Source organism: Epargyreus clarus, unplaced genomic scaffold (genome assembly GCF_041222505.1).
Source record: "Epargyreus clarus isolate Ecla_fem2 unplaced genomic scaffold, WU_Ecla_fem_2.2 ptg000015l, whole genome shotgun sequence".
Taxonomy (NCBI): Eukaryota; Metazoa; Arthropoda; class Insecta; order Lepidoptera; family Hesperiidae; genus Epargyreus; species Epargyreus clarus.
Window position 1 is genome coordinate 15,576,872 of NW_027332223.1, and position 72,089 is coordinate 15,648,960.

A 72,089-nucleotide genomic window follows, 5' to 3' on the forward strand; every position below is an offset into this window, starting at 1 on the left:
CGAGCCCATTTTGGGACCATCACATCACTAGCCCAGTCCACACACGAGTGCCTCGCTAATTCGATCACTAAACAACGGCTTCGCAATTCAATCCACGATATACCTTTATGAGCCGAAGTTTTTGCGTCAATCCAGAATTTTATTCATACGACAATTGCCCCCCCAAATTAAACACCTTTTGGTGGTCGATAGAGCGTACGGCGTAATCTCGGTTGATCATTTAACGTGTTTGTGGGGATTCGGGATTCTGTCGCCAAAGTTGACGTGTGGTATAAGTTATAAGCTGTAACTCAAAGGTTACTAGTACCTAATTACTAAAATTGCCAAAAGTGTACCTAACAGGTATTTTATTTTTGTTTTCGAGGTGGAAACCTTCGAAAGGTACCCGGTGCCGTGGGAGCGACGCAGGGTTATGTGGAGGCAGGGTGGGATTCTTACCGCACTAAAACCCCCCGGGTGGCCGTCCTCGGCGTTGGGTAAAGGACTCCGGGATCTTCAGAGGGACGCAACCGGAGTACCTAATAGGTACTTAGGCACCTAATCTCTTTTTACGTTACGTTGTTTCCTTTTATGAATATTAATTAAATAAAAACGTACATTTTTAACGTACCTACGTGCGTATGTACATTTTTTAATCTTTGAGAAGACAGAAATTTAGTTCAGAAACAGAACAGAAGTACCAAGTGAATTTAGACTTTTGTTATGGGTCTATCTATCTAGTTATCGTCCTGTGGATCTATGGCACCTACAATTCATAGAAATATCTTGTTGAGCTATAAATATACAAATCATTATGGAAAATTAAAAGCAACCGTTATCTTATGTTATCTACACGTTTCTATTAATTGTGTGGCGACAAGCGATGTGCGGCTATTAGGCTGGGTTACTTAACTTTCCCGCTATTACTCATTACACGGACCAAACCCTAATCAAATAAATGTAAAGTAGAAAGCAATGACGCTTATTATGCCCTTACAATTAAGTCATTTCAATAAAAACGTAACCAGAACTCTTCACCATACAGTCGAAGTTACCTTAAACATTAGTTGTGAAGTTTACTATTTGTTTAGGTGCAACGACATCATCAAACCAAGTCATTTTGTTGGTTAAATCCACCATAAGTAAGTGTTTTTGTACGGAACCAGAAAATTGCGCAGTTCGGTAGCGGGACGCCAATTAAATGGTTTGGTGGGTCCAATCAAAAGAAATGTCAAGCAAATTTACCTTAATGTATTATGTGGTTCAGTGTTTGTGTAGCTTTGGGTTTTCTAAGGAACAAGTTTTATAAGTATCTGCGTACTGAAAAAAATGGCAAGACTTGTTAAAGTTGTCTGTTGTGTGTCCGAAAGTCAAATCAATCTTTCACTCACTTAAATGATAACTAAGCATGTGCATGGACATGAGGCAGTGTTAGCCTAGAGGTTAAGAAACTCGGCCTCTCGATCGATGGTCCGAGGTTCAAATCCCAGGCACGCAACCCTGATTTTCGGAATTATGTGCGTGTTAGAAAATACATAAATTATCACTTGCTAAAACGGTGAAGGAAAACATCGTGAGGAAACCTGCATACCTGAGAGATTTATAAAAAAAAAAGTCTCAAAAGTATGTGAAGTCTACCAATTCGCACGTGGCCAGCTCGGTGGACTATGGCCTAGTCATGGGATGGTGTAATGGGATGATGATGATATTATTAAAAGGATGCATTTGAGAAACAATTGTCATTAAATATACGTTAAAAGTGCGACATCACTTATACCACAGGAGCAACATCGTATGTGTCTTCGATGTCAGGCAAGTCTCCAGACCAATTTGGGCACTTACAGATGTCGAAAGCGACCATGTAACAATTGTATACTCTATACAAGAAATGTAACAATTCCATTCTAAGTCACGTACCCACTTCCTTTCATGCTGAATAATGAAACTGTAACTTAACACAGTCAGTAAATATATTATAGGTAACAATAATTAACGGACATATGCAACTCAAAACGTTCAATGCAAAATAAATTCCGACGAATCTACGAACACCTTGAGACGAGAGACATCACAGTTGAGATTAAGCCATTATCTAGATCTTGAGATCTTATAATCCTTTAGATGTCTACCGTTACTTTCCCAGGAAACCTATAGAAGTGGACAACCATCTGCCAATAATGAAGAACTCCAAATCCACAAATAATGAAACACGCGAATCATTTGAGCAATAATGGCCGATATCACAATGGTCTTAGTAATCGCTAGTATTCATAGTAAGTTAAGTGCAAGGTTTTTGATCGAGGATTTACTATGAACCGCTTTTAAAATAACGAATAACACTTTCTTCCGTTTAAGTGGTTTTGAGTTGACAATAAACATTGTATCATTTACTTAAATCCCTTTTTCCGTTACCAACTTAAACTAAACTGAATATCGATAACGTAAGGTTTAAAATAACTGCTGTTGAATATGGTCGGTCCAAACCGGATATTGAAAAAAACCGGTTTAAAGTCGCATTAGCGGTGATAACAATCAGATCCGAATGCAGATTCGCCCATAGCGAGATAAGGAGTGATTACCTTTGTCAGTTTGTGGTTGGGTTGAGTCTTTGCCTACTGTGCAATACGTTTGGTCATTTGCCGACTTGTAGCACCGAGACAGATAAACGATATACGATATATTTGAATTCACTTCGACTATTACAGATATAACTTCCTAGGAATTGCAAATGCTAATGCAATTTATATACATACTTAGGAAACATAGATGGATTGGTTTTGAAACATTTATTTTTATACTTTTTATTTCTGAGGTGTCGCTGCGGTGATATTAGTCAATCTTTTTTACAGCGATGTAGGAAAAACAAACTTATATATAGGTACGCGGCGTTTTGACTTAGGTAGGTATTTCTCAGGGAGAGCAACTCAACTGTAAGTAGGCGTCAAGTAGGGTCACGTTGACGACTTTCTATCAGTTGGACTGCATGGTCGTTTGCAACGTTCATTCAATACATCCTTAAATCCTCACGTTCATCGCTTATTCGCCGACGGCCATCGGTGAAACAGCTGATGTAAAGGCGGACATCATTTTAATAAGAACATTATATATTTATCCGTGGGACCATTTATAGAGGATTATCTTTATAATGAAGTTGTACAGTACGTATAGTACCTACCTATACTTGTCAATTGAAATTAACAGGATTTGACCACAATAAGAGTCTTGCGAAGTTCCCACAGAAATGTGCAGCAACGGCATTTTAGTATACTTCTTACTACTACTACTCAGTATATAAAAATAATGCTTTGAGAAAAGTATGTACGGCTGTATCGCTTTTTTTTGGCTCGACTTGGCGGAGGCACTGCCGTGTCTCCAGATTGGTCTGTTTACAACTTTATTTCTGCGTTATAATAGCAGTGTAGTGTTGCTGTCTTTTAGTCAATAGATTTTTTTGTAAGCATTTCATGTATCTAGCTTCTATGTAGTCTTCATAAATTGAACCACATCTGTGATTGACTTTCTTTTGGTATCTGCATTGCCACACCTTTTAAACCAAATGACCATTTAAAAAGCCTATGAGGCTTAAATAAGCAAGGCACACAGAGCCTCCGCATAACCACTTAGTAAAATCTTCGATCAATACATACTTCGAATCAGGCGAAACTACAATAACTACGAACTATTGATAAATGTATGAATGAAAAAGTAAGCGCAAATACCAAATAAATACTTTACTTTTTCATCTCGTTCGGAAACAGTTGACTGACAATCTCCATTATCGCGTCCCAACAGGTGATAAGGTGAGCAATGAATTACTTATTGTTTACAGAAACAGTTTACAAACAATGACGGTCGGCTTACAGTTGGCATTCAAAGAGAGATTACTAACTAAACCATACCACATAAAGAAACTTCTGCTACCAATTATTTTGTGCCAACAAAATGCCAAGTTTAGTGTTAGATAATACAACTTATATTTCGTTGAGTAGGTGATTGTAATACATAGCTAAGATATCAATGGGAAAATCCACAGTTTCTCAAAGTGTGCGTCGGGACATTCAATTCAAACCTGTATTGAGTACACAAACAATGTTCTAAATGAAGTTCAAGACCCAGACACGCATTTCTATTTTTTTTAATATAATTATGTGTATATTCAAATTGAATATCATTTACAGTTACGTTGAAGGTAAGTAGAAAACGACAGGACTGGACTTTAAAGGATGTGTCAAATCTGCCATCTACAGTCTCGCCTGCGGGACACGTTTCCGCTCAAATTGAGAGATGTTTAAGCCATAGTCCGCGCTGGCCAATTGAGAATTGGTGGAATTTACAGACCTTTAAGAACTTTTTGATGTGAAACATCTATAGCCGCACGTAAAACCGATTTCTGGCGTGGCGACGCACGCTATACGATGGTATATATATATATATATATAGAGTCTATATGCAGTAGTGTGTACGGTGTGGCGACGCGTCGCCATGCGCAATCGAATTCAATAAATAGTCATCGTTATCTGGAAAAAAATCGTAATATTTTATTTTATCATTATGACATATTTAGTTCCTATCACAATATGTTCTTTTCTGCATATAACTTTTACAAAATAATGTCGATGTTTCACATCTGCCAGGCGTCCCGTGACGGCTCATTTTTTTCAAGGAAAAGATTGGGAAACTCTGTTTAGCGGCGTTACTCTATAAGCAAGAAGAAATGTCATTGTTCCCACAGATTACGTGGACGGAAACAGCTAAGTAGAGGCATCCGTCCGTCGTTACGTCCGACACAATCTTAAGTCCAGGCGTACGTTTCATTCATGTTTCTGGGAAAACTGAGCTTACGGTAGCCTACAGTGTGATATTCAGTTCAAGTGGAAGTTAACTGAGATCCATTTTTTCGCTTTGTGAAATAAACGCATCTGCGATCGACTTTCGGCGGAAGTAATGTGCTGAAAGGACCAATACGGTTCGACCGGGGATGTACTACTACCACCTATTGCCCACGTAAAGCAGTTCTTGCTTTTCAGTAGAAGGGTGTGGATGCGGCCAAAATTACATATGAGAATGAGGAGTCATCAGGAGTAGCAATGCGTCTGTGATTAGCTTCAGGTGAATCCTTTTCTCTGTGGAATTGGTCACGGTCCATGGGCAGCAGTAACCATTTGCTACCAGTTGGACGTTTTTTGTTTGCTACTACAATTTTATGAAAAATCACGTTCTGTTACAAGAGTCAAATAATTTTTAATAAAGCTAAATTTTAATACAGGTTAGGTCAGGTAAACCGCAAGCTCGTTTTCAATCTATCCATGTAGATTTCGTGCCGAGACAATGTGAAGAACCTACTATTCCATATAATTATGCAACCATTGAAGTCGTTGTCTTTGGCGTGCCGGTGTTCTGTCGATCCAACGAAGAAGACCTATCCAAGTTATGGTGAAGTATCTACTATTAGAGGGATATAGCTAAGTCGTCACTTCGTATTATTTTTTGAAAATTAGTCAATAATATTGATTGAAGGCCTTCATCTGCTTTCGGTGTTAACCTGTTAGCAACGACCGTTATAGGTAATGACATGTTTTTGAGAACCCGGAACATTTGCTGTCAGCTGGCCACTGGATCAGTGATGTTCTCACGGAACTAAGCATTCCGTGCCCCGTGACCTGTCACACTGATTGTGATGCGAACGGTATTGTGCGTACGCGCATATAGCTAGGGGTGTCACAATTTGTAGTTTTCTTAGAAATTGTCTGTCTTAGAAATGCTTACAATTTTAATTACGTAAATGTAAAGATATTTCTAATGGACATGCATTAATTTATTTAATTTTAGTAGGTTATGGCGATTATTTATTTAAATTTTGTAATTTGTAAATAAATTGGATTTTAAAATATATAATTGTTAACAAAGACGTGCACATACATACATACATATATTGTAAAGACTTTTTTAAAATATTATTTGTAATCTAAAAATGTTAAGGTTCTCAATTTATATTTCAAGCATTGCAGGCAACCCTATCGATCTAAGCAGGAAGTACAGGGGTGTGAGTCGATATGACCTCAAGTTACCCATCGCACCCTTAGCGCAATCTTATTTTTTCTTTCATTGTGGCTCTATCTGGAGCATTTCGAAATTACAAACGTATGAATTGAATCGATAGTCAAAAAACCCAATAAATATCATTCAATTGTATTTAAAAAGGGTTCCGATCTAATATAGGTTCGATTGGGGTGGCATTGTGTAGAAACAAGAGATGCGAATTTGAAACGATTTTGAGCCGATTTTCTGCAATTTTTTTGCTATTTGCTATTGTCTTCAGATAGTTGGTGACGGGAGCCTCTGGGGTACAATGGACGAGTTGTCGTTAATTTCACGTTTGTTCACTGCACATCGTATTCTTGAAGTAAAAAGACATTTTTTTAGATTTCGATTTACTTGGAATTTATTCGTTGGGTTTTAAAGGGTTTTTATGGAACGGGTCTAAGTGAAGGCTATATAAAAGAGCTAATAATTTTAATTTAACCGTTTAGTATATTAAATCTTTCCTTTTTTTAGGTAGTTGTTGAGATTTATTAGTAAATATTAATTAATATAAAAAAATTAGTAAAAACATCAAAGCATAAAAATTTCCCCGATACTAAAAATAAAATAAAAATGTACCTGTAGGTACCATAGATTAGTAAAGATACTTCGCCGCCTTGAAATTGAATGAAGCCACAAACGGCTTATTTGTAAGAACTTTTTTTTTAATTCTTGAGAAATAAATACATTTTTAGAGAAAATTTACGAATAAATAACGAATACTGCGTAATTTATATAATAAATAAATAATTATTTCAAATATTTTAGGGACATTTTAGCACGGAGACGCGGCAAAACTTTTTTACGCAACTAAGTATTTCAATTATCAGAACTGGTTACGTTTTTTTGTTAGGAGTGAGTAATCTTTACTAATCTATGATAGGTACACGGTAATTTGGAATTGAATTATTGAAAAAAAGAGTTATAATTTTTAAAAGTTTCATTTTGTAGAAAAAAATAATTTTCGTTAATTTAGAATTATTTCGTTTCTTTTGTGACTTTATCAAAACCCTCATTTCTAACCTAATTCTAAATCCGGCAAGGCAGAAATCTAAAAAGCTGGTAAAGGAAAAACAAAAGAGTAAGAAGTCGGCTTCACATCACACATCACGTAGGCATCTTTAAATAATTTATTTTATTTTATATTGTAACAAATGGAAATACTAAATTATATTAATAATAGCCTTCATTAGCATTTAAACAGTAGTAGCATTCCTAATATTCTTTTAAAATCTTAGTTATTTAAATCGACATCATTCTAAGTGTCGGATTTTAATAAATTAATTAGAAAAACACCTAAAGCAATTTACGAGCGAAAGGTAGAGCGTTTTATGATTGTTTTTGAAACTTGTTTGTGGCTTCATAAAGTTTGAGGCTTGAGGATATTATTAAATTTATTAGCACCGCGTTTAATATATTCCTACATCCGTATTCAAATATTTGTTTGGATTTATCTGTTAATTTAATAATTCGAACTATTAGTAGATAGAGTTACTCCTCATTAACGTTCTTAGAACCTAAGTCTCTTCATTGTGTATTTGTTTATTATTATTGTGACTAAATTTAGTATTTTACCAACACTTGTAATTGTATTTTACAGAACGTTTATTGCGTACAAAGTTATAAAAAATATATAGGTATGCATCAAATTAAGCTTTACAAAAAAGTCCAAATTAATTGAGAAACTCAGCGTGCATTTTTATTAGCACTCATAATAAAGATAATATATTCACACCTCAAAAATAATAAGGTAATTAAAATACCAATAATCCGGCCAATTCCATCGAAATTAAAATCGATTGATTGCATAATCGATAAACTGGTAGATATTTCTTCATCATTTCGAATACTGTCGGATTAAGATACAAGATATTTATGTGAGAATTACATTAGTCAAGATGAAATATACTTATAGCTCAAATATACCCACTTTAGATGTGGCGTCCATACGCATGGCCTTTGTCTCAAATTTCACACCTCTCTACAAACATTTGGCTCGATCAAAACATACTGTAACTGCTTGCCAACCTGCGCCAACCAAGTCAAAGTGTTTATCCATAGATTTGAATTGAATTTGATGAATGAATTTTAGCAAGCGTGCAGATGGTTTAGCAGACACTGTAGCAAATGTTGAGGAATTGAGGGATAGAGGAAATTTAAAAATAGTTGACGAGTGCCTAGAGAGGAATTTATTTAAAAGAAATAGAGATTTTGGTTGGATTACCAATATACTAATCTAGGCCAGGCGATAAACATGTTTGATAGCTGAATCATATATATCAATTTCAATGTCTAATCACGCAAATAGGTACTTGGCACAATAACATATAACTATGAACAAAGTCCATGTGTCCACGTGGAATGTGGATGGAACTTCATTTTTACTGAATTTATAGATTACCACTTACCTATCCTTAGAAGCTGTGGTAGCTATTTGACATTCAAGACTTTTATATTTATCCATTCCGAATGAATGCTATTTACTTTGATTAAAACATACGGATCTCATAATAAATTACTTATTGACGAAAGCTAAAACGGAAGACATTGTATAATTTCGCAATAACAGTCAGACGAATGGATATCTTTATGTCTACCAGCGGGGTGTATTTCATCTCTTTCTGTCCCCCTATAAGAAACAAAGAGAAACGACATATTGTCAAAGGGTGATCCGATTGTATCGTTTGATGGTTGTGGCACTAAATTTGCACTAATGTTAGGGTAAAGTGGGCGTAACTTAATGTCGAATATAACAAATTGTCTGGAAGACATTGCGAATTATGTCGTTGGCTTTTGTGAACCCTTTCTGTTGAAAAAAGTGCATATTAATAAATCTTTCGAGTTGTGTTGTATATTTTTGGATTTCTATTTTAACGATAGATTTAACTATTTTAGTATTTAACTTAATAAATGGGAAGGCTGAGATGTTTCAATATAATTTTAACCAAATGCTGCTCACAAATTATCTACTATCGATCAACATTGTCGAGTAAACGAATTAACTACATCGTCCTTTTTATGTAACGGATTCTTTGAACTCGATTTTTATCCACTTTGAACGGTCCTATTAATTAAAAATTTTGAACAATTATCAAGAACCAATGACAATACACGATTTTATTATTTTTATCCCAATCTCCTCATCAAGATCGCCAGGAATCAGGATTAACGATTTTCTTTGTGCGATTTTAGCGTGGTTTTTTAGTTTTTCAACTATAATTATTTTGTTACGTCTTAAATTTAGTCATAAATACTATCAATTTAATATACCTTACCTACTTAAGTTTATTACTGAACACAATAAAGTATAGGTAATTAAAAATGTGAACTTACACTTGTTTGTTGTGACTTTGAGGGGTATATCTTTTGAACCTTTGAAAAGCTCAATAAACAAGAAAGCTCAATATCATAGCGTTATCAAGCTTTATTATTTGCAACTTATCTGTGTAACTAAAAGTTTGGAGAGTATTTACCAAGCTGGTCCCATGAGGATTGGCAGCACGTTTGTCTAATAAGACTCTACTTCACTTGCGACTCCGCTGTGCTTATAAGTGCGTACCTTACTTATATAGTAAGTCAAATATGACATTTGTACTTGCGAACTTGTACTTATGAAGATAAAAATAATCTTATTGTAAAAATGATGTTATTTCTTGTTATCTGTATTACTAACTGTATTGGTAGGTAGATAGTACTGAGGTAGGTACATAGATACTGTTAAATACTAATTCAAATTATTAGGTTTTGAATTACTATCTGAAATTTATAATATGTTGTGAAAGCTTCTCCCGAGTACGTACTTTAGAAAAGGAAATACTAATAACTCGAAATATATAGTAGCTAATAAAAAGCAGTGATAGCCTAGTGGTTAAGAAACTCGGCCTCTCAATCGAGGAGTTCGAGGTTCAAATCGCAGGCACACGCACCTCTGATTTTTCAAAATTATGTGCGTATTAGAAATTAATTATCACTTGCTTAAACGGTAAAGTAAAACACCGCGAGGAAAGCTGCACACCTGAGGTATGTGAAGTCTACCAATACGCACTTGGCCAGCGCAGTGGACTATGGCCTAAACCTTCTTATTCTGAGAGGAGACCCGTGCCCCGCAGTGGGACACTAAAGGGTTGATGATGATGATGATGATGATGATGATGATATAAAAGAAATACTATTTATAGGATAGAAATTTTGGTCCAATCTCATTAACACGAGTTTATCTGCAATAGCCACTGACAATGTATGGCACAGTTTGCTCAAAGAGCATTATTATAAAATGCACTAAAACAACTATGTAACGACACCTTTACACAAGTTACTAAGGCGGGAACACAGACCGTGTCCAATTAAATCGCTTCATACAATATGACAATAAATAAGCTTAGTTTATTTATGGGCCGTGTTTTAAATATTTTATGGGAACTGTGGTCAGAGTGGATTACCTGTGATTTAGCAGGTGGCGAGTCGTATTGTTAGGGTCCGGTTTAAGGGATAAATCACAGGCCGTTTGGCTTTGCTAGGTCATTGCGACCCTTCTGTTTTTGTTGCGCTTTGTGTTATGGGTTCCTTGCGTCAGTTGCTTCAGTGAGCTTAAACAATCTATTATCAGTTGTGAATACGACTAATAGTTGAAATTATTACGTCACATAGATAATAGTTATAGAGAGATGCAAAAGATACAGAGTTAAGCTAAATGCCAATGATAACTTTTTAATACTTTTATATGAAAGTTGGTTACACGTTGAATGTATGTAATTTTTGGTAGAGTTAGAGGATCGTTAGGAAGGCATGTTCAAATTAAGTGTCAAAACGCGTTACGTCTAAAATACTAAGTTGGAATGTCTCATGTGCTAACTGTATTAAAATTATAAATTAAAACAAATGACAATATTTAGTGCCTCGTTGACCGTTGGTCAAGTGGTAGAGTCGAAGTTTGCCTTTGAACTATCATACATTTTTTCATTTATAGTTACAGTGTTCATGTCTTTGTTCATTTTTAACTACAGATTCACCCATATCAACCGATACGAAATTAACAATAAAATTCTAAAAACGTTCAAGCTTTACAAGATATGCCTACCAATCATACAGTAACTTATATTACTCATAAATACCTAGAAAAACTAGATAAGACCCCTTTACCCAGTAGAGATGGATCAAAGAATGGATCCATTAGGTCACATACCTGCTACTTAGACCAATAAAAGCAAACCACACATCGGTGAATAGAAAAATTGAAAAGTCACTGTATCTCGTTCCCACGTGTGCCTTCGGGAGCGACAAAAACCCTGCCCACCAGTTATAAACCCTCAATAAAGCTGATCGCGTAGCGGTGTATAAGCAAAGTGTACAGATGAAACTTACACAATTATAAAATTTATAATGTTACTAGCTGACCCGGCAAACGTTGTGTTGCCATATAAATAAAATGTTAAGGGTGAACAACCCTTATCACTTAAAGGTATGAAAAATAGATAGTAGCCGATACTCAGATACTGAATATGCATATAAAATTTGGTGAAAATCGGTAAAGCCGTTTCGGAGGAGTACGGTAACTAACATTGTGACACGAGAATTTTATATAATAGATGACCTTATCACTTGGGCCAGTCTGGCATATTAATTGTCATATACATTTTTTGAGGATTGTTCTCAATTTGAAACCAAACAATATTCATGATGTCTTTCTGTTTCTTGTTTAATTATTGTAAAAAAACAATCTTCGCTTAGTTTAGCTTACTTAGCTTAAATTTATCTGTTCAATTCACATATACCCAAGTTTAATACCCAACTTATTCAAAAATATCATTCTATGCATTGAAAAAGCAAAAAGACATTAAAAATATAACCCTCATCGAAGATAACACTCCATAATGACGTGGGTCAGCGAAGGCGGCTAGAACAAACAAAATTGTACTCGCGCCATATTTTTTCATATTTCATTCAAAAGGAAAAGGAACGGCTATATCCGTTTCTTTCTAACACACCTCATAGTTAAAGTGTGAGTGAGATGGGAGAAGGACCATCGGCCAGGTAGGTGCCATAGTGTCTGCCATCCCAGACAGAAAGGCACCAGCCAAGAATTTTGGGTATCAATTCGAGATTTTTTATTGTATCCCCATAATAACAATTAACACATTCCTTTATTGTTCTATGATAGTCAGGCACTTAAAGATTAGATCTGAAAGACAAATCTGATGGTTTTTCAAACCTGTTTATAAAACAAGTGTACATGACGTATAATGTTTTAATACTTCAAAGTATTTTTGTCTTATTTAGAAAAGAGAGCTGTCGTTGAAATCTGTGAACTTTTAAAAATAAATAAAGATTCCACGATGTACCCTGTAGTAGTTAGTAGTGCTAAGTTAAATTGGAATAAATAATAAATAATTATTTAACATTTTAACAAATATTTACAAATTACATTGAATCTCGATAACATATCATTCAGTCATCGTAATACCCTATTTTTAAGACAATTCCATGATTATCAATTTGAATGCTACAAAAACGAGTGCGCTCAAACATCATAAATGCATAATTCTTATACATTGTTGCACTACTTTTATTTTAACTTTCTAAGTAAACACCAGCACTATGCAACCTTTACCACGAACTATCAATTCTAAATTCTAACCACCCCTTTAACAAGGCGTTGGACCATGACGAACGCAGCAAACCGCTCGAGGCGAAGATTTCAAACACGTTTGGTATTAGACACACCATCTCCCTCGCACATACGAGAAACGACAGAGACCAAGTCAAGTGGGGTAGGAACAGGTTTCGAACAATTCACGACTTGACTAGTTTAGAATGTGGGTGAACAGTAATTGTTGTACCCAGGAACTGAATACCAGATATACAGGATTCGGGCCATTCAAAGTCAAAGTCGCTTTGTCAATGTCAAACGGATTCGTGGGTATCTTCCTGAAGTGTTTGCATGAGAATATATTTCGGTCACTTGTTTTAAGCTACTGTCGGCATTTAAATCGAATATGGTAAACGTTATCAATAGTAAGAATCTAGTCCTTTTCATACTAGATATGGTTTTCTTAATTTCATTTCATTTCATTCGTTTCTTACGACTCTAGATTTTTTACAATGCCTATCTGAAAATGATGGTAGGCCACCATTATGTAATTACTTTGTAAAATTTGAATTTTCTTTTTAATATGTGCAGCATCTCTTAATATTGGAAGATAAGATACTGTTTTGTAGTGGCACAGGAGCGCCAGATAAGACTGAAGAGGTCGCTGATGAAAGACAAATATTTATTCCAAAATTGTCACTCTATTAAAATAAAAGGTCCCTCATTTTCCTCTACAAAGCCAACTAAACAAAAATATTAAAAGCAAGTTAATAAACATAAAAAACGCAATTATCTCCGCTCAAAGGTCTACCCAGCTAACGATCACACACTGGACACCAAAGTTAATTCCGCAACTCCGACACCGGGACACTCGAGAGCCCTTCACGCTCCGATAAAGGGGGCCAGTTTGTGCCAAAAGCTATGATTTACCATAGAATAAGATCAAAAGAGTATGGAAAAAGCTCTACACGCCACTTGGCCACCGTTTAGCTTTGATTTCTGCCATTCAATGGGACTCCAATTGAAATGTTATGTTTGATTGCGATGTTAGAATAATTCGCTTGTGTACTTTTATGCTGGCTTTTTGAATTTCTATTGATATTCGATTTTTATTTCACGATTTTTCATTATGAGTTATTTGCTTTATTTACAGATTTATTTACTGGAGTAAGTTTAGCAGTAAAATTATCCTGATCGTTGTTTCTACCTTATTCCAGTAGTGAATTGTATCTGCGATTAAATACATTTAGGGGCGGTAGCGAACACTATATTTAACTTGAAAAAAAATCGAATAAATACCAAAAACACTCAAACAATGTCAAATATGCTTTTTATCCGTCTCCAATCAAATCATATGAACATTATTTACAGTAAAACGTTAAAAGTGGACATTTGTCCAAAGGGCGTTAAGCAAACATAGCCATATGTGATGTCAACAGGGCACGGAATGAATTGATTTCCACACGATTCACCACGACAAGTGTGCCGTACATCCGTGACATGGATATTTGGATTAATTACTCGTAATCGATAGAAATGGGTGTTTGTAATCAAATTGTATGTTGGACCTACATAGGAATTTTGTCTTTTGTTTAATTTTTACCCTTTTTATTCCTATGTGTGGAGTTACTTGATGTTCTTGTTCTTATGGTATGGTACACTCAGCTCTGTTCTGTCTACTCACTATTGTTCTTTTACTATTGATAGCTGTATAACTCTACAAAATTTTCTAAGCTACAAGGTACGTTAAGTTTCTTTTATTTCATCAAACAAGTAAATTAAACAAGTAACAACGAGATATACGTAGTGTATATATAGCGTATATTAGTAGTAACGTCGTAGATATACTTTTAGTTAGTGTTTGAAAGTGTACCTGAACTGAATAATTATGTTTTGTTCACATTCTGAAAAGAAACAACAACTCTATTTGATTTTTATTAAAGTCGGTACAATGAAACTAAAGGCAAAATGGAGATATCGCGAGCAAAACACGATTTTCTACAACCTCATTCCTTTAAGCCAGCAAGTTGAAAGTGACGCTGCGATATGACGGATGCACACAAACGACAGCACGTATGAATGAGACGCATCCTTTATCATTAATATCGGACCAAATACGGCCAGACGCTCTGGAACCGGCCATTCATCGTCTAACAAATGGCTCAAAAACGCCACGCATTATTTATCTATCCGATTCTGTCGTGTTCGGTCCGATATTAAAATACAAACATGAACAATGACACTTCATTGTTGAAAGAAAAAAAGGTATAAGGAAATTTATATCTACCACCTCCACGGACAATGGCGGCGGGCGGGGCCGCTCGAAAAAAGCATCAATGAATGATAAGCATAATGCTCTTCTCGGAAATATTTCGGTCTGATACGGATTTAAAACGTAAGCTGGCGACAAATTTGCGCTTAACTTAAGACTTGTACAACGGTAACGAGAGAGAATAGGAGAAATAATAACAAAATGGCGATAAATGTGTGTGTGTATCTAATGTCATAGCAACGAGTTAACGGCCTTTTCCTACTGAACTATGCCAATTAAGGAACTTGTCGCATATGAACACTTGATCTTTTCATCAACAAGTATGCCGACGTGATATAGATACAAGGGTAGCTCTACTCTGCATATTTTAAAAAATATTTCCTTATGCGACATAGCTTGTAACTCCCACAATTTAAATGAATATAAGTATATTTCATAGGTTACATCCGTTAAATCGTTTGATCTGCAGACCGTGCAAAAGAATGAAACATACATACATGCTCGAAAAAACATTATCCAAAATTATCCACAGTCGGGGAAGTTCTTGCGTTTCAGTGTGAATATTGACTGATTTACTCGTACATACAAGGAGACCAAGAACATCTCCAGGAGTGGCAATGCATCTGTCATCATCTCTGCATAATTCCAACAAAATATGAACAAATAAGATTATTTGCAATTCCTAAATTAAATCACTGGTTTCTTCGAAAATTGGTAAATGGAATTGTAACGGTGTGTTACGTTTTTCTAACTTCCAGATTAGGTTTAACTTTTTGCTAATCTTTTGTAGCGAAAAAATTAATAGCATATTTAATTCAATCAACTCCATGATTATAATACACAGGTGTATTCAAAGTTTGATTGCTTACAGCTGTTTTTTAACTCTTGGGAAGAAATATTATCTTCTTTGAATTTTCTATGAAAGTTTTTGTGCTCAGGTTTTGTGATTGAAATGTTTAGATGCGGCGTTGTAGTTGCTATGTTAATAATTCTTTCATAGGCATAAAGCCTAAAGAGATATTAAATAAGAATTATTAACTGCATAAAAATAGGTAGGTATTTGGAAGATCGAAGACCCGAAGAAGAAGAAAATTGTAATAGAGAATGAGAATTCCTTTAGTTTAATATGCCACCTCAAGCTTACCCTACTGAACTGAGGAATGGAAAAGATGAAATTAAGGGTTATGTGGTATTTTTACCGCACTAAAACCCACCTGTGGCCGTCCTCAACGCTTGTTGGAGAACCCCGGGATCTCCGACGGAACGCAACCGGAGTCCTCCAATCGGACTCTGCCCTGGGGGAGCAGTTCTCGCTCCTCCCACACCATCTGGTGTTCACGACGGTATGAGACGCCGCACTTGCCGCCCGCGACCCGGAAGCCCCCTTTTAGTCGCCTCTACGACAGGCAGGCAATACCGTAGCCCTATTCTAGTCCCGGAACTACAGAGACAATTTTGTGAAGCCCTACGGTGGCACTTAATTTTCTTAAACTACTACCGGATGAGAACTAGCATAGGAATCATCTGTATATGATTGGTTTGGCTTTACTTCGTTACTATTATCTTTACTATTAATAACATTAACATTAAAACAATATAAATATATCCAAAAAAATCTCCCGGTATCAATTCAGCATAATCTTTAGCGTCCATAGACGAACCAACAAAGTAGACTACTGATATGTAAAAGTTTGTTATGGATAAATTTATGAAATCTCCATCCTAGATCGGCGGGGCTTTAGACAGGATTTAGACTCAAAATGAGAGTTGTTTGTTGCGATTAAATTTCCTTTTTTTGACGTGGGAGCGACGCCGGGTTATGTGAGATTTTTACTGCACTAAAACCCCCCCGGTGGCCGTCCTCAACGCTTGTTGGAGAACTTCTGGATCTCCGACGAAACACGACTGGAGTCATCCAAGCGCGATGCCCCGATCGGGCTCTGCCCTGGGTGAGCAGTTTTTACTCCTCCCTTCCTTCCTCCTTCCTCCCGTCCCGTCCCGTTCCCGGGGTCGCTCACTGAACGGTTCGAGCTTCCACTCTTGCCGCCTGCAACCCCGGAGCCCCCTTTTAGTCGCCTCCTACGACAGGCAGGGGATACCGTAGTCCTATTCTAGTCCCGGAACTACAGAGACAAAATTTCAATAAACCTAGCATTAAACGAATCAATCGGTAAGCGCTACATACGATCCCATTCACCGATGCAATACCAGAAATATCGTGCAATCGGACTCTATTTTACATTGTTTACGATTGCGTTATACTTAGACAAGCGGTTTCGATATTTAATACAGAACTGGCAGCCACTGAGCTATTGTGAAGGAGGCTATTGTGGACGAGATGAGTTGGGAATTGAAATTTAATGGAAATATCAAATGAAACCCGCACAACGGACTTCTTTGAGAGCTGCAGGAGTTATTACTATTGTCGCCTTCTTATTAAAGTTTGTCTGTGGTTTGAATGTATCTAATGCTTTATATAATACATATAACAACACTATGTAAGCAATATTTTACTGTACTGGTAAAAGTATCATCATTATTGTCCTAGTACTGAACATTGGTCGCCTCTCAAAATGAGAAAGGTTGAGGCCATAGGCTACCACTCGAGGAAAGTTTGACAAGTTATTTCTAGAAAACTCTTGGCATGTAATGTATGTTTGTATCTTTGTTCACGACTTTTTCCGTAACCGTTCATGAAATTTCGAAAAATTAGAGGTGCTTGGCTTACAAGCACCACGCTGTTCCTAAAGGGTTTCATCAACTTCAACCATTTATTGTCCCACTACTGGGCACGGGTCTCCTCACCGCGCTGGTTAAGTGCGTATTGGTAGACTTCACATACTTTTGAGATATTTTTTTTTATAAATCTCTAAGGTATGCAGGTTTCCTCACGATGTTTTGCTTCGCCGTTTTAGCAAGTGATAGTTAATTTCTAATACGCACATAATATCGAAAAATCAGAGGTGCGTGCCTGGGATTTGAACGACGGACCCCTCGATCGAGAGGCCGAGTTTCTTAACCACTAGGCTATCACTGCTTTTTTTAGGGTTTGCTGAAGTCTATATGTCACTTAAAACGTAAATTGTACCCTATTTGTCTGTCTGTCACGGTATGATCTTGAAAATTGCTTAATCCATTTTGATGTGAATATAATGGAAAGATAGAAGTCGCTATGTAGAGAAACTAGGCTGCTGTATATTGAGGAAACGGATACGAGTAAAACCTAATTATGTATATAGTTTTTTTTTATTATTGTTTTTCTGTTATTGTTATAAAAACAATCGTTTTACTATCATTTGTTTTACAATCATACACAAAAAATGGTAAATGAAAATAAACAAATCAAAGAACACAGTATTCCCAAAATGAATTTATTAACCCCCTCGTACCCAAAAAAAATAGTTATAAGGAATATTATTTTAAAAGGAACATTTTACAATAATGAAAACAAAAATCTGGTAGAGATGAGCTACATTTAATATAAACACCTCCGAATAAAGTATGCATACATGAAATTACTTGAAAAAGGATGTAAGAAAATCCAAAAGTTAAGCCAGCACTGCAGTTACCATCGTATCATCCATCATACAACATGAATTCACCCCCCTCTTTACTTTGAAAAAGCCGTCTTCACCCCAGTCTGCACCCCACGAATTCTTGATTACCCAAAATGGGATATCTTTCTCTAAAATAGAAAAAAATCGTTAAATGTCTTGTGTCCAACACAACATATGTCCCTACATGGATAAAAGAGAATGCTATGGAATATTCATAATCATATTAACTGCTATCATATTAATTAAGCTTTTGATAAGTAAAATAGAAAGATACTTCACCGCCCTCAATTGAATGAAGCCACAAAAGGATAATTTTAAAATTTACTTTTTGAATTCTTGACAAATAAAAACATTGTTAGAGAAACTTTACGTATAAATAAATACCTAATACTACGTGTCCTGCAATAATTACTACGTAATTTACATATAATAAATAAATAAGTAGATATTTCAAACATTTTAGGGACATTTTAGAACGGAGACGTGGCAAAACTTTGTTACGTAATAATATCAATTCTCAAAACTGGTTACACTTTCTTGTTAGGTGTGATATAACTATGTATTTTACTCATCTAAGATTTAGCATTTAAGATTTCTTTAACATATCATTGTTCGTCAGCAAACGATTTTTTTATTACTTTTCGAGTTTCGTAATACATATTCATCATGATCATCATCATCAACAATCCGTTGCTGTCCCACTGCTGGGCACGGGTCTCCTCTCGTAATGAGAAGGATTAGACCATAGTCCACCGCGCTGGCCAAGTGCGTATTAGTAGACTTCACATACCTTTGAGATTGTTTTTATAAATCTCTCAGCTATGCCGGGCTCCTCACGATGTTTTCCTTCATCGATTAGCAACTGATAATTAATTTCTAATAAACACATATCTTTGACAAATCAGAGGTGCGTGCCTGGGATTTGAACCTCGGACCCCTCGATCGCGAGGCTGAGTTTCTTAACCACTAGGCTATCACTACTTTTTGCATATTCATTAATCATGATATATCTATGTGTATATATAAAAGCTGAAATAAATTCACTAACCTGTTCCATATCCCACTAACAGGACAGCGTGATTGATACTATTACATGTGCAACCATCCATAACCCCATGATTATAATGCATTATACTAGTGGCGTCTATAGCTGGAAAAACAATCAGGAATTATTAATTGCATAATTTATCAATCTCGTAAAAGTATGTCTCCCTTACCACACCCTTCAAACCAGAACACAGCAGCGCTTGGCACTACTGTTAATAGAGAGAAATTGGTGTGGCTGTGGTACCGCCGGAGTCGAATCACAAAGGGTTCTACCACCTTCAAGAATATTCAAAGTCTATTAAAAGCCTCAAAAAATCAGTGTAGGTACCCGCTCAAGTTGGTGTTGACACTAACCTCCCAATCATTAATATGAAGGTGGTAGAACCCTCGGTGGTTCAACAGTATCGATTAACTATAATATAGCAGATTAAAGTTGTACATTATGACTTTTTTATAAAAGTAGTAAAGGGGCACTTAATGGTAAGTGGCTACTCACTGTCTATAGGCACCTGTGATCAAGCCCAGACAATGTTAGTTTCCTCCCTGAGGTTGGCCACAGATGCGTTGCGAACCCCTAAGGACGCGAAGTTGGAACGCCTTAGATACATATGTCTTCCACACCACACCCACAAAGCGGACTACAGCAGCACTTAACACTACTATTATTATACAGAAATAGGTGTGACGGTGGTGCCTTAGAAGTCGAGAAACAATAAGTTTACCTTCAATTAGGACTATATTTACGTAAAATACCTATAGCGAGCGGGCCAACGTCATGAAGTGCTTTCTTCAGGGCCTCTTCATCATTGGTTGAATAGGCAACACATCCACTTATTTTTGCTTTCGCCTTTGAATCATCGGCTCGACAAGTTCCATCCGAACCTTCATACTTATAGTCTTCTTCCAACATTGGTCCATGCTCCATCCAGTACCTGGAATCAAAGCAAACACATCACTATTTACCGATCAGAATGATTGTTTCACCTGAGGATAAAACCGTGAACCCACAAAATGGCATACAATTTGACTATGTAATTAATAAAAAATAACGTTAATGTTATTTAAAAAATGGACTACCACTGTTATTAGCTGTCATGTAACTGAATATAATATCATAATTTTGCTTTTAGAAGATTTGTGTCACAGTACCGTATAAAATCGCGGTCCTATGATGGTAGGTACCTACGCTTCTCATTCGTCAATAAATTACTTAGATTATATTTAATTCTAATTTAAATACGTATATATAAATAACACTCACATGAAAGGATAAGCCAAGTCCTGAGTACCACTACAACCGAATGAATTTTTGTCGCAGTCCACGAGTTGCTGTTCCGAAAAATCTAATATTTGGTTGTATTTTATGGCATATTGCGACTCCAAGTTACCTGTAAAACATTGGTTATAAATGAAGATGCTAAAATTTGATCATGTGTAAAGTTATATAAAATTAATGTTTATTTACTGGCAAACCATCTGAGGTTAAGTGTCACCCACTATGTAATCGTTAGAGATGGTACCGCATCTCTGTTCAATCCCATCTAGGTTTAATAACTGATGCCTATGGACTACAGTGTCTTCTCATCATCAACCCATTATTGTCCCACTGCTGGGCACGGGTCTCCTCTCACAATGAGAAGGATTAGGTCGTAGTCCACCGCGCTGGCCAAGTGCGTATTGGTGAACTTCACATACCTTTGAGTTTTTTTTTATAAATCTCTCAGGTATGCAGGTTTACTCACGATGATTCCTTCACCGTTTAAGCAAGTGATAATTAATTTCTAATAGGCACATAATTTTGAAAAATCAGAGCTTGGGGATTTGAACCTCGGACCCCTCGATCGAGAGGCCGAGTTTCTTAACCACTAGGCTATCACTGCTGCTACTACAGCTGCTACAGTGTCTAGTCATCATCAATATGCCTGCACATTTATTATTAAGGTATGTTTGTTTACCGACGGCGCCAAAGGCCCAGCACGCTCCACATCGTTCCTGATTTCGGATCCCAGTGACCTTATTCTGCTCCCTCCAGTCAAATGCATCTGGAGCTGTCTTGAAGTTTGGTTCTTGACTATCACAATTCGATGCATTTAACCCTCTATATCCAGTGTAAATTATTATAAATTCTTCAGGCGTAAGGTCAGTGAACATATTTATATCTAAAAAGAACATTTTGATATATTACGTCATCGTTATCAATCCATTACTAATAAAGCTGTGGGATTATTAGATTTTATATTTTAAAACATTTAATATTTACATTTAACAAGTAATAAAATTACATCGCCATTTTTTCCTTTATGAATGCGAAAAACACTCATAAGAAACTTTCCAACTTGCTCCTTAGGGGCGGAAATGCATTAAAATTTGTGATGGACCTTGAGGCAGACGTCAATTCTATTTGCAGTAGGTCTGTAATTTATTTGCAGCGCAATGACACCCTTTAAATCTGGCGAGCAGCATACATCTATTCCAGCAAAATATACGGAAAAATTCTCTGCAATACTCTCAAGGATTTGTAATGTCAACTTAGCCACATTGGGCCAATGTATCAGAATCTGGCTTACAGCGCAAACCCTGCCTCAAGGTTGGTTTATGTACACAAACAATTACTATTACAACAAATAATCTTACCAAATGCAGCACTATCACTCTTCGCATTTTGTCTGTTAATCAACTCTAAATTGTGTTTAAATATAATAAATCTCCACGCTTTTTCGTCTTCGTCCGCGTAATGTTTATTGTGATTTTTTATGAACTCTTCGAACAACTCCTCGGCGTCCTCTATATCAAACTTATGATAGCTCTTTGCAGCGAAGGCCAGAGCAACGCAAAGCAGTAGTGTGAAAACCCACATGTCTATAACTTTTGTACCGATTACCGTCCGCGAGTTATATTTATATGTTTGAACAGGTCTGATAATGTTGTTTTATGGCTAAATTCTTACGTGGTTATCTTCAGTCATAAATTGGTATTCAACATTTTTCCACATTCTTCCTTGCGCATGTAATGTTTATGTTGTTATGCATGATTGGCTAGATGGCTTATAGATCAGTGGCGTTATGTTTCGAAAACGATAAGCCAAGTAAGTAAAAGTAAACATTGATCCTAGTCAATTATTTACAGTACAACAGTACAAATTTTATAATGTTTTCGGTTAAGTTTATATCAGACTGTGGCAAAGTTAAAAAAGGGTTATCATGTCAAATACGGATTGTATTTTCATATATAAGTACAATATATTTTCTAAACTAGAAATAATAAAAAAATACAAAAATGTGGTCGTCGAATGGAAATTGATGATTATTTACTTAAGTGTTAATAAATAAAAAAAACATTAATTACATAAACAAACAAACAAACAGCTGTACCTATCAAGTTCAACAGTCATTAAACTAAAATATTCAAGAAAAATGTGGCATTCATGATATTTGTTATCATGAATGCCACATTTTTCTTAGTTAGCAATGTTAAAAAGAATTACGTTATACTAAAAACTTTTTGATAAAATTCTCAATATTCCGTTAAATAGAATAATATTGTAAATATCCTTGGCGTGACCTAAACAAAACCTTGATTCATTGATAAATTGAATGGCTGGGATTCGAACCCGGTACATTCATATTTGGTATAGTCCGCGCCAAACTGCTAGTCCGCTCTGAAGTTGTTGCGAGCATTTTTTAGTAGTTTTGCATTTTTTATATTCAGAGCGGACAAGCAGTTTTACGCGGACTATACATGTTGCGATCTGAAAACACTATATAAATTGCAAACTTGGCAAAAGGTGTCTCACGAGCGCATAATTGGTAACAGCGGGCACCGGCTAATCCGGCGGCATTGTGATCATCTCGTGTGTGCGCGCCCTATTGTGGGGGTTTAATCAATTAATTTTATCGTGCGACTAGCAATAAGGGATGTGAGTGATAAAAAAATCAATTATTTAATAATTATCGTTTTTTTTTCTTTAAAATAAATCGATTATTGCAAAATGGATTATTATAGAAATAATCAATGAATAGTCGATTTTTGAACCGAGAATTGATCAATAACGTAAAAACATCATCGCGAAATTGATCTTAAATTGTAGGTCGCGGGACGCGCGTTGCCAACCGCTCCCTTAAAATAATCGATCAAATGATCGATTTCTAAAATATAATCAATTATTAAATAATTTATTAATACTACGAGAATTTGAAAAATTTATTATCTAATAAATTATTACACAAAAATAATCGATTGTTGTAAAAAATAGCTTATTATTCGCATCCCTACTAGTAATGAGGATGGCGCGCTCCAATGAGTCCAAATGAGGATAAGTGCGGCTCATTCAGGATGCGCGGATCAGGCCGGTCGCATCGTTTTCGGTTTTATTAGCGCTGTGCGATCGACAATAAATCCCTTTGTGATACTGATATTGTTTTGTATAAAATCTGATAGGCGTTGTTACATAATTATTTTTATTTACTTTTTTGTTTACGTTGAATGCGATCCTTGATACGCATGAATATTGTAATAATTTCAGAACATACAAGATATCTTATTATGTATAATGTTCCTAACTTGCACTAATTTGGTATCCTTAGGCTAGTGCTTGACTTGTCTCTGTAGTACCGGGATCAGAATAGGGCTACGGTATCCCCTGCCTGTCGTAGGAGGCGAGTAAAAGGGGGCTTCCTGGGTTGCAGGATTCAAGAGTGGGATCTTGAACCGTCCACCAAGCGACCCCGGGAAGGACGGCGGTATGTGTGGTCGCATACCGTCGTAAATAGCAGACAGTATGGAGAATGCCTGGACTCACCTAGTCGGAGCCTAATGGGGCAACACGTTCAGAGGACTCCGGTTGCATTCCGTTGGAGATCCCGGAGTCCTCTTCGCAGGGCTGAGGATGGCCACCGGGAGGGTTTTAGTACGGTAAAAATCCCACATAACCCTGTGGTCGCTCGCGCGACAGTATGGACACTTTGTCGACTGGAAACACAAAAGCTTTGAGAGATCCAAAGCAATCTGTAAGAGCAGACTAAATATAAATTTCTGTCACAATTGGATCTTATAAGAATCGATCTTATTATCTTAATAGAATGATTATTAACATTAAAAAGCTTGAATTAGACAAATTCGACAAATGAAGAATGGCATATGTTATATTGTTAAAATTTCAAGCTAATGCGTCGATTGCAACGTTTTTAATATTTATCATATGTATACATATTTATTTTAAAGGCGAGGAGTAATTTACTTTATTTGATCTTTATGTGAATGAACCCGTCTCATTCTTAGAATTTGTATCCAGGGACTAGACAAAATGTGTTGATAATCATGAAAGTAGCGAAAAGAAAAGCGGTAGCATCAAACTAACAATGTTCTCCTACCAACATCCTAATCCCACTTAAGGCGTTTTCACACAACAATGAGTTCCCCTCCACAAAGATGGCCGTGAAAGAAATACGTGGGATTGTAATGAAATGGTTGATTACAATGAGGATAATCCGGTGCCGTACAGTCTGGTCCAGGCCTACAAACCTTAGCGTTTTGAACACGGCTGCCATACTGCCAGCGATCACCGAGTTGCTATTATCGTCTGCATTATATCGCCTAGTGAAAATATAATAAAATTGATTTGTATAGGCCTACGGATGCTTTAACAAATTTTCAGATATTATATTTTTATGTCATTCAACTACCGGATTGAACGTGGTTTTGTGTAGCAGACAATGTCAGTAGATATAAACCTACCTACCTGTACCTATTAAATTCTGTTGAACAAAATAAGTAACTTTTATATAATAATAAATATGTATTAATAATTAAGTTAGTTAAGTACCTAAGTTAAATACGTAATAACGTTAATACGTAACTTCGATAATCTCTTCATTTTTGGAGGGTTATTTCCATGAAAAATCTTTCATCGCTTGTCGCTCGCATGGTTACAGTAGAGCAAGTGTAGGAGTCAATTGTTGGGCTTTCCGGCTTAAGGTAAAAAGGCATGAATGAAGATTACAAAATAATGAAGCATAAAGACATTGTCGATTAATAGATGTATAATTCAGGTTGAAGCGGTCTCAAGACGCATTTAATCAAACCAATGGACCACTTAACAGCTGGAACTTTATAGTTTTGTGGTATTCGTAGAATGTTTAAAGGTAAAATCCTTTGTGGTTCGACTCCGGCGGCACCACCGCTACACCTATTTCTGCCTAATAACACCATTGTTAATAGCGACTGTGTTGGTGTTTGGAGGGTGTGTTAAGGGAGAAATACTTTTCCAAGGCGTTCCAGATTAATCCTCTGTGGCTTACCTCAGCTAGGATACGAATCTTATCTAGAGTGGACTACAGATGTCCATGGGTCGCAATAGCCACTAACCATCAGGTGGACTGCATGCTCGTCTATTTCTATATATAAAAAATGGTTTAAATAATGTGAAATTAGGTTACTATTACTGGCATGACGACCCGCGTGGCCGAGCGGTCATCATACTGGTCTGACGCGCAAAAGGGCCCGGGTTCGATCCCCGGCCAGACAGATATCTGAATGATGAATTTAGATTTCTGTTTCTGGGTCTGAGTGTTTGTGTACTTGTCTATGTATTTTTCCATGGCACCCACGACACAGGGAGTCCATGTGTGGGGCGGGGCTGTGATTGTAGAAAGCGTTTATTATTGTTTATGACTGATTGTTCATTATTGATAATATTAATTGCTTAGAGCAATTTCAAGAACGGATAATAGTTGCTAAGGAAATGTTACCTACAAGCTGAAAGTAATAAAAGCCTGTTTATTCATTTCATGTTACCTATGTAATAAATTATTTACGCATTTATTTATTACATAACACAATTAATTCGTACATAACGTTATCTACTTACATATAAATAAAGAGATTAACATGAAATTGCAAACGAAATTTTCATGCTATCTTCCCTCAAATCATGGCGGAATTTTGAGCAGATTTTAATAATAATATCTTGTCTGTTTGAAACAAAAATAATACTAACTTATAACTACAGCTTAGAAGTACATATTCCTTATGAATGAATCGTTCCAACAATATACGGATTAGTGAACTACTGAACGACTTTACAAATACGAACCATGAATGAAACTAGATAATAAGAAGTCGGCAGCTAAAAAGGATAGATACTAATTCCGCTGTTGTAAATATTTGTGAATGATCTTAAGCCAAGGCTTTAGTCCAGTACTTCTGGTTATAAGAGAATAGGTGTTTTTAAAGGAAGTTACTTACTTTGATACAAAAGGAATACCCAATGAACGAAAAAATGAATTACACGTAGAAAGAGCAGTTTATTTGTTGAATGATGTGGTTTATGCTTGTGATATTTGCCGATATCTATTCTTTAATACATACGTACGAGCATCGAATCGAGAATCGAGGTACATATTGTTGAACATTTCCGTTGAGGCTCTCAAGTTTCAGATAACGGAATATCTGTACACAGACTCTTTGTCAACTCAAAATACCCTTAAAATATAAAGTAGCACACGATCATGCAGTGAGTAGCCACTGCCGCTTTTAGCCATCTGTACCTAATCAACCCCAGATAGGATTTTTTTTATTATATAGGAAAAGCAGACGAGCATGCAGTCCACCTGATGGTAAGTGGGTACTGCCGTCCATGGACATCTGTAAACAACACCAGATAGGATTAGATATTCCTACTTGAGATCGACCACATATTGGTCGCTACGCCTGAAAACTGAGCTGGAACACCTCGGAAAAGCATGTCTCCCTTACCACGCCCTTCAAACCAGAACACAACATCGTTTAACACTGCTTTATTAAATTCCTACATCTTCACATCGGTCACAGTTGCGTTGCTACCTCTCAATAGGTATTAATTCAGATACAATATTGTATTCATAGATTTAGATCAATAATAATAATAGATCATAATTAAATCAAATGGAATTAATTAGGTATTAAATGAATTAAAATTATATGAAATCACTATTTGTAAATATTTTATTAAATCTAAATAGACTAAGATGACATGTTTTGTAAGAATTAAAGAATCAATAAAAGCTTCATTTATTTTTACCTTCCTTATTATATCCTTAAACTAAGTGCCCTTGAGTAGTAGGTGCCATGTACACACAAACACGGGCACACCAAGATCTACCCTCTCTACCCAGAACGGAAATCTAAATTAATCATTAATGGCTGGGGATTAAACTTGATTCCATCTACTATATCTACTACATGTCTTACTAGTATGGTGACCACTTTGCGAATCGGCATTAAATGTTAATCTATTGCTCTAGATTATGGTAGGTGGGTAGAATATAGTGTTACTATCTTTACTTTTCCAAGGCGTTCCAACTTGGTCCTCAGGAGTGCCAGCGCATCTGTGGCCGACCTCAGGTAGGAATGTCTAAACATACCTGGGGTTGATTACCGATGTCTATGGGCGACAGTAGCCCCTTATCATCAGGTGGACTGCATGCTCGTCTGCTACACCTATCTTATATATAAAAAAGACTATCTATCTACCTATATGAGAGGTAGAGCACATTAATTTTTATGAGGCGTATCTTCTTAGTCTTCAGTAGCAGCAACCTAATATCAAGGTCAATCGAATATCCTGTTTCATATAAATTTGATTACAGATGTCCATGAGCGACAGTGGCTTAACATCTGTTGCCTTACAAGCATTTGCAGCTTACACCTTCTCTCTGAACGATCTGCATTGTCAATTGTCAGAATTATAATTACATTTCGGGTTACAATGAGCACCAATTAACTATATTGACCACTCGTAAACCTTTCAAGCACCTTCCGGTTACATCTCAATTGCACAATTCTACTGACCGGATATATCAATCCTTCAACTAAAGCTTCCTAATTTCTTAGTAGCGTCACTTCTTGCGTCAAAATAGTACCTATTTCTGCACCACAACCACCTTTTACATTTAATTGGAGTTTCCAAACAATAAATTTTATGGATTGTGTGACACATTTAGCCTTATTGTGAGACCGGATATGACGTGGTGAGCTTATGTTGCGTTTGTTTAAACCTTAGACTATGAAAGGCATGAAGATAGCTTCGGGTTCCAATTTCGGAGCTGTGGGTGGAACAGAGAAGACGTGGAGATGATTATATGTATATACAAGGTTAGGATAACTATTGGATTAGTGGGACATATTTTTAACATATCATATCAGATAAAATTAATTATTTTAATAATTTACATAACAAAAAGCATTTTGAATTGAATATTCTGATAATAATTTTAATTAAAGTAACTAAATTAATATAAGGATAGTTACGACTTCTTTGTAATAAAAAAATCGAAGTTAAGCGGGTCCGTCACGTCTAGACGTACACGTATCTTTGATTTTAAATTTGTAAATGTATATTTCACTACACATATATATATATTCATTTTGTTCATTGTGAGGTTTACTCGTGAATTATATTGATTTTATATTGATCTTTTTAAACTTATCTATGTTAGCAAACACTTATTTGGTAAATTTAAGATTTATTATGTAATCTACTCCACGCATTCCTTGTCCTTTGCCGAAAAGCACGGAAGACGTTTATAATTTCATAATATTAAAATGTTTCACATTGATCCCAATACAATGCATGTGAACAATTCAACAATAGGTGTAGTTAACAATGACACTACGGCAAACACACGAGATGCCATTTGCACGTCCAAAACCAAAAAGATTTAAGTGACAATTGTTACAAATATTGCCTTTACTTATGGTCTTATTTTTGTGTGGTAAGAAAGATAAGACATTTTGGTTCTGGTACATACAGTTAGTTAGCAAAGTACTATTGTTGCGAATAAAAGTAAAGCTAAGGATGGGCATTGTCGGCCATTGTGGCGGGTGTGCGAGGACAATGGCGCGATCACGTTTAGAAAATTTTGGACAATTTCGGTGTTTTTGCAACGGGTTGCACCTTGATTTGGCAGGGGCGGACTCGACTTGTATTGATATTTGTCATTTATTACAAGCTCTCCTATTGAGCAAATTGTTCTATAATAAACTTTAAAATTTTAAATCAACCTTTTCTGTTGTTTTAATGTCCATATTACTTATATTAAATTTTAATTTTCAAAATTGTGTATTGATAGCATAACTTTATAATGACTTTTACTATGGTTACAAAATATTGATTACAATGAGTAAGCAAACGATATATTTGCCTATTTAAGTAGATTTAAATAAAATCGTCACATTATACTGCGGCACCAGATTTAAGCAGCAGCTTACAAACAATGATATTTATATTAAATAAAATCTGAAATACCACTGAAACAAAGACAATGAACTTTCTATTATTAAGAGTTATGAGAACATTATTGTTCTTGATAAATTACGTGTTCATTACTATTGTTTCTTTACACTACACATTATGACATTGATATTGATTTCCCAACCAAGTCCCAGTTCTTTATAAGCAAATCTTTTAAATCCGGCCCTGCACAAATTAGTAGCAACAGGGTGGTACGCAGAATAACCACGTCGACAGCACAACGGAGGCAGACATGCGCAAGCGGCCCCCGGGGGTCGCTCGGACAATCACGTATTGACAATCGGAAACTATACGAAGGTTTTTGTTCCTTGTTTTTGAGTGTCGTGAAAGCATTCATTGAACGACTTTGGCTTTGCTTTTGCTTTGAGATCAATGAACTTTCGCTAGTGCGGAAGAACCCATTTCTGAATGGAATGTTTGAAAGAAATTAGGATACTTTTTGTAGGATTGTAGTAGCAACGAGTCCAATTGATGGTGGTGATCACTACCGCCTATGGACATCAGTGACCAATGCCATATATGTAGAACAGGTTCCGGTAGAAACCTGAAGCTTATCACAGATGCATTACCTTTTTTATGTATTTTCGGTGGGAAAGCCTTCATATGTTTCTCCCGGCTGCGGGGGCAGTGGAGAGGATATGCCCGACACTTACTGGCTAAAACCCCACGGTATTCCTCTGGACACCCTTTGTCGGGGCCACGGGTACGCTGATAGCTCTCATCCGCGGTCCCAGATGCATTACCTAAGGACAGACTTGAGTCATTTACATCCTTTTAACAAAACGCAAGAACTTTAAATTGGTGTGGTACTGTGGTACTTCTCAATGGCAAAGTATATAGGCATTTCCTACTTTCGATTATGATCTTTAGGCAAAATTGGGATATATTGAGGTTGGGTTCCCACCCGGTGGTAATTTAAGAAATAATATTATAACTGACAAATTAAATACTCTTATATTTAATTTCTTGACCATTTCGTTAGAAATGCACCCGCCAAATTTGCATTTTGATCTTTATTCAGATAATTTGTATTCATATGTGTAAAATTTGACGGCATTGACCTGAAAAACATATCATATAACACGAAATAGACTAGAGAATTATAGAAACAAAAAAGTAACTGCCGAAAAATTTAGCCTGTGTCACTCCTACAATTTACACAAACCCAACTACATCTCAAATTTTAAAACTCTCAAGCCTTTTGAGCAAACAACAGGGAGTGTCAAAGATTATACCATCTTATATATAAAATTCTCGTGCCTCAATGTTAGTTACCGTACTCCACCGAAACGACTTTACCGATTTTCACCAAATTTTATATGCATATTCAGTAGATCTGAGAATCGGCTACCATATATTTTTCATACCCCTAAGTGATAAGAATTGTTCACCCTTAACATTTTTTTATTTATATGGCAACACATCGTTTGCCGGGTCAGCTAGTATACCTATATATACATACGTCGATAGAGAAACAGTACCCTTTGTAGTTGGGTAAAAATATTTCATTGCAATACGAAAGAAAAGCTATTGTTTTATAGCCATTTGTGAACTGTGCATGTCACGTATTGTGCTACCACCGCTACCACCATTCTACGGCCAATAACACGTTAACACCAATTGTACTAATACATTCCTCCTCATTGTCTGACGAAAAACGCATTATCTGCGCCAAAAAGCCATGTGCAACGCTTCAGGGCTTACAGTTGTTGTGGGCCAAGTTATAAGATGTTGTAAGTAATATTGGATTGATAAAAAAAAATATTATTCAAAGCTTGGCACGTTTTTTGTTCAAATATACATGACTTCGGCATTCGACAAAATCGTCATTTAATAGAAAATGTGTATAGTGCTTATGCTTTGCGATTCGATTGTGGACACACCACCGCCGTTTCTTTTCTGCGTTAGATATAGCGGTCAAGTTTTGCCATGTTGTAATATATAGAGTATTGTAATAGCATTGATTATTATATTGTTGTATGGAAAAATAAACGTTAATTTTTAACTGAAATCGAATTAAAGAAAAAAAAAACTTTGTGAGGAAAATATGAAGATAGTTCCTTATAATATTCTGAAAAATCTAAAAGTAAGTATCAAGCTTAGTAGATAATGACCGTAAGAATGGTCATTATCTAAGATAAATAATCTGTAAGCAACAGCTAAATATTGTCTATCAAACCGCTATCGCTTATGACTTGTTCCTGCACCCAATCGCTAATAGTTGGTGCAATTTGCGCATATAATGAACAATGAGTAATTTGCACGTACTTGTTGCGCCATATGTTTTCTTTGTGCGTTTAATTTTCCCCGCGGGCTCTCTCCATAGTCCTGTTTAACCCGAATTTAAAGTTGGGATGATACCGTTATTTGTTCTTTTATTATTGTTTTTATAGTACCCCTTAAAATAGATTATGGGGTTACTATCATTTAACAATGATGCATGAACAACATACATTTTTTTGGTATTTATTTATTTACTGAATTACCTGCAGATATGTTAAAGTGAAAAATGTAGAGATGCTAGTTACATTACTAACAATAATTCCAGTCATGGGTAGTTAGATCATGCATTTTATAAGACTTCTAGTTCGCTACTTCAGGTTCGCTTCTAAATGAGCATGCAGAGGAACTGATGGTTGGTCAGTTGCCACCGCCCGTGGCATCTGTAAACATCCACGGATAAGATGACGATTGACGATCCTACCCAATGTCGTTCGCAGATGTTTTCTTTCCTTGAGGACGAATTCGAAACGCCTCTAATAAGTAACTTTCTCTTATACCCTTCGAACCAGAACCACAGTATAAGGATCTATACCAGAACTCAGTAACGCTTTATATTGCTATTACCTGTAACTAAGGCAAAAATAGGTGCGGCAGTGGGGCCTCTGGAGTCGTACCACAAATAATTCTACCATCTTTATAAAACGAAGGTAGTTAAGCATTAAAAAACATTTCTGAAAATCCATCCCCTAGAAATAAAAGCGGAATGAAATCTTGTAAATAACAAATAATTCCAACTCACTGTAAAGTTTGTTTAATTAAATTTCCATCAGGCCATTCCAAGTTAAACGTTCGACGGTTACTAAACGTATTGGATCAGAAATAACCTGGCGAAATAAAGGTGGTCATTTATTCCCTTTAATTATTTACGAGAGACGGCTTCAAAGAAGTCGTAAAAATGATAAGAATCCCGCTGCGGTCGTTTTCGCGACCTTACGTTGGATTTAGCGTATAAATAACGCGCAAATGGGCTCGTCGTGCGCTAATCCTGATTTACTGGACTACCTGGACCGGGATGGCTGGACACACACACTACTATGTAAATAGACTTAGTTAGGCATAGTGTTTTTACCCGACTATCTTTCGAATGTATATATTTTACTATGTGTCTTTAACGCTCTACAGCCCAGGCTTGGCTGCTTTTAACATATGAGGTGTTGATGGATTTGTCTAAATTGTGGGAGTGACATAGGATATATTTTAAGCAGTCGGTTTTTTATTATTTAAGTAAAATTTAATAAAGTCAGTTGGGTTACTTACTGATAGAAAATACCTTGTTGCTGCCTTAAACATCTGTAATCAACCTTGATTCGAATTGAAATTGTACCTGAGATCGGCTACAGATGTGTTGCTACCTATGAGAACGAAGTTATTACATCTCATGTACCTAAACCCTTCAAGACAGAACACATCAGCGCTGCACTGCCATTATATGCTTACAGTATTAATAAAGGTACCTACTTGAATCTTAAAATATTTAGACTTATACTTTGAGGTTTTCAAGTCCCACTGCTAGGCTACGCACTCCACTACTAGATGACTAGTCTGGGACTTGATCATAGGCTATTAAAAAGACTTTTGAATTAATGACAAACATATTTTTACAGCATTTAGTTTATAAATAACGTAGAAACGGCGCCCTTTGCGCAGCTAATCCTGATTTAGTGAGGTGGACCCATACCCAAGGCATGCTAGCGCGACTGGTCAATGGAACTGAGCTATATCTATTATACAGGGTGGTCATCGGTGTTGTAACCTTGAATAGTGTAAATACGGTTAAATTACACGAAAATTGACGATTACGTATTTTTCAGTTTTCTCCGAATATTACAAAATTACCGTAATGCGAACATGTGTTTTAATTTCGTAATATCTACCAACGTACTCGTAGGTCTTGATAGCGAAACATATGGGCAATAAAACGATGATGAATATATTCGTTAGCAAAATATTTCAATATAGGTATGACTGAAAATAATTGACAAACATTAAAGGCTTTGACGTCAATGACCGGTCATCCTGTATGTTTATAATCTATATAGCCAGAAGATAATCTGGGATAACGATCTTGATATTGAAATAAATAATAGTTTAACAAAGTAAAAGTAATGATTCCGCGAATGACAAATTATTAAAAAAATGATACTGTATCGCGGATCGTATACCAGGCTAGAGAGAGAGGGGCTCTCTCAGGATTGAAGTAGCAGAGAGAGAGAAGAGCTTGCAGTCCACCTGAAGGTAAATAGTCACTGCCACCCATGGATCTGTAACGAACTCCATACTCTTAGAACAGGGATGCTCACAGATGCGTTGCTATTCATGAGGACTAAGGTGGTGGCATCTACACCATTCCACCGAAACATGAGAATTGCTTCGCTAGAAATAGGTGTGGCAGGTGGTATATCCCAGGTCGAATTATAAGAACCTACCTACTCGTGTTATCACATTTCAAATGATGTTATAATTATAAAACTTTATATTTAGTTTTTTTTTATAATATAGGATTAGCAGACGAGCATGCAGTCCACCTGATGGTAAGTGGCTACTGCCGCCCATGGACATCTGTAATCAACCCCGGATAGGATTAGATATTCCTACCTGAGGTTGGCCACAAATGCGCCGCTACCCCTAAGGACTAAGCTGGAATGCCTCGGAAAAGTCTGTCTACCTTACCACACCCTTCAAACCGGAACACAGCAGCGCCTAACACTGCTGTTGTTAGGTAGAAATAGGTGTGGTGGTGGTGCCGCCGGAGTCGAACCACAAAGGGTTCTACCACCTTCACAAAGGTATACAAGAATAGTCATTTAACCGGTTAACTATTTATGCAAAATAAGTTCCAAGATATTAAATACCTATATATATTATAGTAGTAGGTACCTATTGTCAGAGCTATGCACATATGGCTCTCATGCATGCAATGATGCATGGTGACAAGCGTGCAATTTTTGCTGTGACTGTAAATGTTATTGATGGTATTCTCGGTATCATGTGTTGGTATTGGCAATGTAATTCATGAGTTTAATGAACTTAAATAAGAATAAAAAAAAAGATATTTAGAAATCTCAAAATACAGATAGAGTTTTATACAATTTGGTACGGATTTAAATTAGTTGCTGATATTTAATTATTAGATAACCATATCATTACCTACCTAACTTGACACAAATAACTTTGATCCGTACCCGGGCCAACGAAGTTTCAAATTCGTCCAGAGGTACTTACTCCGTTATTATAGGTAGGTAGTATCAAAAACCATAAAAATGATTTTTCAGGCAAACTTAGAAATACTTACCTATGTATATAGGAGGGTACGGTTTAGCTTTCAAATAATTATGTATGGATCGAAGTCAAAGGTACTCAAATTTCGAATTTCGTTCATGCTAAGAATGTCTTCAGGTTAGACCAGATTCATTTGAGAGTAGAGATTTTCAAATACGATGACACAATCTTATTTACGAAGACATCGCTAATAAATTAATCTACCTTAAACAAATCTATCACACCCAATGATTATTCAAACACGCCTTTTATTTTCTTACAAGGATCATCCCCACGCAACAGGTTTTAAAACGCAATACCAAACGAAAGCTTTACAATCACGCAAAAATAAATAAATTGAACAAAACAAAGCTTTGGACCACAAAAACAAACGCGATCGCAAATACAACAGATCAGAGACCGAACGCTACATTAAATAAATGAATTTGAATTTGGAATAACACAGAAACAAATAGAACAAAACAAAGATTTGGATCACGAAACAAGCGATCAGATATCGCAACGTCATAAGCTAAAGGCGCGTCCACACAAATCAAAATCGTGCGAACGTCCTCAAATTGTTATTGATTACGCATTGTGCGCTAATGCGGTAACAGCGCGCATAACTCAGGATTTGCGTTGTTTGGACGCGGCGCAAGGGCGTGGAGGCGTGACGTATCGGTTAACCATGGCAAAGAGTGGCTACGTTAAATGTTATTTGTTATACAGGTTTACAAGTAATGTTTAGTTTCAAAGCTATACTTAAAAGACTACATTTTTTTCGTTCTAAACGTAAACTACGGCTTACCAATAGTGATTCTTTTTAATGTCAATTAAACGCAATGATAGAGTAACATGCGCGTCGATTTGGATCGAGATCTAGTGGACTGATGTTGTTTTAAGAAGTTAAACAATGATAAGTTTTACAATTAAATATTACGGCTGAATAATCTTTTTTTCTCATTGTCGCTAACACCTTTGTCTCCAGAAGTAGCTGGAGCTAGTGAATGCCAACACACTGCTTCATTACGAACTAGTGGATACAGAAACAGATAGGTATCTAAAATAAAATTAATTTAGGTTTCGTAAAATAACTAGGAAGACTATATCCCTGGGCCTAAAATATGCATTTACTTCCTGTTTTAAATATTAAATTAGCATTTTTGATTTACAACCAAACCGCAGTTCCTAATGTAATCTTGACCAGATCTGTTTTCTCATGCTCCGGGCGATATATCTTTATTAATTATACATTCATACACAATGTAAACACGCCCTATTGTGCTATACGACATACTTCTAACTATTTGTCTAGGAGTGGTTCTGTGCCCACCGTGCAAACTGCATTATAATACACCTAATTATGCCTTATGGTAATTTTATGGCTAAAACATCCCTTTATTATCATGGGGTAAAATTTGAGTGCTTGTCCAATGTTCTTTTCGTGCGCTCTATGGGAATTTTAATGATTTAATGTATTTAGATGACTTGAAGTCATCGTCGTGTCGTTTTACGTTTGATTAATAAGTCGTATTACAAACGAAATAAGGTGTAAACTCGGTTCAGAACCGTGATTTGATAAAATGATGATTCTTTATAGGATTATGAGTAAGCAATGACTGCTTAGTTTTTGACTACTGGCTGTTGAATTGTGTTCGTTAAGAATGGTCTTAATGTATGAAGGGTAAATAAAGTGAGGCATAAATCTACTTAAATCAGCTAATTACATTGTGTTTTATGAATATAGATGATTTAATGTGTTAAAATTATGTTTTAGTGAGAGGATTACGCGTAAGAAACGATGTGACAGTTTATGAGAAGTTTTGAATGAGAAATGTATGTTTTATAGAAGTATTATTTTATGTTATGCAGATATATGTAGGTAGGTACTTTACTAGTTAGTCAAAAGTATATAAGTAATCAAATTAATATTTTTTGTTCTGGTGATAGCTTAGTTGTACCTACTGTGTTGATTGTCGGCACAGTACAAATATGTGTGCTGTCGGTCTTTTTACATATAAAAAGATAGTTACTACAACATAATATTTTTTTAGATCATAATATTTTATTTTTGTTGTTTTAAATATAAATTAATATTAATATACCTGTACAAGTAGGTAATCATATTTCAATAGTGGCACTACTTGGTTATTTTTTAAACTATTAGTTAATGGCCTGTTCAACAAAACAAAACCATTATTTTAAATATTATAATATTATTATCACAGTTGTTAATAATATGCTTGGCTCTTGAATAAGAAACGCCTGTTTTACACCTTATTTTATAGCAAATTTCTCATGTGAAAACAATCTTATCGCATTCCCGTAGTATGTAGTGCCGGGATAGGCGTGGATCCCAGCAGGCATCTTGGAGTTAAGGACGGAATACCTGGAGTGTAGGGCGGGATAGGGCGGGGTAGGAAGTAGTATGGCCCTAGAATTTAAAATAAGTGTAATATTAATGATAATATTTATTTTAAAGAAATTTGAAAATCGAATAGTTATGTACTTGTCTTTATATGATTTAATGGCAACCACAACACAGAGAAAAGTGATAAGTGTGTACATTAATTAAGATATAAATTATAGTACTAATTACTTTGCGCCTCAATATTTTTAAAATAATAAAATACTTAGTTCATTTATTTTGAATTCTCCACCTATTATAGATATTTTTCTCTTACTCTTTGCTATGTACTTCGTTCCTCATAAGTACCTCTTCCTTTCTTCGTTTCTCATAAGTATTAATTAACGTTTTACACTAAGTTACAAAAAATAATACGAAAAATGATAAGAATAAGTGTATGTGTCTTAATTTTATTCATTTATTTTTGTTCATTTTTAACTGTTAACGGCGGTAGCAATACTGTGTTTTGATGTTGACTGAATAACAGCAATCCTGTACCAACACACGAGAACCTTCATAATATTTCTTCAAACTAGAGTTAAACATAAAAATTGGAACATAATAAATTAAAATATGATAATCGCCCCTTACGTTTAAACGTAACGTGACTTATTATAACAATAAATTAAATTCTAATTCATCTAATAACACGCTACAATGTTACTCGGGCGACTTTAGCAGCGGGGTGTCGCGCACCCTAGAAGACTTGTGACTTACCTTCGGAGATGGGCAGTACTGTCATGCTGTGAACGGTAGTACTCAGGTCACAATACATACACTCAAGCATGGGAAAAGGGGGCGTGGAATTTGGAAAATGGGAGGTTCCGCTCTCACCTAATTGTTAAAGAATTCGTGTGAATGTTACAAAGTTTAATTCGATATGTTGAAACAGAGTTAAATTTTTCTTTTGTATATAATTTAGCAGTGTATTACATATTTTGTCTCGAAAAACAAATAAAAATCCATGGTCGAATGAAAAAGTGTGGGAATGAAAACCTTCTCAAGTATATAAGACCCTGTTTGGTTGATTACAAATTTAAGTACTGTGTTGTATGAACTTGTTCTTTCTATTATACTTTCTTATGTATAATAGAAATTAATAATATAATATTAATATTGCTTTAATTCCCAGGTTTCACATCCACCGCAACCGAGGAAATTTACTACTTACCTACGTATAGAAGCTTAAGCATCTCGAAATTAACAGACTAGTTAACGAAATCTACATGACCCAAAAGTTCTTATAGCTGCAATGAAGTCAATCCTCACTTGGCCAGCATGATAGTAGATACTTTAAACTGTTTGAGGAGATCTATGCCTACACTTGGCATAGTAATTGGTTGACGATGAGAATATACGTACGAAAGGGCTTAATACGCGCTATTCGTAAGCGCTACCAACAATAAGGTTTAAACACCATACATTCGGGGTATCTCGCCTCCCAGCCGCACAAAGGATCAGATTGATCCGCCATTATCCCAGGGAATCTTCAGGTGTCAGAATTATAAAAATGAAACCCACTCACAATTCGTCAACGTATCAAATGGCAAAAAGCGGTCAAGTGCGAAACGAGCTTACATAACTAGAGTTCCATTCATTCCATTCCGATATCTGACTATTGTCGTAGAGGTCCGAAGGTCGACCTGAAGACTTATAATTTTGCGAAGAAATGTGAATGAATTAGAAATTAATGATTAAGGCACTATTTTCCATGGCAATGGAAAACATGATGAAAAAACATAGGTACATTCTGTGTTCCTAAAAACGTGTGCAATCCAATCCGCACTTAGAATATGAGCTATGTCGATAGTATCGATTAATAAGAAATATCATTTTTCCGACGATACTATTTCAAAGATGTAGGAGCTCCTTTTTCCAGTTGTAATTAAAATAAATGAGATATCATATCTGTTCGGATATTACTTTTATTATATTTATTCTTAACCTTTAAAAGAATTTATTCTAAACCGAATCTCAATTAGTAGCAAATGAAATTAACACAATACACAATATAAAATCATATTGTTATATATATTTTATACCCGTTATTTAAAAAAAAAATATAGATTATATTTGTAGATAAGATTTTAGATTCTGCCACGGAACTCCAAAAATGAGAGACTTACGAAAAAAATGTCACAATGGAACTAGCGCGCAATCTTAGAATCCAATATCTTAGTACAATAGTTTTTATTTTTTTAACAAAACTTTTGTTATTTTAGGCTCACCTACCGGGATATTGCGCATTCAGTGTTATGTTTAATCAAAAACCCATTGACTGGTATTCAGTTTGCGTGTTAGTCTTATTTTTAGAAAAATAATTGTTTTTGTAAAGTAATAGCAGATGGGCTACCTGATGGAAAGTTGCCGGTAATCGTCGGCTTAAGAAATGCACAGACAGAGGATTAGGACGAGCATTACCGTTCGTGATAAAAATGTAATGTTTGACATGATAGTAATTATAAATAGTTTGGTGTGATTTGTATCACAAAATAAAAAGGTATTTTGTGCTTGCTTGTAAGAGTAGGTGCTTATCCGTTGTTTAAATTACTGTTTCAATTGTTATAACTCTTTTACTATTTCAAAGCTTAATAATATGCATAGGCAGAAAATATGATGTGTAATATAATGCGATATTATCTATGTCTTTGATTATTTTTAAAAGTGAAGAAAACCGCTGCGTAAACTTTACTTAGTAATATTAAACGTTTTGAAGAATAAAAAGAAAGAAAGAAAAAAAGAAACAAAAGACGAAAAATGGATTTTACGAATGCATCCGCGACCGAACTGGCTTCGATTGGACGCAGGCTCCGGCTGGCGGTGACACGCCGCTTTGTCCAAACAGAAACGAGACAATCTTTCTTTTATCTTTTGTCCCCCGCACAATGGCGGAGCGGCCAAGGCATTTTGGATGCCTATTCCGATCAATTTTATTGAAGCCCGTGGAAAATTTTATATTCATTACTCTATAAATATTCATTGTAGAGGCATGGACAAATCGAAATTTACTCTGTTTTTCTAATTTTAACCGATCTATAACAACAGTATCTAACATTATATTATTATGTACCTAATATCATATGTACCTTTCAATATAATTTAATAATTTGCTTATGTAAAAAACAAACAAAGTTGCAACAAAGCCTGCGGTAGACCTGATGTCAAGTGTTCATATGCATCCATTGGATAATTAATTCAAATGACACTTTTTACAGTATGCTCTCTACCACGTTCTTCAAAAAGAACACTCTGCTTACCTTTCTTCATACTAAATCGTGTACCTTCAAATATTCAAATCATGAAGAATAATTTTCACATGGTCCAAACAAGATCAATTCGCAATAACAATGAAGACCAGCTTGCTTCCTTATAATATTGAGAACAAATCCGTTTCCATCAAATCTAATCCCAGATTGTACAAGCTCAAGGTCTTGATTCGGCATTGTTGGCTAACGGCATCGCACATTATCCATTCATATCATAACGTTTATAAATACGTTTCACGGTACCATTGTGGACGTTGTCTCTCCCCGAGGATACTCCGAACAAAGCGTCCTTCATAAAGCCGAGCTCACAATGCGACTCGTAACCCGTCATTTTTGTACCTATTGGCTATTTTATGACAATAACTCTATTGTTGGCCTCCAATTGTATTGGCAGCATTGTCCGTAGGAATTCGCGAAACTGGAATTGTCTCAGCTAACGAACACCGCTCGGGGCTAAACGTCTCACTCCTTGAAGATTCTCGGCCCTTTCAACTTGAAAGGACCATATGTATGTGTAGAGCTTGTGTGCGCTGACCTAAAATTGCCTGCATGGACCAATTCGGATTATTTTTACTTATCATTGTTGTCAAGCTTAAATGGACGTAACATGAGCACCATGGGCGTAGCAAGATACTCATAAGCACGTTATTTATCTCATTAATATGCTTGTCAAATTGTCAATTACTTTGAACACGCACGTTTTATAGTCTTTAAAAGGAATGTTACTCTTATACGTATATCGCATGAGTATACAGGAATTTTCTGTTGACTTTTTAAGATAGGCCATGGGAGGTTATTGTAGAACAAATATAATGACCAATGTCTTACCCACCCATTCATGCTTTCAATTGTTTGCGCCAACGTTGGCCGCCGCGCGTGATAATATTTGGTTTCCCCGCAACCTGCCTTTGTCATCTCGCCTCGTCCAGCCACTCGAGAGCAAACTCATTGTTTGTGGAGACAAGTGAAGAAGAAATTTCTGAGGTTTGTATTTTTAAATCTCTTTCGGCTTCTGTATGTTAGTGAATGGCTCCTGTTATACAAACATCACCAATTATGACGATGTCGACTGTTTGGCGTACAATTTCTTAGGATACATTTTGTTCGCGATCCTTTCTTTGGCAACTCATTGTTAAGTTTTTCGTGTGAAATCACATAAAAAATTGTGTCAAACTCGCGAACTTTTGCCAATTATGTTCGTATCTAACGATTCTAGACTCGAATGTTTAGTTCATTGGAATGAAAACCTTTGTACCTAATTTGAATACTATTCGAAATTTCTTCAGCTTTATTTTCGGTTTGCTGTATGTATAATCATTATATGATTTATCGGTAAATAATATCGTGAGAATTTCACACCCCGACACCCTTAACTGTACGTTACCATTCAGAAGAGGCATTAGCACGGAAAAACTAAGTCATGCGATAATCTTGGATTTATCTGTTGACAAATTTATTTTACTTACATCAAAAACTTCTCCATCGTCTTTAATGTTAGTTACTGTAGGGTCTAAATTTGCATTGAACAAACTATCATTGTCCTGGTCTGTGGTTTTATTTACAATAAAATAGCACCCTTTGCTTTTATAGAATTAGCGTCCCTTGTCTTACGCGATTGTGGTCAGATAACAAAGAATATAGAATTGGAATTTGATTTGATTTTCGAAATGCATTGTGTCTTTATTTTTTGTTATCTCTGTTAACTTTAATTATGCTTTTGAATTATTGTCATTGTGCTCGTACAATAGCAATAGCGCTATTTGAAAATATCCCATATCCAATAATCATATAGGTATGAAATACATATGCTTCTTGTACATAAATGCTTATTTATTTAATTATTATTTCTTTATCATTCCGATGACTGTAATGTATTGCGTCCTGTTATAACATTCCTTTACTATTATTTTCAAAGTTACTCATAAGAACCTCTATAAAACTAAACGAATAATGAAATCATAACGAATTTTACACTCGTATTTACATCCAAAAAATTCCATAGCGTTTTATTACGAAAACCACTTGACTCTATAAAGTAGCAATTAGGGAACGCACTTAAAACTAAGATTTGTTGTAATAAAAAGAGTCTTGACTCCCAATTACTCCGCCCCGTGTTTCGAGTGCCATTACACCGAAAATTTACGACATTAATTGTACAATTATTTCTCTCCATTGTATTACATAGAACGGTAGTTAGTTTCTTTGTGGCCAGCGCGGTGACTGGCACGTGGTTGAATACCACTTTATCGACCACTCATTACAATTTAATGGTCTTACGTTTAAAAAAGATCTTGACGTACATGATGACGTCAAAGTTAGTGAGACGACGCCTCAACCGAAAACGGTTCCTATAGATTTGAATATAGGTACTTGATTGGACGAAAGAGGTTACGTTGTACCAGAGGCGTTGAAAGATTCGTTATTTAAATTTGACGGTTGGAGTGTGTTCGATAAATGGTCGACCTCGAAATCGGTTGTTCGGATTCACTGTACGTAATTACAGTCTAGTTTTTGTTTGGTCTAAGGTACTCTGCCCGTTTCGAAACTGTTGCAACGTTGTTTCATGTCTTTGTTTATTTTGCTACGCTTTTGTGTAGTTTTCTATTTACTTTTCGATTTAATTTGGTACTCGACGGGACAATAAAGATTGTGATCTCAGTGTTAATAAGATTTACGAGAAAATAAACACGTGCTTCCACATTTACAGAATGGTGTCATGTTAATTTGTTTAGCGGTAGTTCTACTTTTCTTTATAGAAATAGCAAATGAGTAGGTATTCAACCCACATGATATTAACCGTGAGTTCACATGGGACAGAAGTGCTACCTTAAATCGATTACAGATGTTTTGCAACTTTGGAGGAGAATTGAATTACTCGAAAAAATAAAATCAAATCAGAACAATACTTGCTTTAAGACAGATTGCCCAGTTACGACGCAGTCGTGTCATTATGCAGCGTCATCAAGTGTTTTTTACGTTTGATCAGGCTTGACATTGACTTTTTTTTACTTTTACAATTCACACACATTTAAGAGCATTGAGAATTCATGTGTAGATAGGTATGTGGATACGCAGGATTCTGCCATCACTAGTTCTGGCATAGTTGTGTTCTAGCACAACTAACTTAACGCTAATCATTATTTCTTAAGTAAGTATCTGTTCGTGACATTTTAGCAAAACATCACAAAAATGAATACAGATTAAAATGTATTAAACTTTAATGCTTACGTACGAGTATATCAATGCGTAGCAACAATTTAAAACATCCAAAACTAAACTCAAGCGAGATGACATCTCTTAAACACGTCTCAATGTATGACAATTTAAGATGAACTCAAATACCTTTGTCATCTAAAAAAACATCAATAGAAACCGCTCATAACGAATAGAATTGAATAGTGTGGCATTAGGGAACCTGTTTGGAGATCGAACCGGCCAGACTTGCCGACGCCGCGGCCAACTTTGGATTAATAAAATTGTATCTGAGTCTTGAACAAGTTTAGATCTATCCAAATATACATCGAAACTGGATATTTCTTAAACTATTTTGCTGATGAAAATAAAATGTTCGACATTATAAGTAAAATGTTATTTTTTCTTAAGAAATAAAATTCCTGAAACCTGCGCTCTATTTTTGAGTGGTTACAGTCTCTTATATCATAGATATCTGTTATCAACGCAACAAGTCCTAACAAAACTTTTTAAAAACGAAAAACCCGACTGTGTAAATAAATTGTACAAGCTGCACATAAAAAGAAATTTAAAAAGCATTTTTCCATTTTTGAAAAAATATGTTTTTATGTATCCAATGTCTCTAGTGCCACCAAGACGAAACCAACGAGATCTCATAATTATGTAAAAACTGATAATCTATGCAGTAGAGTGTGAGTTTTTGAGTGACGTTGCTTTGCAAATACCTAATAACTATTTTCCTACGTACTGTTTCATAGCTTTAAGCTTCATCTCAACCTGTAAGAGCTTACACCGTTATTTTAACGGGAGATGTTAATTACTTTAATGCAGTTCGTGTCCGTCACTTTTTATGACATTAAGGATGTCATTCTGATAGTAATTGGGTACTTTTGTTTTAAAAAACTATGAAAAAAGATATTAGTATTTTCATCGTTTTTAAATCATAACTCGAAATGTGAATATGAATTTTAGGTATATACTTAAAGTATTAGAATAAAACTATAAATCAATAGTTTTTTGTTTGCAAATGATTAAACAAGTATGTTTAAAATAAAAAAAAAATGTTGCTTGGTTACTTTTTTGAATATAATATAATTACAAAACCATTTTTTTTTCTAAATCCATAATATCTTTGACTGGATAAAATGTACATTTCGTAAAACTAATTTGATAGTAAGGCATGTTAAATAGGAGTATTAACTCATTAATAAAATAATAGAAAGGAATGCAAACATTTAAAAGCTAATAGCGAAGTCCAGATGACTCACAATCAGCATCTATTAATGACTAGCCGTTTATAAAATAAACACAAAAGAATGCGTTTTGAAGAATGCGCTACAAAAATATGTAAAGGGCTAAACAGAGCTCCTTGAACAGGTGTACCAACTGTTTCGGACCTCTGGCACTACCGACATCGCCTTACATATAAAAAGTGACAAAGAAATTTGAACTTCCACAGTCAAATATAGAGTTTATTTTTTGTTTCAATGTAATCTTTATAAAGGTGCGCAGGAGTAGCCAACCCGAGGCTCGCTCAATGAAACTTTTTCTACCTACTTAATGCTATTTTGTTTTATTTCTCAGATACATATGTTTTTTGTGATGCGCGGCGCATTCCACTTTATTAATAAGAATCTGTTGATCGTATCGCGATATAAAAGGGTGTTTTGAGATTTCTTAATAGACCGTTTCTCGGTCTATGGCGTTTTATTTGGAACGTAATTAAACTAACGCTAACATATTTTTATTAAATGACAATTGCATTGTAGTGTTTGTTACTGGTAATTTAGATAAAAAAGTAAAGGAAACCTGTAAAGGAAATTTCAAGTATATTGGATCCAGTATATTTAAATAAGTTAATTTATAGAAAATCAGTTGGTACGTAGTTTTGTATCGATGAATGATAGTGATCACATGATAACATTTTGATTGCATTTGTTTATAGTGATGTAATGTATCGAAATAATAACGGCAGAATAAAACGACTACAAATAGTTTATTTAAAAGGTAAATGCTGTACTTACTTAACATAAATAGTGGGATATACTTATAATAATTGCTTTTTCCGTCAAAAATACCAAAAAAACAGGAAATAAACAATCATAAATCGCCTCTTACGAATCTGAAAACGGAAATCCCATATCATATCTTAGATCTTTGTATCAAAAATATTAATAACACCATAGCCCTCGTGTGCGCATGAGTTGCTTTGCGCAAAGGCACCGCCGGTACAAAGCGCCGCCGTTGAATTTGTAGAAAAAATAGAAAAAATCGCAAACGAGGTAAACGGTCGATTATCATCATTAATCTCAGACCAAAAAATAAAGAAAACGCAACGAAACACAGAGTTGTAGAACGATTTGTAGTGATTAGAAGTGACAATTTTATAGTAGGGATTTTGTTATGCGAATTTTGTATTTCTTTTTTATATTGCTTAAAAGTCTTAATTATTAAATAGCTGTCATACCTACAGTATTTTAATATTACTGCCTTTGTTACAAAATGAATGAATAAGTTGCTTTTATAAAGGTAAGGCATTTAAAGCGCATAACTGATTTTGATTTGAGCCACCACTGACACATGTTTCTCAATTAATAATGTTCTCACCGTACACCCCATCCGATTTGCTTCGTACTAAGCACAGCTACAATTTGCATTGTATTTTTTATAATTCGCTCATACTACGCTAATGAGAATAATTTTGGGACAATTTAATATTTTCGAAAGGCTACATCTAAATTTTTAGTCTGAGAAACCAATAATCATAATTTTTTACACCATACCATCATGAAAACTTTACGTCGATTTCGTTTGCCCTCAAATATATTCTATTCCAGTTGAACTAAAGTTGAGTCTTTGTTATTTTTACAAATTTCTAAATCATTAGGCAGCGTTCACATTCGCGGACCATTTCTTCTGCCCCATTTACCGCATCGGATCGCAAGTTTGGACAACAATCGCACACAATCGCTTTACTCGAATTGATGCTTTTTCTCTTTTTAGGGTTCCTTACCCAAAGGGTAAAAACGGAACTCTATTAAGTAGATACTAAGCATATTCTGCTGTCTGTCCCTCTGTCCGTTTGTCACAGGGCTCAATCTCTTGAAGCCTAATAGACAGAAATATGCATTTTTGCAAAGTATATAGCTATGGTTGATATAATATCAATTATTAGATACATTACAAGAAACCGATATTTTTGGGCAATAGTTATTAAAAACATACTAACCTAACTATTAACCCGTAATAGGAAGACAGTTTAAATTTTCACATTGCATTAAAACTATGGCCGTCATAATAACACAATTCACCAATATTAAAAATAGAAAAATGAAAATTGGTGGTACATTGCCATTATTAAATAATAAATATAAAAAATATGTTCCTTTTTGTTACGGAACCTACCGTGCCCGTTCGATTCGTACTTAGCCATTTCTTTATTTAACGCGTCTGTTTATACCATTGTTTGATATGTTTAATATGTTTCTGTAACGTTTTGTGTGTCACTGGCGTGGAAATTTGATTAGCTTTGTGCACATGGCTTAATAGCTGTTTACGCGATTGCTATAAATCAGCTACGGGTACTCAGTTTTGTTAGAATTAATAAAATATAGTGTAAAAATGCTATTTCAAATAATAGCTATTTTGTGTTAAATCAAGCTTCGCTAAGAGATGTAAGGACTTATTGTTTGTCAATATCATTGATCACAATTTGATTTATAGGTAAGTATTTATAATTACAACTGCATAAGTTCAAAAAAATTCAGAGCATATTGATAGTCAGTCATCATTGAGTTGAATTAAGGTTGACGAAAACCATGATAGTGAAAAATATTGTTATGAAAATAAGTTCGGGGTATGGATGAATCCATCTCATTCTGAAAAGACAGCCAAGCCTAGCGAAGAAAAAGTAAAGGGTTGCTCACACTTCTGACTTCCCTCGCTAATTATAGGCAGGTACCCTAGATATTTCACACATCATACACATGGATCCACGCATTTTATGAGCTTACAAGACACACTATCTTAACAAAACGTTATTTTCTTTTTCCTACCATACAAGCTAAGAACATTCCGTTACACCATTTTAGAAATCACATTTAAGTACAAGTATTTTTTTATGTATGCCTAAGTAAGGTGTGATATCTGAAACACTGACAACAATTGACAATACCAATTGATACTACATCAAAGACCACTAACCAACAATAACCTTAACATTTCAGAGCTAAACGGCCACGAATCTTGAATATGACTTAGGTATTATAATCGGCGGCAACAAAGGCGATGCACAATATATCCACGCGATTACCGGATGCGAGGGTGACATGATAAAAACCCTTTTTTGAGTGTTAATGCCGTGACAAATGTCGAATTTATGCGCGAGGTGGCTCTGGATGTCCCGCTGTGCGCGTTTTCTCATTGCTACGTGGTTATGCACTGTCCTGGTTGAGTGTAGACTTGCTACCAAACCCGGTGAAGCTGGAAAGGCCGCTAGGGCCATTATGGCGAGGGCTAGAGCTAGGCCGCTAGAGCTAGGGGTAGTTGCTGCTACGTCGTTCAAGAAAAAATTGATGCACTGACCTTAGTCATTGAAACAAGAGCCTCGGCGAAAGGTTTGCATCTTGAACCTGAAGTGTACACCTTCTTCTGAAAAGATATATTTTAAAATTTGTCTTATATTTTATTTCAGAAACAAAGTTAAAAAATAGGATATAAGATCGTAAAATAATTAACGTTTGCCTGTTTCGAGGATATTTAATTTTTACAATTCTTTAATTCGATTTTACAAAGCATTTCCTATAGGCGATAATTGTTATGCAATATTTTTTGCGTACAAATTCTATTTACATTATTCTTTCTAAAAAATATTTTGATTAAAGTATCGTTCGATGTCTGTGTACTCCACACAGACATCGAACGACTGATTTAATATAAGATGTATTGCATATTACATAAAAAAGTTATCTTCTTTGCATATAAAGTTATTATGAGGAAATCCTATTTACGTTTTCTTATATATTCATCTTAAAAATAGGTGAACTTGGACAGTGGGTATATCCCCTTACAATTTGATACCACGGTCGCGTAACGACGTAGTGTGGGTCATTCCGCGGTAGACAAGGACATATTCGGGGATATTTAGAACAGAAATGACCCAATCGGTAGCGTTCTCCAGCTGCGATGTGTTAAAATTAAGCGAATCTCTTAATATTCACTTTTGATTCGAGTATCGATAACAAAATTGTACGCTAAGTTTAAGTATTAGGGAACCTTCCCACCAAGATACGAGTGCGTTGTGTGACGTTGAACCTAATCTAATCTAATCTAAGCGAGTAAAATGTGCTTTGAAAATAGCTACACGGTATCCTTAGCTCGCACCTATAGTCCCAATTCTTAGCTTGCATCCCTAAATATTGAAAATGAATTATAGCTTATCTTGGTAGCTACTTGCTACGGTAGGCTAAGCTAAAGAAAGTAAGATGTGCTATAGAAATACTTACTCGCGATCCTTAGCTCGCATCGTAGCTTCAACGTTTAGCTCGCTTCCTCTATACAGAAACATAGCTTAGCTACCAGAGCTACGCTTCGCTAAATAAACATTTTAAATTACGGTAAATAAACTAGCATTTCCTCCTTGCTCCTATATTATTACCTCTCTCTTAATTAACCATACCCTTTAGCCTGTAAGTGCATCTTTTCCTTCAGGGTAGGTATTTTAAAAATTGTACTCATCTGTAACATAATTGGCTTGCTTGAAATTCCAAAAAAAGCTAGTAGAAACACACGTCTCTATTTTAGACAAAGATTTGTTATATGACATGGGATAACTCAAATTTAGATGGAACAAAATATAATTCCTACTTTATTTTTGCTTTGTTCTACCGTATCATAATAAAGGAATTAATAATTCAACGGTATGAATATCTTAGGTAGACAACCAGAGCTAAGCTGATGCCGTGATGGCCCAGCGGGACTTAAATCTTTTATTATCTCCAAAAACAAAATAACCTTACATGCACGTTGACACCTTAGAGCTACCACGTATTATTTACTATCAATATTGTTCTTACCATCAAGACTTTCGTCTTTATGCTCTTCGGAATAAGGAATATTGTGTTTATTATCAACTGCAAATATTTCCTTGTCATTTATAATCCAGTGGCCACATTTTTATTGGAGCCAATTCTTAGCCTTAATTTAATTTGTGCACGAACTTGTATTTTGATTAATAAAGGACGCAACCGGGCGACATTTCTTGAATTCCCATTTTGGTTCGTTACGGAACTCTGATTTATTGTTGCATTAATTATGGCGGAATGGTTGTTTGTCTTGGGCTTTTTTGTTTGCTATTTAAATTTGTTTTCATTTGAATGCGATACTTGTTCGTGGATTTTAGCATTTGATTTTCTTTAAGTAGTTGAACGTAGCGAAGCTTTTGATTGGGCCATTATTTGTAATATAATTGCACTTACTTCATCTTGACTATAAGAACTCTAGTTAAATAGGTTTAAATTAAAGTAGCAAATAAGCATGCCACCTACTTGATGGTAAGTAGTCACTGCTGTACATGGACATCTATATAATAATCAATTCCGAGTACGAAGGCAGTTACAGGTGCTTTAATGCCTCTCTGGACTAAATCGGAAGGTCTTATGTGATATAAGTCTTCGCTTCTCAGTCACTGCACAAACAACACAAACTGCGCTGGTTTAGTAACGTTTGCAAGACTCATGGTTAGATGACCACCAAAATATTATAAAAAGAACTTTGAGAGAGATTTAAGTCAATTTCCATCGGATGGTTAAAAGTCTCACAGGACTGAACAGTGGCATCTTTATATACGATGCGCCAATCCACTATCACTTATTCCTTCAACCTTATCTCGTTATCATTTTAATTTACTGGCATCGTTGTCACATACTCATTGAGACAAAAAAATCTTCCAATTCCTTTGAGACGAGCTCTTAAAGCGGAACAAAAACTTGGACAGGCTTAATTTCTCACGGCTCGGCTCGCCGTACAAAAGTGGCATTTTGACATTTACTCGGTGGCCTGGTAGGGTTGTCGATGGCAGGATATATGGAAATACGCAAACTCTACGAGATACGGAATTTTGTAAGATGACTGTCATTTAGACTAGTAAATAAAATTTATTCTATATTTATTGTTTATCATATATTGTTCAGACGTAGTTCGTATTTTATTATTGATAGGAATCTACTTTTTTTAAAGTCTAAATCAACAAACTGTCCAAGTTTGTTGATTCTAAAATGGATAAGTAAATAAGTTAAGTTCTTCCTCCAATGAGTATTTGAGTAACTTGATGAAGATTGTTCTAGGCTTTCCTCAGCAGTTATCAACGCTCATCAGTAAGAAGAGTTACAACCAGCCTATAAGCACACTAATTTACATGACATCTCAATCTATAACCCACAAGTAACAACCCTATTTCCCGTTCGGAACCTCTCGGAATGTTAATTGAACGTGATGCTATCTCGTAATAAGTCATTGTGTCGTAAGGAGCGCATTACCGCGCGTGTGCTACCGCCTTTATAACTGTATCAGGTACATTTCTTTACAAATACCTAATAAATAATAATTGGTAATATTGTGTACGTTTCGGTTATGAATAAATTGTATATAAATAGGGTTCCGTTTTTACCATTTGGTTACGGAACCCTAAAAAAAACAGCTATTATTATTTAAAAAAATAACTCAATAATGATACATGTCAAAGTACGAGATCAAAATTATGCCAAATATACCTAACCATATTTTTATAAACTAGAAATATTTAAATGGAAAAGTAAAATAATTACATTACACTACATTATTTTTACAGAACAATAATGAATAATAAACAAACCAAAAAAAAAAAATTCTGCAGTCATTAAAAATACCTACCTAATTTTTATCTAAACTTATTTCATTTACTATATATCTCTCTTACTTTAACTTCACATCAAAGCGGGCGATGGGAAAGAACCTTTAGAATTCGGAGGCTCTTGTCATTTTTGGTGTCAATCAGATGTACGATACAGTGAGTTCTTTGCTTATAAGATCAGATGGCGTTGATAATTCTACTTGCTACTGAATTACTTTGTAACCCATGTAACTATCAAGTGACGTCACTCTAGCATATATATACATAGGGTACATAAATACATAGGTATATTTTCTATTATACTGAACTAGGAAACTAAAATGCAGTCCACCGTATGTTAGGTAACTAGCTGTTACCACCCGTCAACCCCAGATAAAATTTGATGCCTACCTGAGCTTGGCCGCAGACTACACCTTTAAACTGGAACATATCAGCGCCTAACACTGCTGTTATTAGCCAGGAATAGGTGTGGCAGTGATGCCTCTGAAATCGAAACATAAAGGGTTCTACCACCTTCAAAACTAAATACTTGTCTGTGTGTATTTATATGTCCAATATTCCTGCTGCAGGAAATTCTATGGGGATATTTTGGACATAGAGGACATATTTAACATGTTTATTTGAACCTCAATGTGTTCAAAGTTTTCAAGTTTTCTAAGGACAGAAAAAACTAAACGAATTCTCTCACTTACAACTATCATAACAAAATTCCACAAATTACCCCGAAACAGTTTACGACGTAACTGTCATTTTAATATTCATTTTCTAAAAGTACAAAAGTTGAGGAAACTAAATTAAAACGCTTTCAGGTAACTCCCGGAATTAATGAAACGGGTAACGGCGGGGCATCGCGTGTGGAGCAGCAATTTGTAAAAAAGGTTCTGTTACATAATGTTTTTAAGCTTTAAGTACTATGAGAGTGGCAGAAACAGCAGACGAGTAATCTAGTTTTTTATAATATAGGAGTAGCAGACGACCATGCAGTAGGTACACCTAATGGTAAGTGAATACTGCCACCGATGGACATTGTTATCAAACTCAGATAAGATTAGATTCCTACCTGACGTCGGCCACACATGCACCGCTACTACCGAGGACTAAGCTGGAACGCCTCGGAAAAGTATGTCTCTCGTACACCCTTTAAACCAGAACACATTCTGTAGTGCACCGCTGTTATTAAGTAGAAATCGGTGTGGCGGTGGTCCCGCTGAAGTCGAATCACAAAGAGTTCTACCACTGTTCCACAAAGAGTTTTACCACCTTTATTGTCATAACTCATAGTTACAATGGCAATTTCCATCTTAGGCCTCAAGAGTGGCAACGCACCTGTAATCAATTTTAGAAAGGAGTGGTATATCAAGTAGATCGGATTATCAGCAGTCACCACTTATATAATTTACTCCAATGAGGGGGACTGCAATCTCGTTTCCGTACAATCCTTTCTGTCCTTCTTTTTCCTTCGAGGCAGTACATAAAGCATTGGATATAACATCGTCCTCTAAAAAGGATGCCTATTTCATTTATACCCCTTCAAAAAATATGCCTGTACTTTATAAGCATTCAGATGTCTAACGTAAGCTATGAATCTCTTCATTACTGCATACCGCACATATTTGATATTGTAGTCCGTTTTTTAATACCACATTAGACGAACTGGCCACATTCGCTACTTCCATACCATAAAGCTCCGTACTTTACAACATTGGAATAACAAATCCACGTTTCACAGGTTTATGGGCTACTGTGGTTAGTAATAAAACGGACGGACGGACGAACGGACGATGATATATAGGCCCAATTACGTCGTGTCGTAAGTTCGCGCCAAACGCTAATGATGAGCTACCGACTGCGCGATGTAGAGCTATGAAATGTGAAGAGTCGGCGGAGTTTGCAACGGTCGAACTTGGGAACTTGGTACGAAATTCATGTATTCTTAAGATAGCTTTAGATACAATATCATAGTTTATAATAATTGGATGCTGATGGGAGGTTTGGAGTTTTTGATACAACTAGGAAAAACTTGAGCATACTCCCACACGCTGCCCTAAACCGAGTTTATGCAGAGGAAGTCCTGCAATACTGGACGGATATTTTTAAGCTTTTCATGAGCCCTTCAACTAGGTTTAACAACTGTTATCCGACGATAACCGACACCGAGTTCTTGACGTGCTCTCCGAAACAAAAGCGCACTGCACGATGCTGTCTAAAAGTATTTTAGGAAAATGAAAAGTTCCGTAGATATTGTAATTAATCCCAGATAGATTATAATCCCACTAGAGATTGGTTATAAATTCTTTAAATCCCTAAAGACAATTAAAACGCGTCGTATAGTGTTTCTGTCATAAAATTATATGAACGCCTTTCACAATTTCTATATTTCCGCATGACACTTCTATGACACCAATTTGTTACGTCTATGGCCTTTTTAGACACGTTTACAACACCATAAACGGTTTTTAATTAAGGATCGGATTCACAATGATCGCCGCCCACGGAAATTTATGACTTCTTTCATATCCCAATTAGCACACAACGTTATTCAAACATTACACAATAAGCGACTGTAGCAAGAACATGTTAAGGACTCTTTTTGGTATCTTTTTGAAGTATTAATGACCTTATAATACCGCGGAGGTCTTATTAAAGATGTTTTTGTAAATAAACCAAACAGATAGGAATCTGTGGAGCCATGTTACATGTTTTAAGCCGTTGTGGAGTAATTACCGTGTATTTTATTTATTAAGTCTTATCATCGTGTTTTAAATAGAAGGAGTTTTATTATAATGAGCATATGATTATGTTTGTATCAAATGGGATCTAGATGTCTTTATCTTGTACCTTTTTCTTTATTTTTATAATAATAGATAAAAGATAAACCAAAACTTCTTTTGTAGAGTTACACTCCTTTTTAGTTTTTATTAAACATAGTAACCAATATAAAAGTTGTTATAGTTTAACATATTGATTGATTTAATAAATATAAACAAATTCCAAACCTTTTGTTTAAGACACCTAAGTCACTCTTAAAATTTTACAGTTGCAACTTTAATGTGGATTGTTCAAAGCTTTAATTGACTAATACATCAATTTTCAAATAATTATCATTTTTCTATCCGTCTAACAAAATATGTATTTCCGCTACTATGTAACACATTTTACAACTAGAAGGTCACCAAAAAAATCAAGGTCCATATTTAATTTATTCACGGTAGAGACAGCTAAAACATAATTAAGTTGCATTATAATCCGAACTATGACTAATTTGTGCCTACGCCGGGACGAAGCAATATTTATGTTTCAATTCCAAATAAAACCATCCACAGATCCGACGGACATTCCTCACATACCGTCATGACACCTTTTGTGGATACCGACGACCCGCGGTCACCGAGAGGTCTGACATGTAGAGTTTCGGGTTCAATTCCGGAACTGGGCTATGAGTGTAAAAATATTATTGATTTACTTATTTATACCCAATCGTGTTAAAATTATTTCTTCTCATGAATTTGACCTATCGATTTAAGCGCGATGTTCCTTTGGTAACCATTACAGCAATCACAAATATTTCCTTGACCCAAGTTAATGCTTACCGCTCAAGCAACAATAAATAAACGCATAACAAATTAAGTCAATAGTTGACCATACCGAAGTGGAATTTTCAAGACCGTTTCAGTGCTACAGGAATCATGTTTTAAGAGGTTTTTTCGATGAAGTCATTTAATTTTGAAACATAACTAACAAAAAACAGCAATAACGTTTACTAACTCTTATGATATGTTACATAAACTTATACTAGTAAACTAGACCACTTTTCATTTCAACGTAGACATTGTCCACCGTAAACATAATAAGTACATAATGCATCTACAGTTAAGACTACAAAACAAATTTCCAGTTAACTCGAGTCGAAACCCATCGTCATCGCAAGGCGTTAAACCATAATAAGGACGTATTTATGATAAAACGCTTGTCATAAAAAGGACGTGGATAACTCATAAATTTCATGCCACACAAAAATCGGCCAAGTGTTTGAATACGCCAAATTAGTTATTAATGGACTTGTCCTACAGAAAACACATGCTACGTACGAGTTTGTAGACTATACTCTGACACTATTAAAATCATAATGCTGAAGAAAATTAAGGTATCACGCCTTTCTATACTAATAAGAATAAGTAAGGTAAGTAATGTCTCTTTTGACAATATGATGGAAATCTGTACATATTGCCGAATTTCGCAGTCTGTGTTTTGTTATCGGAATGAGTTACTAAGACCAATTCATACGAAAAGAAATTGGGTAAAAACTACTATCTGAGTCCGGCCACATATATCTTTCTATCCCTGAGAACAAATTGGAACTCCTTGCATAAATAAATTTACCGTCATTACAATTTGAGTTCCTACGTGGAACTATGAAAAGTTCTACCACTTATAAATCTTCTTGTAATTTATACATACATACATCATTTACAGTTTCTCGCTCTTCGTGGAACAAGTTTATAACATCCAAGGACGAGGTGTGGTTTGTTTTCGCGAAATAATTTTATATTTGGCGTGAAAAGGGTTGTCGTGTTAATGATTTTGGGTTTTAATAAATGAGGATTAGTAGGGATTTTTTACAATAATATCTTATGGGTTTTATGACTGTCTAATATAATATATGAATTGTGGTATTCTTTTATAGGCTGTTTGAAGTCTATAGATGATTTCTGAGTAAAGGAAAATTATGACTTCAAATATTTTGAATACACAGTTTATGATGAACATTGAACTATTTAGTTTAAATATAAGTTTAACCAAAAATCTTAAATATCGAACCGCTGATTGTTAAATTTCAAGCTCGTTTCAATGTTTCGGAGGACAGTTATGATATCGGTCCCGGTTACCAATAACTGAGTAAACTTTGCCGGTACCTTATGGGTACTTGTATAATACCCAATATGGAATAACTTCTAAGGCCGGGTACTATAGTATACTTTTATGCTCTCTATATACTCTAATGTGTACGTGGTACGCATCAAAGGATCTTCGCTGGCAACGTCCAGCGAACGACCTACAGACGCGTTTACTTTGCGAATCGTAACTGTAACCGAGCACATATAGTATCGAAGTTATAAGATAGGACATGCTCGCAAGCAAGTATTGTACACACTGTGGTTTTTGGTTACAGTAACTGCAACGTGTAAGAAGTGTAAGAAGCTTGACCAGAACCTACCTCCAACATTCCGTAAAGCAGCAGCAAGTACTTGTCGTGTTAGGTGGTGTCGATGCCTAGTAGGTAACAGAACCTGGAAAGGTAAATCAAAATATGGTATTAGAATTCAATAAAGTTTAAAACCCGTAAGATGCTATGTGGGAATCTTAGAAAAATCCTTATTTATCGAAAGGACTAATAAAAGTTCGGTAAGACAAAGCTTTTATACTAAGCAAAAAACAAGACATCACAAATGCAACAGGCGTGAAACAGACAAACGTGTATAATATGCAATAAATCATATGTTATTGTTATAATTTATCTTAAAAATAGAGGTCCTCTGAATTATGGGGCCGTCACGCCGTAATAGCGTCGCAGGAAACAAAGCTTCATTTGGAAATTATTCAAAATTTGGGTTCTGTAGTTTAACGCCTGATAATCTATCCGATTTTATCTATCGAAGACCTAAGTTTGACAATTTCTGCTAGTATAATTGCGATTATTGGTTGGCAAAACGTCTATTGATTATTATTAATAGCGTATATTACTTGCCTGTACCGTTGATATGAGATTTTACGTTTCTACAAAAATGACTGTTTTTGTATTTGTTTACATATTTGCCCATACATTTCCAATCAGTACCCCTAGCGGACTGTATCAGAAATAATTGGAAATGTATGGGAAATACGTAAACAAATACAAAAACAGACATTTTTTAAAAAATTAAAAACTCCTACTTGGTAAGGGTACTGTACCTGTCATTTGTACTATCAAGACGATTATAGATGACCATGGGCGGCAGCGCAAACATTGGATTAGTTAACCGTGGATTGGAATCTCATTTGCTAATTTTATTACGCAAAAAAGTTTCTATACAAGGTACCTATAAAATTCATTATAAAAGTTCCTCTGGACTGAAATCGAACCCGATATCCTCTACACCCGATACCTTATGATGACCACTGCGTCACGCGACCTCAGGTTGTCGGTTCGTGGTTCAGGTGATGCGGACCCCTAAACCGACAAAGAGCTAGCGCGGCGCGAGATCTTTTGTCAACATCGGCGTTATCAGACTCATCTTAAAAGCGGCGAGCGCAACAATAAGTGAATCTTAAATGTTGTTCTTATCATGGATTGGTTAAGCTGGCGTTTCGATACGACCACTATGTTTAAAATTATGTGTAGCGGCCGAACTGGTGAAATAAAAATGCTGAAGTATATTTCAAAATGTTTCGGGTATTTAAAAACAGTCGAAACAATTAGTTAAAAGTTTTTTTTTTAATTTAATTAACAGTCAGTAACAATTTCAAGAAAACTAGATTAGAAACTAAATTAATCGTTTACATTCTCTATCGTTGACTCTAATGATGCAACTGTCAATTACTTGCCTACTTATTTCGACGAATCGATTATCCGCATTAACGAAACTGCACCTTAACGAGATCAAACGCTACACCGCATCACCAAAACGATCGGTCTCACCTTTGTCTAATTTCTCGTAAATATTTTGCGCCGATTTTAACGTACAGATTGTCATTCAGAGCGCGGTCGTGAGATGGGCCGATAGTCGTACGACAATCGCTTATTTTGAAAACAATGAAAATAACGCCTTTGTCACAAAATTTCCTAATGCCTTTGACACCTTAATGCGACAAAAGTGAAACATCATTTGGGTTTTGTTCCATAAAAGGTTAGCTTAAGAAAGTCGAGATAAGTTTTTGCCGGTGATAATTTTAAAACCGAATGAAATGTAATGTAATGGTTCTGCGCCGTGACAAAGGTTATTAAATGTTACAATTCTTTGTTACGAGGTAACCTAGTTACAATTCATGATGTATTTCTTGTATGCCCACCTTATTAGCGCGATATCTTTATAACTGGACGTCGACATCTTTGTCGATTCTTTTTTTACATTGACAATTTTTTTCTTCGTATTTCATATTTTATTTTAATGTTTACCACGAGGTATTTATGTACATGTCGTATTTACTTAAACTTACTTACAGTAAGGTGGTTGCAATTAGTATAATATATTTAAACAGATGTATTGTATAATGTCTATTTATGTATCTACCAGTAGGTAAAATAAAAAGTATAACGTTACGATTTTTAAAGGAACATGTTGCGACTAGTGTACCTCTCCTATTAAAATGTATTACGGTCAAAATAATTCTAACCGTGCTTCTGCCAAATTTTACGTCCTGAATTGCATAAGTATAAGTAATTGACAAAACTAAAATCATAAAGAGAAGAAAATAATACATTTCAAAATTATAAGGGAACATCATCATCATCAATCCATTATTGTCCCACTGCTGGGCACGAATCAGAATGAGAAGGATTGGGCCATAGCCCACCGTGTGGGCCAAGTACATATTGGTAGACTTCACATACCTTTTGAAACATTTTTGTCTTTAAGTTTTCTCAAACATGCAGGTTTCCCCACGATGTTTTCCTTGACCGCTTAGCAAGAGATAATTAATTTCTTATAAGAGAACATAAGATAGGTATAATAAAATTATAATAACGAAAAGATAAAGTACCTGAAAAATGACTATGATTGCCTCCTACATTGCTTTCTACATAGCATTTTATATTCTTTGTATCGAAAACGGCCGAAACTTTTTAACCAAAACAGCTTCAACAGCATGCAGTAATATAATTGGGTGGACCTTAGAATGCCCTGTGACACGGTAAGTTTATAAACGAGACCCTACAAAGACTGCTTACGTGCTCACATTGTGATCTTCTGAATGGTGATCAAGCGACAAAGACGCTCAAAAATATACTCTAATATACCAACTTATCTTTACCTACAAGTCCGATACAAATTACATGTATTTCTTTAACCGCAGAGGTGATTTTTCGAAAATTTTCTCTTTAGTAGAGCCGCTTAAAGTTGGTCAAAAGTGGTACTCCATAATAATGTTATTATACGTTTCTGTAACGTGTGGGATGATCACAGCCTATTCTTTGCGTTAAGAAGCAGCGTAAAATTGTTCTATAGTCATGTAAACTGATGTGTGAACCTTTATAGGATAAGGAGGTTCCGTACTCTCGAATTTACACTTACATATCATCATACAACCGTTCCTTTAGGAACTTGTAAATTAACAGGTTGCTAAACTTTGAAACGTGATTCAGAATAGACAGGGCACCACCTCTTGTAAAACAATTGCATCGAAGAGTGTGAAATTATCTTCATTATAACAAACCACCTAGAATTTAATCCTTCTTTTAACATAAAGTTGACTCATATGACAATAAAAGTTACTAATATGAAATAGTAACTTTTATTGTCTATAATTTTAGTTAAGTATAATTAATTGCGACAGGTTACAGTTCTAATAAGGAAATGTAACAACTATTGTTATTAAATTCATCTTATAAAAAGTGTACCTACTTCCAATTTTTTCAACAAAACAAAAACGTTACTACGATATTTTTTGTACGAGTACCATTCGCAAGTAAGTCGATTTTCTTATGTTAGAAGCGTAATATCTGAATGCATTGGGCGGGTTCCCGCCGGACCGCATTCCGGGCGATGCGGGCAGACGGGATGACGCCGCGGTCACATGCCACACATGCACCGACTTTACTAACCTCTTGTACTTATCGTAATGAAGTTGTACATCAAAATTAAACGTGGGATATAACACTCACTAACATTATTAATTACATAAAATAACTAAGTAGGTAGTTTTATAAGTAAAAAAATACGAACGACAATACGAATGTAACGAGAATTAAAATTATAGAAAGAATGAAAACGTTAATAAATAATTATATAAAGATAACATTTAGAAACTTGCTATGTATTTTAATTTTTACTTATCTTTTTTTAATGAGAATATTTGTAATATTATTTTCTGTAGATTTTCACCCACTATAGATAAAATTCACTTTGGATAAACACTTTTAAACCTACTACTTCTGAAAGAATTAATTCATTACGTACTTACAAACAAGGTTTGATCAATATTGCTATTGTATAATCTCACGCCTGCTCCTCTGGATGCATATATCAAAATTATAAGACAGGCACACGACCAGGACATAAATATGCATTTACACGCATAATTTGAAGTCGACGTGTCGACATTAAACATGGAATATGCATCGCTGAATTCAAGCCTCACCGCAAATTTATACTTGGAAATTATGTGATTGGAAATAATGGTATTGAAGAAATATGTTCAATAAATTCCATGTAAGGAAAGATAGAATAGATGTATTCTATGGAATTAGAAGACGATTTCCTTATGTAGCGTATACCTAATAGTTTTACAAAATTTTGACACTAGAGAACTTAAAAATAATAACAAATTAAGTAGGCCTACATTCATAGATCCATTTTCAGATATATTGTATTATACATACTGTGCACATTAATATGGACCTCTGTATTCAATTATACTTTTGTATCTTTGTTTATATTGTCTGAAATAAATGGTTATTATTATTATTATTAATACAAATAATGTTAATAAGTCATTTAAACTCAAAACAATAAACATATCGATATCTTGAGTGGCGTCTACTATACCACAATCATATTTTATTTTTGTATTTAAGATAAAAGGGGACGACAACAATACTACTATTAGGAACCATAAAACCTGTTATTATTAACAATAACAGTAAATACGGAAGAACACCTTAAATTGGCTTTTACCAAAATAGATATTGTTTCAAACGTAAAAGCTTGTTAACAATAATAGTAGCATCTAGACGCATGACGAATGTAGAGTTGCATACAATGATCTAAAACCAAAAAGAACAATAATCGGTACAATTAACAGTTTAGGCCCAAAAAGAACTCCCGCAAGGACGCCCGCATCATAATGCTTTTTACCACAAAACTAAACACTGTAACTAAGCAGAAGCTACCCTTTTGTATGGAGTAGTGTGTAACAATAGTCACTGAATTTATTTTCCTTTAATACAATATACAGTATCAACCATATCCCGAAAAAGCAGAAAACAATCGGTCGAAAGCCCCCCACTGATCACAATTTGTAATGACAAGTAAAGGTGTAGCGGACTTTAAAATTGTCTGTACGGTACTTGGCAAAATGTATAAATATTCAACTTTAGCTCTTATCTCATACACAAAAGGTGTGGTCATTTACGTTCGAACACGCAAGATGAGTTAGTTTGCAACCCAAACTCAAAATTACGCTTTTTAAAGCTGCTATATCTGAACCTGTTAAGATATTTTCTTCTCTTTAGGTTCGGTTTCGCGTAGCTAACTGTACGAAATAAGTTGGTGCAGTAAAGTTTTATGTATTTATTTTTATTTTTTCACCCGTGAAGGATCATTACCGTGCATTGTTGGATAATTTCACGCATTTGGTGACACTACGGGCGTTTTGGAAGAGAATTTAGCGGGAATTCAGCTTGTAAATGCTCTGAACGAATAAGGGCACACCATTGTTGTTCGCAGTTTTAGTGTTTTAATTCTTTTCTTTGTTAACCAACATAATGGTATCCTGTTTGGTTGTGCGGTTGGACTTCAGTAGTAAATATTTGTTATTTGTTGAAATTTCAGATAGGTACCGAATCCAATAGAAAGTGATTAAGGAGAATGTGATATTCGTTTTTTCTACTCTTCTGTTTCTTTTCTTATTCTCTTACCATCACCATATATACTATCACCGATGTATTGAACAGATATTGGAAAATGTAGTCTTAGTATTAATAAACATCGCCAAGAGTTAAACTTTCAAAGTTTTATCCACGTATTTTACTTTATCTTAAATTATCCAGAGATACATTCTTCAAAGTTTGAATAGGTTAAGTAGAAACTATTGGCTTCAAATCATCATAATCCGCGATAACTATGGGGTCGGCAGTTGTGCGCCCCATTATTGAATCTACAATGACCACTTTAATCATAGATTTTAATGTTTCAGAAGTGGTATACCAGGATTACACAAATCTACGTCATTTAACGTACCTGAATCAGCGTAACGTTGTTGAATGTACAATGTTAAACTTAGATACATAGAAAATTAACAAAAAATAACATTAAAAAAAAGTCAATATATATTTTTTTTAATATCATTGCTACCATGCTTTAATTAGTAGGTATTAAAATCTAGAGAACATTATTTCATCTCGGTTGCCAAATTTCCATACATGGCAGACACAGAATTCTGTGATAATCCTGAATATGGCTGTAATGCATGGCATTGCACTTTTTAAATCCAAGCATTATAAAGCACAATTAAGTATTATAAAACAACAGTTAAAACGCTTTAGACATTTCTATGCGATATTTGGTCTGTGCGTAATAGATGCGCGCGCGCAGATCACGGCGTGTGCGCTGACCAACGGTCCTTCTGCAATATGAACTGTTCGCTAATCCCTTTGTTTGAAATTGTTTTGTAAAATGGATATCGAACTGACATTTATTGGTTCATGAATAATCCAAAAGTTTAAAGCAGCTGTTCTAAATGTAACATAATATAGCTTTTTTGTATGAAAAAATAATTCATAATTCGCCAATGGAGTTTTTAATTTTTAATCATAAACTGTATATTTCTTACTCTACATTTTCAGTCTAAAAGTAATAGTCGAATTGCTCTGTAAAGTCCTCTCTAACTTACATGAAATCAAGAAACAAACAAACCACATAATATAAGAAACGATTTTAGTCGTAGAGACATATTAATAATATGAGCTATAAAATTGCGATTGTTTCGAAATAACAGAAAGGTTTTAAGTTTTAAGTATCTATATAAAAATAAATGAGATAGCATATGTATTTCTACTTAACGTTTAATTAATATTTCTCACACTAAGCTACGTAGCCATTCCACGATAAATATTGACAGGAGCTATAATGCTGTAACAAATCCAGTTGATCAAAAACATATGGCCTCCGAAGATCCAGAGGGCCCGGATGAAAAAATAAACAACAACCCGCCATACATTCAATGGATTAACACTTTAAAGAGGGCCGATGCATTCAAATAAAATAACCTTCATTCCCGTAAGGTAACAAGTAGAAATCTCGAGACGACAATGAGATTTAACAAGCACGAATAAAATATCGACTTTGAGGCGACATTATACCCGTCCAGTATAAGTTGACCCATCGCTCCTACTTCAACAAACTTACATGTATGAGATTACGGAACATGTTTATACAAAATCGAGAGCTAGAGGGTTCGGTTATAATGGTGCTGTCGTCTTGTGCTATTTACATCTATCCAAAGCGAGGTTTTTCGTATAATGGAGAAAGACCGATTTGAATTGAAAATATGGGACGCCTCTTGGGAAAAACTGTTGTGAGAACAGGTGACAAAGATATAGTTCTGGGTGACCTCCATTTTTTCTGGCCTGTGTGAGTCAGCTTGATAAGAAATTTCGTTGTTAATTTATGTAGTAATAAGTATCTACATCTATGTACTAACTATATGAAGCATAAATATCTTATTTATCTGAAGAACACCAACCAAGAAGCAACATTTTTTAATAACGTGCAGATCTGAATAGAATTTCCTCATTTACGTAATTTTACCAAAATATTTGTCCTAAACATGACTTTAATAACAAGGTTTCGCACAAAACAATGGATATACCCGTACAATCTATTACTGATAAATTAAATAAAATTTAGAACCATCTTTCTTGAAGGCGGTTAATAAATAGGTTAGATTTAATTCTACTGGAATAAAAGTAGCTCCTACTCTAGTATACTACTACACACTTGAGTATAAAAATAGGGCAAAACCTAATCAAACCTTTCTATTGTCACATTATAAATTGTACTTTTACAATACTCTCCCAATATCTGCATAAAATATTCCTAACAAAACCGCCCTGACCTTTTTCCCAATAGACATTTACGTTAGAAACTTGGCGAGGATTCCTATTGCTGACATTGTATTTTATACTTAGCATTTACTTATTTTAGTGAAAATAAATTCATCGTAAAATTTATGCTACTACTCCTACTACCTTCGTGGCAAACTTTATGCGATCCAAGGGTGCTCATAAGGTAATATCTCGGTTAAATCTAAATCTAGCCAGGCTATTCCGAAACATGAGGTATTCTGAGTTTAGCCGTTTAACAATTTTCTTACCTACCTAAAGGCAACCACTTAAATTTTATTGATTGAATAAATTCTGTTCACAATAAATTCCTTTAGGTAGGTGGACTTAAGCATTTAACGATCATATGTTTTACCGTTAAATAAATTTTAAAAAGCCAAATAATCCTTTTTTACATTTTTTTTCCGGACATCTTTATAAACCACTGGAATATCCTCACATTTAATTGCGTTGTGTTGAATGCTATGACATTATTCAGAGTGCTGATTTTCAAGTAGATTTTTGATAGAATCAACACGGGGCCTCCGTGGAGTGCTGTCGCTATTTCGATAATGTTTTCCCCTCTTATAAGAGACCGCATTTGAATACCAAGTAAAATTTAGTTTACCAGAGGTCCCGCTTTCAATTCACTCTCGGAAAAGTTATAGATTGTTACTGTAGGAGTGAAGGGTTAGGTCTGATTCGATTCTTTGTGTACCAACTTTTATTTATTGACCTTGCGTCAGTTGCTTAGGAGGGCTATGAAGCTTGTTTATGATTTAGATTTTTGAATATTAAGACTGATGCTTGAAAAAGTGAATGAAAATCCATAGATCGATACTGCAGAAGGTTTTCAATTCTATACCAGACTTGAACAATATTGAGTACACAAAAAATCTTTCCATTTTAATGTAATTATTAACATTAAAATGTAGATGACATTAACGTAAGTCATGATTTACGAACCTACTCTAGAGAATAATACTAAGTAGCTTTTTTCTTTAAAAACTTATCAAAAGAAAATAAGTAGCTACGTATGTCATCTTTTTTACTTATTGTGAAATATTAACTATTTCCCATTTCATTTAGTCCGTGAAAATGCGAGACAACTTAGTTACATGTCTCATCCAAAAAAACGATTCTAGTCGCAACTAGTTTAGTTTTTTACTACAATTACCAAACCTTACAGCTTTCCCATTACAGTAAATCACGCGTAATTGTAACAAACAGGTTTTAAACAATTGTCTAAACGCTACCTCGACCTTAGAAGATGACAAAAGACACTTGACTTAGAAATCTTTATGTACCGCACGCGGAGCTTTTCAAAATAACCAAAATATAAGGACCACGACTTAGAAATAATTGTCTCAGAACGAAGGCCTAGATTAAATGGTTTATAGAAAGTACTGTTCAATAAAAGTGATATATAAGACAGAAATTGTTATCACGTAGGCCGAGACGTCGTTACGAACAATAAAAGTAATTTTTACGACCAGCAACCCCTTAGTTAATAAATTAAAAAGTTAGATAGGGTTTAAACAATGGTACTTCACCCTTTCACGTGGATCTTAGTTTTGTCACCCCTGAGTCTAAGGGCTACCGGCGGATAGGTAAGAAGCGCTTTTGAAATGGTTAGCGGTTTGGATATAAATTTAAAAATGGATCGATATTTTCTTCAAAAATAATATTTATAATGAACAATGATATGGATTGATGTACGATATTGTTATAAAACTTTAAACAAAAATTTTATCTACTTCTATTGATCTTTGACTTCAATTAATGTATTTCTTTTTTTGTGTTTTATTTGCGTAGTTTTAATTTAATTAAGATCTTTGTACAATTGTATATAATTAATAATTAGGTATATATGTATCTACTCTTACATCCTCTGAATATTAATAAAATATGTTTTAAAATTTTAATTTGTTAGAAAATATATTAGCCTGGATTTTTAAAAGCACCAAAAATATAAAATAAAATCGAAATATGTAGTTAAAAAGCGCTTCCATAAATAACTAACAAAGTATCTCGTTAGCTCCAACCCTACTAGGGTGGATTGGGTGCGTACAAACAATTTTCGAGTACCCGAATTAATTTTTGAGAACAAAATCCATTAGCGAATGAAGCTTTTTTTACTCATTGTTTAGGGTTGTCCCATAATTTACGCGAAACTCGATTCAAGTCGTTTTTAAGCGATGGGGCGGTCGCATCGCATGCAGTTATAAAATTACACAACCGTTTATATTTGAATTCTATCGTAATAGTTCTAAGGTTGAAGATCGCGTAGGTGTGTTGTTCAGGGGTACTAAACTGTTGGTTCAAAGCGTTTTCTTGTCAACTATGATTTATACCGTGCAATTGTTTATAGTAATGCGTGTAAGAGAATATTTCTATTTGTATCCGTTTTATGGTTTTTGTGCGTTCACATTTAATTTGGCATTGTATTGGTGGCATTTATGGCTTGGTTTTTGTGGGAGCGTATTTGTACCGGCTTGTTTGTATTTAGAATTTTGTTTTGAAATAAATGGAAATAATTGAATAGTTGTATCTCTGCGGTTGGTTTAATGATGGTTTGGTTTACAGTTCGTTTTCAACGGTGATGCTTTAAATACAAATAGGATCTTGATATTTAATGTAAAATGAGTTTAAGGCGAAGCGACGAATTATTTTATCAGAATATTGAAGGCCTATACAAGAAAGGCCTGGTGGTATAAATATAGACCTGTGTTTAGCCGTTAAGAAGTTGTAATTTTATAAAGTCTGAAGTTAAAATTATAAACCTAACGTTTCTAAATTTAATTTCAGTAAAAAATATGATTTAAGAACCTAAGTCGATTAATAGGTAACGTGAGGAGATGCGTAATTTTATGGTTTCATTATTTTGAGTCAATTTATTATAATTATAATATGAATCCATTCTTAAGTATTTGTTACGTATTTTGCCATATATACGCAATATTTAAAGAAGTAAAATATTATTGTTATACCAAATTCTAAATTATGTAAGTAAATTAAAATCAAATACTAATTCATTCAATAGCCGTCATATTTACAAGTTATTAAAAAGTACAGGCGCGTACCGGCGAATCGCAAACACTATTGTTTCCGTACATCAGCTGTGTACATTCGGGCAGAATAACGTAATACCATTCTGTATTCATGTAGGATAATCCACACAATAACCCGTGTGTGCGCCGATCAAAATAACTATAAAAATACAATAAGCGGCTTATACGTGTACCCTAATGTGCGCGACTGTCCCGAAAGAGACGGTGCCTTATGTGAAACAGGGATGGAGAATGGAACGTTTGACTGAATAATTTGTTTTGGCTTTTCGTGTTTGATAGGTGGACCTATGAGTGTATTGATGGAAATTGCAGTTTAGCTTTAAATATTAACGCTCGGGGCTACCTGCTTTTACTTTTCACTACATAATGGATTTCTATAAAAAATCTGCATACTTTTAATTCATTCGTTAATATAGTATTTTACGGGCCTTAATCTAGGGCAAACTTTATATATTTTTCACATTTCACACAACAATCACAAATGAAAAATTTACTCTGTAACTCTACAAACAAATTTTCTTTTGTCTGAGTGAAAGCCCCTTCAAAATGTATTATGTTTTAATTGCAATCATAAATATTATAAAAAGATGTTTAAGTATGCAGTACATAATGAATGGCTTGTGGCAGCCACAAAAATCAGAATCAATACTTCCTACCTAGTACTGGATTGCTGAAGTCGATCACAGATGCCTAGGTAACTAATATAACGGATAATTTAGGACACGTCATAAAGGTAAGTCAACCTTAAAAGTGAATTTAGGAGAACGAACACTAAAACTTTGTGATAAAAATACATAGAAATCCTCACATTTACTTCACAAGAGAATTAACCGACGCCGTACTGGAACCTCAAAGAAACTATCAGACTTTCTACTATAGTTAACTTAATTTAAAAATAAAATTTCCACGCTTATAGCCGACAAAACACCTTTTCACTCCAACTGTACCAAAAGGCATATAATAAAATAAATAATAGGCCGTTCGTTGTTTGAATTTCGTATTTCGAATTGGGAATTTCAAAATGGCTGGCCATTGTTACCAATTAGGTGAAGTGTAGCGTTGTAGCTTTAATCCCATTGGCGTAGTTAATATTGTGTTTTTGTACTACATTGAGCGTCTAAACGTTTAGAAATCATCTTTTATTGCAACACTATGGAAGATTTAGGTCATTTTTTGTTATATTCAAGATGATGTTTGCTTGTGTACCAGCTTTCATCGTAGCGGGAATGTTGTGATCAAAATATGTTTCTTATTCGTACGTGTGTTAATAAACATGTGATAACTGTCAATAATATAAACATGATAGTCATACAATTTTATTTGATATGTTATTGTAATCCAAAACATAAAGTTTCCCCAACGCATTTTCTCTCAATTTGTATATTTTACAGAATGTACTTTTATTTACTGTCAAATATTTGATGAAAGTTGTGAAATTATTCAGTACCTACTTAAAAGAAAAAATCACATAAAAAAGTCAAAATGTTTATATTTACTGAATAAAAATACCCTTAAAACGAAAAGTAGAGACGCATCATGACATGTAAGCGATAAACTACTCATAACTTACACGTATGCTTATGAAATTAAAAGTATCATACGCCGTACAAGATATTATCACTGACAACACTGAGGCCAACAAAGCTATCGCCACAAAAAACATAAAACGACATCCGGATCCGTCTTCCGATGACGTCACGGCTTAGGGCAGTCGCACAGCTGCCCCTTATCTCGATCTAAAGCCCGGCGTACACTTAGCGAAAATACTTATTTATCTTAAATACGATCGAGATTCCCTAATCTGTCCTTTGTGTTTCTGTATGTTTGTTTCGTATCATATCGGGGGACGTTTTTTGTGCAATTAGTTCGGAGATTTGGGTGTGAATTCAGTTCGGGAGATACCTAATGTCTGATTAAGGGCTTTATTCGATTGGATTTTTGTGGTATTGGGAAGTGCTTTTGTGTTTGGATTGGTGACTCGCAATAAACTAGATTTGTTTAGGTTTATATTTAACAGATTTACTGGTAGACTTATCCAACTTGATGCAGAACAAAGATCTTCCTGTAGAGATACATTACGGTTCTTTTTGGAAGACTATTGTAAATGCACTTATAAATTTTATTTATGATCTAAAATATGAAGATAAAAAACGGGAACAAAACCGTAATAAATGTTACAGAATTATACCTGAAAGTTTATTTTCTTAAAATCACAGTATTGGTTCTAACGTATGTGTACAGTCCGCTTACACACACACAGTACACTTAGTATTAAAATCCAAAGCGACATGATTAAATAAAATATACGAGTTCTTATTTATGTTAATTTCGCATGCTTCGAAACACAATATTCACAATCCAAGATATTGGTTCAATTTGATGTCATTTGATTAAAGTTTCAAACAAAATACGTCTCAAAAATTCTTATCATAAAAATCCATTTTAATATCACAAGAAAACAATGATAAAGCTATTATCAAGCTCACTTAAAATGAGAAAACAAATCAATAATCAATATTGGTATTCCTGACGATCTTTGGTCTCGGACTTTTATCATTCTCCCTCCCTGCGGCTGACAGCTCCCCTAATTGATTGTTTTTTATCCATTTTCCGAAGAGAGGGAAATTTTAAAACGGATCCCTCGAGTCGGCCCAAGTTATGATTGGATAACTATTCGAACTTATTTAGATTCGCTTACGAAAATTGCGCTTGAAATTCGGATTTTGCAAGGAAATATTAGAAGGCCGATGAGGCGAGATTTTCGTTTTGCATAATGTTTTTAAGATGTATGCATATTACCTACATATTAATTATTACAAATTTAATAATTAGAGAAATTGTTGTGAGGTAACTTACATGCCCAAAAGTTTTCTAACAATGCCATTAGGCTATCAACAAGCTTTTAATAGACTTGATCATATTTTTCTCTTTCTTGCAATAAGTCGACAATGCCTTGAAGGTAGTGATGATGCAAATTAATTCCTTCGCACCCAATTAGGAAAAGAGAAATAGAATAGAATAGAATAATACAACGAAGAGAATAGTGAGAAATTCTGGAAGAGCTATTAGCATAATAGACATTAGTTCCGCCGGACAATTTCTTAACCACTGAGTCTTCCCTCAAATGAAATCTTCGTGAAACATTAGTGTGGTTCCGAAACAGCAAGACACTTCGCAACTACACATTTGAATTCGACCCGTAAAATGATGAGCAAAAGTTACAAAGTAATGCAGCAACATTTTCAAAAAAACAACAGGATTGTGGCATGTTTCCCTGTACCGTAAACAATTAATAGAATACAGTTAAAGCTTTCAAAGTGTTCACTAGCGCATTGTCTTAGAATAATGTTGAAAATAATATCTTTATGGTCGTCCGTAGTGCTAGGCGTGACCGTAAGAGATGGGCGCACAATGGCGAAATCACCGAAGGTTCTTAAAACAACTGTTATGGTGCCACGAACGTCATAGCCATAATGCACGGAATAGAAACTATGGAATGTCTCTTTTCTTTTATAATGCGCGTCCATTGTTGTTAAGACGTCATAAAAATTAACTTTAGTACCCTCGGCGAAAGCTTTGATAGTAAAAGATACAGCTTTTAAACCCACTATAGCAGAACGTTGTAAGAACATCCGCCTATTACCAAAGCCGAACTCATTTGCTTGAATATAAGATTCAATGTTCATTGTTTCTACGAGACCAGTTCCATCGGATCCGTTACAAGCAATGTCTTTGTCTAAACAATTACAGTGTGTATTGTAACAGAGACTCATTTGTGTTTCTTGTTCTATTGATACAAGTTTTTGTTGCTTGGGTGTCCGAGCCACATCATAAATCAGACGTTACAGGCTCACAGACAATACATTACATTTCTTTATCACGCTTTAAGGTAATTTGAG

The 72,089-nt window shown here is 35.0% G+C and overlaps 1 protein-coding gene across 1 annotated transcript; it reads right to left on the minus strand.

Moving 5' to 3' along the window:
- Window positions 1-18,466: 18,466 nt before the first annotated feature.
- LOC140747890 (cysteine proteinase B-like) lies at window positions 18,467-22,379 on the minus strand. Its single transcript, XM_073080506.1, has 6 exons — window positions 22,157-22,379; window positions 21,478-21,681; window positions 20,784-20,910; window positions 20,276-20,454; window positions 19,524-19,625; window positions 18,467-18,603 (listed from the first exon to the last, which is right to left on the minus strand). Exons 1-6 carry the CDS (start codon window positions 22,377-22,379, stop codon window positions 18,467-18,469), a joined length of 972 nt encoding a protein of 323 aa, XP_072936607.1.
- Window positions 22,380-72,089: the final 49,710 nt, after the last annotated feature.

Excerpts from the sequence above, each read along its gene's own strand:
- LOC140747890 (XM_073080506.1), bottom strand. The coding sequence starts at position 22,379 with ATGTGGGTTTTCACACTACTGCTTTGCGTTGCTCTGGCCTTCGCTGCA. Across the intron at positions 20,911-21,477 it reads CTGGGCCTTTGGCGCCGTCG|GTAACTTGGAGTCGCAATAT; the intron begins GTAAACAAACAT and ends AATGTTTTACAG. Across the intron at positions 18,604-19,523 it reads GTTAGTGGGATATGGAACAG|AGAAAGATATCCCATTTTGG; the intron begins GTTAGTGAATTT and ends TTTCTATTTTAG.